Source organism: Chanodichthys erythropterus, chromosome 4 (genome assembly GCF_024489055.1).
Source record: "Chanodichthys erythropterus isolate Z2021 chromosome 4, ASM2448905v1, whole genome shotgun sequence".
NCBI lineage: Eukaryota > Metazoa > Chordata > Actinopteri > Cypriniformes > Xenocyprididae > Chanodichthys > Chanodichthys erythropterus.
In genome coordinates this window covers 1,967,601-2,039,689 of record NC_090224.1, presented here as the reverse complement: position 1 = coordinate 2,039,689, position 72,089 = coordinate 1,967,601, and the positions used below count along the sequence as shown (strand labels likewise).

The window sequence follows — 72,089 nt, the reverse complement described above, 5'->3', positions numbered from 1 at the left end:
CTACTTACTTATAAAGCTCTAAATGGTTTAGCTCCCCAGTACCTAAGTGAGCTCTTAATGCATTATAGTCCTTCACGTTTATTGCGATCTCAGAATTTAGGCCAGTTGATAATACCCAGAATATCAAAATCAACTGAAGGCGGCAGATCATTTTCCTATTTAGCACCTAAACTCTGGAACAATCTTCCTAGCATTGTTCGGGAAGCAGACACACTCTGTCAGTTTAAATCTAGACTAAAAACACATCTCTTTGCTTTTGCATACACATAACACATTATCAATACATTAACATTTTTCAAATCCGTTAAAGGATTGTTACGCTGCAATAATTAGGTCGGCCGGAACCGAGAACATTTCCTATAACACTAGATATACCTGTACATCAGAACAAGAATGGCATCTACGCTAATATCTGTCTCTCTGCTTATCCTGAGGTTTGCCGGGTGCTGGATCCAGGCCGTATCCAGGTCAGATGGAGAACCTGCGTCTGGACCTGACTACAACGTAGCCCAGGATCCCCGTATCCGCTTACATATATTTATATATAATCGATTTTTAATCTCTATAATAAAAATGTACAATTCAGATTTTGATCTCCATATACATTTACATATATATATCTTCCAAGGGGTTTTTTCCCTCCTAGGACTTTTTTCCCAGTGCTAGCACGCTGGGTTTTTCTCCTAGGGGGTTTTTTCCACCCCTGGAAGTCAGCCGACATTGGCTTAATGTAGCACCATCTTGTATATGTTACATATTACCACGCTTGTTTGTACAGTTTTAACCACTTCCCTTTTTTTCTGTGCTTCTAATATGTAAAGCTGCTTTGAAACAATTACCAATTGTAAAAGCGCTATATAAATAAATTTGACTTGACTTGACTTGACATGTCATGTGAGGCGTTTCACATTAACAGATGAATGTTAAATACATCAGTCTGTCTGACTCTGCTGGATTTTTAAATGGTTTTAGGGTAGAAAAGCAAACAGTGCCTGTCATGAGGTGTATTTGACAAAGTGATTGGTCAGTCATGTCTGGCCCTTTGGCAGTTTGTGTTTATGAGGGCACGGTTGACCTTTGCACAGGTACAGCAAGTTCCCGACTTACAGGCAGGCACCTCAAGGCCATCCGATCCCACTGTCACGGAGTGTGAGCAAGGTGAGGGAAAGGTTTAGAGATTGTTGAGACATGGAAATAAAATAAATATGCTTTATTTATTTACTTACTGTCAGGTCAGTGAACTACAATTCACAGCATGCACCTCAGCACTCAAAAATGTCTGCCTCAGAGTCCATATGCCAGAATACACATACATGACAGCGCTCTAGGGCTGCATCTGAAAACTTGGGTATACTTTTTACATGTACGCTAGTGTACGCGCAAAGTACAGGACGTGCATACTCTTCTGATGAAATTCGCGTCACGCGCACTGTACGCTGACTCTCGTGTATGCATAAAAAGTGAAGTATAGATGGTTTCATTGGACGCACATGTGTTGCCGTGGTTACGCGCCTGGCACGAAGTTAACTTCCGGTCTGTGTAGTAACTTTGTCACGTTTAAGTAACAGTTCTTTTCTTCAACTGGTAACCCAAAATAATACTGGTTAGCTAATGTAATTTACTTATTTATTTTGCTTGTTAGCAGAAATAATCTACTCTAGAGGGTCTCTGTTGTTATTGATTCGTTTTGGAAGTCTACCAGAAGTTAAAGGGATAGTTCACCCAAAAAATGAAAATCTGATGCTTATCTGCTTACCCCCAGGGCATCCAAGATGTAGGTGACTTTGTTTCTTCAGTAGAACACAAATTATGATTTTTAACTCCAACCGTTGCCGTCTGTCAGTCAAATAATGCGAGTGAATGGGAACTCGAACAATAAGAGTTGATAATCTTGCATAGACAAATCCAAATTAAACCCTGCGGCTCGTGATGACACATTGTTGTCCTAAGACACAAAATGATCGGTTTGTGCGAGAAAACAAACAGTATTTATAATTTTTTACCTCTAAAACACCACTAAAAAAACCATTGTGCTTTAGGTTGGCAAGATGGCGCCTGTGCTCGGCTTTGCACTTGCCACCTCTCTGACGACTCGGACACTAGTCCTTTGCCTAGTGGTAGGCTATATTATGCCCTATCAAGCCTGTCAATTAAATGCTGTGTCTCTGCTGTTATTCAATATGATCGGCACACGCTATTTCGTATCAAGGACCAAATGAAAAACGTGTGTGTTACCTGGGACAGGTATAAGGAGTATTTCCCTCCACTTTTTGAATGCGCCACGTCATCACCGGAGTACCTGCTGCTAGTGAAACGCCCACCAGGAGAGGGAAGAGGGGATCGCGGTCGGGTGTACAGTCCACGCTGAGAAAACAAGGAGGTCAAACATCATGGTTCGACGGGTCCAGATCTGTCGGAGCCGAGCGGTGCCTTCGTCTCGTTCCAGTCAGTGACCGGACATGGGAGTCGAATCGTGCGCCGCCGGCCTCAGCCTCTCCACGTCTCTCTGATCGGCTGGGCCGGATCCTCGCTCCGCGTGAGCATGTCCTACGAGCCATCACGATAGATAATGCTCTGGCTATGCCGAGGTGTCCCGCTGGTCAGCGCACACTTCCTGTCCATTGCGCGCGGCAAACGCGGTTTGCTGTATTGAATGCCCGCTCTATATCAAACAAGGCACTTTATCTGGGAGACTTGTTCACAAACGGAAATCTTGATTTCATGGCCCTCACTGAGACGTGACAGCGGGAACAGGAATACTATCATTTAAAAGAACTGTGTCCTCCGGATTGCTCCGTACTTGGAACTCCACGGGTTGCGCGGCGAGGAGGTGGCCTCGCACTCATCCACAGTAACTGCTTTCGCTGTAGGCTTACGAAATCGGAGCCTTTCAACTCATTTGAGCTTCAAATGACAAAGGTTGGAAATACTGCCTTTTTTTATTGTATTTTAATTTACCGACCTCCAGGTCCTGCACGAAAGTTCTTAGACGAGTTTTCAGATTTTTTTTATCTACGATTATTAAACTAGATAAAGTTTTAATTATTGGTGATTTTAATTTTTACATTGACGATCCCTTTTGTAATGCAGCGTCTGAGTTTTTAACACTTACAGACTCTTTTAATTTAAAGCAACATGTTTCTGGCCCTACACACAAAAAAGGCCACACCTTAGATCTTGTTTTTCTCCTTTGGCCTAGACATAAACTGCCTGAATGTTGTGGATATTCATGTGACTGACCATTGCTGTATATACTTTAATGTGTCTTGTAATATGGTAAGTGATGCTCATACAGTGGTGTCCAAAAGGCGTATTATGAATCAAAAAGTTATTGAAAATTTTTCAGATTACTTTCAGCCCAAATTCTTTGAGGATTATAGTGATGCAGAATCCCTTGTTAATCACTTCAATGACCATTGCCTTTCTGCTCTGGACATAGTGGCGCCTGTAAAGCACAAAACAACTTCTCCTAAAAATCCTTGTCCCTGGTTAAATGAGGAAATTGCTTCCTCTAGGAGAATATGCCGTAAGGTAGAGCGTTTGTGGAAATCCACTAACTTGGAAGTGCACAGACTACATTTAAAGGAGCTTATTGTTTGGCTAAACGAAATGATGAAGCAGACCAGATCTAAGTATTTTTTTAATCTTGTAAATCAGAATAAAAGAAACCCTAAAGTTGTCTTTGACACTATTCAGAATATTGTTTCACCCTCCATTCCATTGGTGCCTGTTTTCACCATTGAGGACTGCAACAATTTCCTAAAATATTTCGTAAATAAGGTGAATGAAATCAAATCTAGTGTAAAAGCATCTGATGAGAGCCCAATTGTGGTAGCTACCCCAAATTGCTCCTGGGCTAACTTTTCTGTCGTCTCATTAGATGATGTTATGATCTTACTTAAAAAGATGAAGCCATCCTCTTGCCCATTGGACATATTACCAACATCCATGTTTGTTAAAGTAATAGATCTTGTTGGTCCCATTGTTGTCAAAATTATTAACATTTCACTTTCCACTGGGATCGTCCCAAATTTTTATAAACAGGCAGTGATAAGTCCCACTTTAAAAAAGCCCTATTTGGATCCAGTGGAACATTGCAATTATAGGCCAGTATCTAAACTGCCTTTTCTTTCAAAAGTCTTGGAGAAAGTAGTAGCTGAGCAGCTGACAGCTTTTCTAAGTAACAATGGCCTCCTGGATAAGTATCAGTCTGGCTTTAGAAAGATGCACTCTACAGAGACTGCTCTCCTCAAAGTATCTAACGAAGTCCAAATGGCGGCCGACTTAGGAAGATACTCAGTATTGGTTTTATTGAATTGTCTTTGGACTGCCATTCGAGACTTTTGGTCAGAAATTGTTTTTATCACTTAAGAAATATTGCTAAATTGAGGATGATTTTAACGGACTCTGATCTTGAGATGGTTATTCATGCTTTTATTTCTTCACGTTTAGATTATTGTAACTCTTTTTACTTTTCTTAACAAATCTGCTCTAAATTGTCTCCAAATGGTACAAAATGCTGCTGCAAGGCTTTTAGCAGGATCTGGCAGACGGGCTCACATTAACCCTATTTTGTCCTCCCTACACTGGCTACCTATCAAATATGCATTGATTTTAAAATATTAGTTCTAACTTGTAGAGCTTTAAATGGTCAGGCCCCACAATACATCACTGACTTGCTATGCATATACTCCCCAGGTCGTTCCCTTCGATCAGCAGGCCAAAGTCTTTTAATTGTCCCAAAGACTCGTTATAAAACCTGGGGAGATCTGTCCTTTGAGGCTGTAGCCCCCAGACTGTGGAATGCTCTGCCTTTGTGCCTCCGTGTGGCTGATTCTGTGGAATCCTTTAAAAGTCAACTCAAGACACTGTTATTTAAACAAGCTTTTAGTTGATTGGGCTTAAGTTTACTCTGACTTTTTATCTGTTTTAATTTTATTTGTATATTAATGTGGTTTTACTTTGTAAAGCACTTTGTGATTGTATCTGTGAAAAGTGCTCTATAAATAAACTTTACTTACTTACTTACTATGTCCAACTGCGTTCAGCACCCGCTTAGTGAGGTCTGAACACGCTCTGACAATGGCAGTAATGTCTCGCGCTTATACTTCAACTTCACTCGCATTGTTTGACTGACAGACGGCAACCGTTGGAGTTAAAAATCATAATTTGTGTTCTACTGAAGAAACAAAGTCACCTACATCTTGGATGCCCTGGGGCTAAGCAGATAAACATCAAATTTTCATTTTTGGATGAACTATCCCTTTAAGGCCCCCGTTTACACTAGTGTGTTTTCTGTTTTGAAAAACAATCTTCGTCTACAATGGCATTTCCACGATCACCGTCTACATTACATGGCTGAAAACGCATGTTACATGACCGTTCATGTACACTGGGCATGTGTGTACAAGTGTAAACAGTTGCCTCTTGTGCATGTAGGCAGCTGAAATTACATCAGAATTGGAAAACATTGGTCAAAAACATACATTTACACACAAACTGCCCAAAACTGCAACTTTCAGATGCCATCTTTCTTTTGCTCAACTGTCATGAAACGCATCGGATTGTGGGCAGTGAAGGATGCATCTGTGCTATGCTGTCTTCAAAAAATGTCTTCAAAAAATGAAAGCATCTCAGGAGTGAAGCTAACTTTCGATTCGGACAAAACCTTGATGCCTTCCTACCTTGGACTGAGTCCTCCGAAGGCAGCATTTTTAAGATTTCGGATGCAACCGATATCACCAGACTTCTGATCACACATACCTCTTGTTAATTCATGCTGTTGGCAAACTATTCTGTCATGTATTGGTTACAAAACAGATGCAGTTGCAGGTAAGGCAGCTTTATTAAAAAGTACATAAGACAGGGGTCTCCAAACTCGATTCTGGAGGGCCACTGTCCTGCAGAGTTTAACTCCAACCCCAATTAAACACACTTGAACCAGCTGATAATGGTCTAATTAGGCATAGCCTACTAGAAATTTCCAGGCAGGTGTGTTGAGGCAAGTTGGAGCTAAACTCTGCAGGACAGTGGCCCTCCAGGACTGAGTTTGGAGAGCTCTGATATAAGGCAAACAATCCAAAACCCGACAGGTATGAATCAAGGGTTCAACAGGCAAGGAATAGGTGATCAGCAAACAGTATATCATTTATAGTGATGGACACTTTCGAAACACTGCTTCATGAAGCTTCGAAACCTTTTGTTTTTAAGAAGTGGTTCGGAACGTTTAGCTGTTTAAGTCACGTGATTTCAGTAAACTAAGCTTTGTTATATCATAACTGTTTCGAAACATTTCAAAATTTCAATGGTTCACCGCTACGATCTCTGTCAACCAATGAATCATGCGGATTCACTGAAATCGCCCCCCAGCGGCGAATCATTGAACGAGTGTCTGTCTATTACCTGAGTATTATTAAGTGTCTATTACCTGATCTCTGATGAGTTTTATACATTTATAGATTTTTTTATGAGGTATTTGTTTAATTAAAAGGAATAATAGTACTTAGTCTCTGTTTAGCTGACCCTTCCATAGAACAAATAAAACAAGCCCTGAAAATTGATAAAAATACATATTATACAGACACTTAATATTTAATGGTATTAGATGATAGTTAATTGCATCAGATAGATTATAGTTTCAACATTTGCAATGGTTTAGTAAAAGCTTTTTTTATACATGTTTGGCATGAGTTTTTGTTTCATTTACACTGTTTTGGCCAGCAGGGGTCACTAGTGTGTGGTGTTTCAAACGATTCGAAACAGTGAATCATTTAGCGAAGCAATTGGTTCAATTGATTCAAAGCTTTGAAAAGATTCGTTTCTCCCATCACTAATATCACAGCAGAGGCAAAATCTAAAAAAGAAAGGCCACAGTCAAAAGCATCAAAAATCAACAAAACAGAAAACTACAAATGTTTGGGAACAACACAAAGGATGGAACATATACTTTGCAAAGAATGTGGAAAAGAGACCCTGTGTTCCATTCGGAAGGGCTCATCCATATGCCCTAATTCCTTCAAAGGGTTTACCCTCCGGAGTCAGAGCTTTGAAGGGATGAAGGGGTAAAAAAAAAGATTTTTTTTTTTAATGCACTTCTGCGTCATCTTAAAGGATTAGTTCACTTTCAAATCAAAATTTCCTGATAATTTACTCACCCCCATGTCATCCAAGATGTTCATGTCTTTCTTTCTTCAGTCGAAAAGAAATTAAGGTTTTTGATGAAAACATTTCAGGATTTTTCTCCATATTGTGGACTTCAATGGCGCCCAAACGGTTGAATGTCAAAATTACAGTTTACAGTGATCCCAGATGAGAAATAAGGCTCTTATCTAGAGAAACCATTGCTCATTTTCAAAAAAAAAAAAAACAAATTAAAAAATGTAATACGTTTTAACCATAAATGCTCATCTTGAACTAGCTCTCTTCTTCTTTTCTATTTGAATTCTGGCAGTGTAGACTCTGCTAAGTGTATTACTGCCCTCCACAGGTCAAAGTCTGAACTAAATTGTCATATACAATATGCTAGTGCAAAGTATATAACAGTTAGTTCAAACTTTGACCTGTGGAGGGCAGTAATACACTTAGCAGCGTATACACTGCCAGGATTCTAAATATAGAAGAAGAGAGCTAGTTCAAGATGAGCATTTATTGTTAAAACTTATATAATTTTTTTTTTTTTTTTTTAGAAAATGAGAGATGGTTTCCCTTCCTCGTCTGGGATCGTGTAGAGCATTTTGAAGCTGCACTGAAACCGTAATTTTGACCTTCAACCGTTTGGGCTCCATTGAAGTCCACTATATGGAGAAAAATCCTGGAATGTTTTCATCAAAAACCTTAATTTCTTTTCGACTGAAGAAAGAAAGACATGAACATCTTGGATGACATGGGGGTGAGTAAAATATCAGGAAATTTTAATTTCTCATTAAAGGATTAGTTCACTTTCATCAAGGAAGAGTAGATTGTGCAAGCTGCACCCTTTGTTTAACGTTAGTTTATTTATTTATTTTTGGTTTATCGCACCATATTGTATGTGTCTATGTATTTGAAACGTTTGAATGATAAAGGGAGCTGTAAAGTATTTTTGTTGAAGTACAATATCGTTTTGACCGTAATAACATGCCAAATCTAACTCGTATAAATATTACAGTAGTATAGAAAAATATTACATTTATAGGTAAAATCGAACTCTGAGCCTCATGTACCCATTCTGTGATGTCAAACAACTTCCCTGTGCAAAGGATCATGGGGGCCCGAAGTGTCCGTCAATTGTACCCTTCAAAATCCTTCATTCTGAAGGGCCCTTTGAAGTGGCCAGTTTTGAGCACTTCGGTTTGGAACGACCCTTCAATATTGTGGCCATGATTGTTTTCACTCCGAAGTGCCCTTCGGAAAGCGATATATCCCGTTTGGAACGCACAGAGAGTATCTTTTGACAGAGTGATTGTGTGAATTGACAACAGTTGTGTGTGATCTGAAGTCTGAGGCGGCCAAAGAGGTGAAGAGGTGCATACTGTGAATTGTAGTTCACTGACCAGACACTTACTTTACTTGCTTGCTTGCTTTGTATTTTCCACATACATTAGCTCCAAATGCCAAATGGAATTTCAGTACTTTAACTTGCCATTTCGTTAATTGTTAATTGAAATGAGATTTTTTTTTCCCCCCTCCAAATTACATTTGGAAATGATTTAGAAATGAAGGCCAGACCATATTTAGATTTCTCATTATTAGACATTCACTTCTCAATCATGTGTATGAGGTGTAAAGTATGAGTAAATGTAATTGTACTTAAGTATCTTTTTGGCTACTTTGTAGTTGTACTGAGTATCAAAGATATTAACAACTTTTACTCTCTACTTGACTAAATTTTTTGTACAAGTAAATGTACTTTTTCCTCCACTACATTTGTGATGAATAATGCAATTACACACTACATTTTTCATGGCAGCAACTTTTTCTGCAGCAGTTTGTTTCTGATATAAAAAAGCGATTTCACCATCCAAGGGCATTGAAGGTCTTGTGCGTGTTGCCTTTACTCACCCAAACTTGTCAACAAGGTTACTTTACATGAATGTGAGTGCATTAGTATGTAATTGCTGATCGCAGATGTTTGATTTTTAAAATGATAAGAAAATGACTGAAGCTGGTGATGAGGCTCAAACCAGCACATACAGACTATTTAATTTGACTTAACATTGTTTTATTTATCTGCTATATACTGACAAGAGCTTTATGAAGGATATTGGTATGACCTTTTTATACACTTGAGCTTAACTGAGACTTCAAAGTTTGTAGACGTTTAAAAGTGGTTGATTTATTGCAATATTGAGGTGTTCAGTTTTATTTTTATTTTAGAAAATAAACTTGATTTCTCATCTTGCAAATCAATTGTTCCTTATTTTCCCCGGCATGTCTCTCAGGTGTTGAGGACTAGTGCATCTTTGAGCCAACATTCAGCATGAGTAAAATACTTAAAGCGGAAGCTCCCCCTACAGGTTCCTTCAGTGAATCGCACTGTCATAAATACTCCAAGCGCAGCTCTGGACTACAACGACTACAACGCTCACCAGCGCAGTAGTTTATAAGACAATTTCGAAAATTACCCACCTACATCTAGATTTCTTGTACTGCATTTGCTAAAGTCATAATATATACATTGTTTTTGAATTACCATAAAGCATTTTGTCACTCTCGCGTGAACGTGAACATGAGGCGAGATTGTGTCGGGTCGGCGAAGCTCAACTTTTAAGTGCTGTTTTCTGGCGTAGACGTGCCAGATGGGGTTAGCGCACGCCTCAAACACAACAAGTCAATTAACCATCGTAAGGACTTCATAAAAACTATTTATGAAGGTAAAAAAAGTTACTTATAGTTCTGCTTTAAGTACTGTTAAAATCAGATACTTTAAGACTTTTACTCAAGTTGAATTGGTTACTTGTAAACTGTAATGGAGTCATTTTCATTGTAAGGTATCTGTACTTTTACTCAAGTATGGTTTTCAGGTACTCTTTACACCTCTGTGTGTGTATCTATAAGGCCTTTTTAAATCTTTTTGCTTCAGTATTTCTCAGATTAATGAAGACCACTATCTTCTGAAAGTGAGGCGGTCCATTTGGGGCAGCACTGAGTAGGAGGTCATGTTTATAAATGGCTCCTGACATGCTTTAACTAGTACTGACCATGTTTCCACATCAAAGAGTGCTGTATTCATGTGAAACAGGACAGCCATTTGTAGAGCTCAGATGAGAAGACAAACTCTTGCCTGGTTATTGACTCAGAAATGTTAAAGGGGTAGTTTGCCCAGAATTTACAGCAGCACTGCAAACTGTCATTTTCTTCCTCAGTATTTTGTCTTGTTTTCCAGTATAAATATCTAAAAAACATACAAAAATAAAATTAATCAAGACAACTTTGTATCTTATATCATCTTGTTTCTCGTATATGTCTCTTGATTTAAAAATGTTTTGATATTTACTGGAAAACAAGACAAATTATAGTTCCCATACAATGAAACTGAATGTTGACTGAATATTTTCAGTAAATAACATCTTAAATTTGAGTCTGGCTTGAATATAGTAAATAGACCACTAAAATGTACACGTAGCCAACCATCTTTATTAATCACAGAACGTTAGATAGTTTGTCAACCTTGAGGTTTTATTAAATTCGACGATTATTTACAAAGAGCGCACAAAAATTTCCTGTTTTGATGACCACACTCAGTCATTTCCAGCTTTTCAGATGCTGAGCACCACACCCACTGTCAGCCTGTTCCCTACCGCTTCCACAATGATTCCAACACACCCTCCCTCTGAGGTGCAGTTCTCTGTGTCACCAGCAGAGGGCGAGGCGAGCTCGCGCATATCTGATACACTCTATTTACTGCATCAGCTGTTATTGTTCTCCAGAGTAATAGCCTACAGAATCAATATACAAGACAGATTTTTGATAGCAATGATTATTAAGAGAGAATATTTTGTTGTCTCAAAAATCCATTACATTAGTGGCTGTAAGTAGGAGACACAGTTTGTGTGTACCTATACCATGTTTTGAGGACAAATTTGTACCCAGAAATTAGCTAAACCTGACAAAATCTCTCAAAACCTACTTTTTAGTAACATCCTTTTTTTGTTTGTTTTTTGTTAAATGGGTTAGGTTACAGTATTTGAGTAATTCTAGAATTAGGGGTACGTTTTGAGTCTCCCAGATGAACCTGTTATTTGTCAATAATCATTAAAAAAAACTTAATTGAATCCGTTTTGAATAATAACACAAATTATATTACACTTCAACTAAAAATAATACTTTATGTATATTCAGGGATTTTTTTTTTATTGAAAATATTAATGACTTCAACTCCACCTATTATTGACTGTCTTAGCCTCCTGATTCATCCATTCATTTTGAATAATCATGAAAAAATTGTCTAATTTTCAGCTTTTTTTTGTGCCTACTCTATTAAGCTATATTAATAATTGCATAGAGTATCTATTTTGTGTATTCATAATTTAATTAATAAAAAAAAAAAAGATTTTGTGTCTGTTCCTACATTCAGGTCAACTCTGTTATATCTGTAATAAAACAACATAAAAATCTCCAAAGCATTCATAGAAAAAGCATGTGACTTGCACCGAGTGATATCACTTCTTGTGAGAAACTCTGGAAGGCAGTGAGGATGTGTCATTATTCTTCTCTCATTCATTTGTAAAAAAGTTTAAGCGTCTGGCAGAAAATATAGTTTTTGGTCTTTTAACTACGGTTGGTCAACTCTGTTATTGATTTCAGCTCTGTTACCATCAGTGTCAACTCTGTTTAAGGTTTTGCTTAAAAAATGTATTTTATTGTTAAAGGGTTAGTTCACACAAAAATGAAAATAATGTAATTTATGACTCACCCTCATGTCGTTCCACACCAGTAAGACCTTTGTTAATCTTCGGAACACAAATTAAGATATTTTTGTTGAAATCCGTTGGCTCAGTGAGGCCTTCATAGGGAGCAATGACATTTCCTCTCTCAAGATCCATTAATGTACTAAAAACATATTTAAATCAGTTCATGTGACTACATTGGTTCAATAAAGTAAAATTGAAAAAAAGGGGGAAAAATTTATGATATAACCGAAAAACAGGAAAAATGAACATCTGGTTTCAATTTTTCATTTTTGCATTTGCATTGTATGGTCTGAAAATTGAATTGTGAAGCATTACACGGACCATTAAACTTCGGAGCATTGAATCTTTTGTGTCGATTCATGATTCGGATCGTGTGTCAAACCGCCAAACTGCTGAAATCACGGCTGCGTCCGAAAACTGGAAAATGCTGCCTTCTGAGGACACATTTCAAGGTAGGAAGGCACCAAGGCATAATGTCTCATGAGATACCTTCATCTGATCGATTTTTGAAGGCAGCATATGTATCCTTCACTGCCCTTGATATCCCACAATCCTGTGCTTTCCATTCTGTGACAGTTGAGCTAGAAAAATAAAGATGGCGTCCGAAAGTTGTGTTTGCTGCTCGTTTTGTGTATAAATGTACGATTTTGACCAACATATTTCAATTTTGATGTCCTTTTACTGTAGTAACTAAATATTTATTTAGTTCTCACCAAAGCTCACGCTATTTTGCTGTAGATCATTAAACTGTTAAGCTGCCTCAGAAGTCTGTCTGAAATCAGTTTCGTGAGGTGCCTTCATGCACAAATGCTGCCTTACAAGTCATTCTCTTATAAGGCAGCAAGACAGCTACCTAGGTTTTCGGATGCAGCCCACGTGACTTTGGCGCTCTGAACCGCTGATTTGACACAAAAGATTCATAACGCAGCTTCATGAAGCAGTGTTTTGAAATCGGCCATCACTATAGAAGTCGTTTTTTTTTGTTTTTTTTGGTGCACCAAAAATATTCTCGTCGCTTTATAATATTAATATTGAACCACTGTACTCACATGAACTGATTTAAATATGTTTTTAGTACCTTTATGGATCTTGAGAGAGGAAATGTCATTGCTGGCTATGGAGGCCTCACTGAGCCATCGGATTTCAACAAAAATATCTTAATTTGTGTTCCGAAGATTAACGACGGTCTAACGGGTGTGGAACGGCATGAGGATGAGTAATTAAAGACAGAATTTTCATTTTTGTGTGAACTAACCCTTTAACAAATTGATCGGAAGCTTACTTTACGAAGTTCTAAAGGATTTCATTAATTTTTAAAGCTATGTTTAGTGAAAATGCACATCATCTTGGCAACTTTCAGTTAAATGTGTTGATATTTTTACTCCAAAACAAAAAGTCTCTATCCTATTAGGCTTAATTAATCGAATTAATGGATGAAGAGACAAAAGTTCTCTTAGGGAAGAAACAGTTGTCTTACATTAGTTTACTGTATATATTTGCCCAGTCTGTCTATAACGGAGTTGACAGATTTTTATGTTAGTACATGTGTGTGTGTGTGTGTGTGTTGCAAAGTCATGCCTGCGAGCGGATACAGATCCCGCTGTTGTCCAAGTCCATCCCACCTGTTCCTGGAGCGAAAATGTAGCATTTGGACAATAGACAGGTACACTGGGCACACCCAACAGTGCCCGCTGACAGATGGGCAGCGTCCTAATTCAAGAGAGTCATCTCCAATCAGCATTCATTATTCATATATGTACTGTAACACAACAAACATCACTGGCAGGTACAGTTTTCACTGCCTGAGGCTACGCAAATGTTTCCCCCACTTCCTGTTAGCGTTATCTTAAATGTTCACCCCGGATGACCCTCAGTGAGGATGTCCCACTCAAACCCCACTCAAACAGCGAAACTGTATGTTACATCATCCCCAAGTATATAAAAATAATATTTATGGTTTTGTGATAATTATGTTTATTTAAAATGAAAGTTTGATCATGTTCTCTAGGCTAATTGTTGTTGATGGCTTTCAGATATACTACTGAATGGCTATACTCACTCATTTTATCCTCAGATATTGTAGGGGAAAAATCCATTTAATGTCATCAGCAACATTGGTTATGACAATATTTAAAGACAAAAAATGAGACACGAAACATAAAAGTACATTTAAGAACATTTATTTTCGCATTCAGTATTGAGTACAGCTTAAGTGCAAATAGTTAAGAGTCAATGGCTAAAAGAATGAACAACACTTAACGGTACAAAGATTGACAGATTCTAGCTGGCAATCACTCGCTGAAGCTTCCTTCTCCTCCCTCTCTTTTGTTTTGTATCATTTTTGAAGAAAAAAAAAAGATAAAAGACGGCACCTAAAAACATGAATCTCTGTAGTGGAGTCCTACGAAAAAGAAACATACTGTAATGCTATAGTGAGCTGACCATATCTAATCAGAACATTGCTAAATAGTTGCGTTTGTGCCCAGATATCATGAACCTCAGCAGATCCATGCGTCTAGCTGACAATGACGATTACTGTATGTTAATCATGTTTACAGATATAGTGATGGAAGAGGAAAAGCCCCACCCGACGCCATAGACACAAAAAAAGCTTTTTTTTTTTCTTTTTCTTTTTTCCAAGAAGAGAGTGTCACTGGAGAGCAATAAAGCTGGAGAGAAACTTCACATACTACAGAGATTTTCAGCACAGCTGAGAAAGCACATAAACTAAAAGATAAAAAGAGAATTCATCAGCACTTTAAGACTCTTGACTTCATGCACTTTGTGAGCAACACATAATAATAATAATCATAATAAAAAAAAAACCCCACATCTAGTCTTTTTGCCGGATTTGAATAATATGTTTCAAGTTTACTTCTACAATTCATCAAGTAGTTGTACTTCTGACTAGATCTTGAATTGAGAAACAGCACACTTTTTTTATTCATTTTTTTTCTATGGTTACAAGGCGAGGATGGGACTTCTCCTGCACAGCTTTGCCATTGCTCTAGACGTCACAATGTGTACAAAGTAGAACTATGTTCCAGTGATGTTTATTTGTGTCTGTTGTGTGTGTGTGTGTTCAAAGAGGAACCCTTGATCATCATTCAGCTCTCCCTATAATGAGTCGGGGTCTGGGGCTCAGAACCTCCTCCGTAGGGGCCCTATGAGGCTTATTCAGCCTTTCGTTTGGCCCCAGGAATCTTCTCCTGGATCCTGTACAATCAAAAACACACAATTATATTACTGTATATTATATTAAGTATGATTTTTTAAGACAATAATAATTTATTCAGCAATTATATTGATCAAAAGTGACAGTAAAGTCATCTTTGTTATAAATCATTTCTATTTCAAATAAATGCTGTTCTTTTGAACTTTTGTTCAAAGATATTTCTGTTTGCTCAAAAATATGAAGCAGTACAACTGTTTTTAAAGGGTTAGTTCACCCAAAAATTTAATTTCTGTCATTAAGTATTTCATTGTCGTTCCAAATCTTTAAGACCTTGTTCATCTTCGGAACACAAATTAAGATATTTTTGTTGACATCCAAGAGGGTTTTTACAGAAGAGGATTAGGGCCAAGCAATAATAATAAAAAAAAAAAACATCAAGATTAAAGTTGTTACATTTCGAGAAAAAAGGTTGAGATATAATGTTGAGAATAAACTCATTAAATTACGTGAAAAAAGTCGTTAAATTATGAGAACAAATTCGTTAAATTATGAGAAAATGTCGTTACATTTTGAGAAAAAAGTCGAGATAAAATGTTGAGAATAAACTCATTAAATTATGAGAAAAAAACTCGTTAAATTTCGAGAAAAAAGTCGAGATAAAATGTTGAGAATAAAGTAATTAAATTACAAGAAAAAAGTCGTTAAATTATGAGAACAAATTCGTTAAATTATGAGAAAATGTCGTTACATTTTGAGAAAAAAGTCGAGATAAAATGTTGAGAATAAATTCATTTAATTGAGAAAAAAGTCGTTAAATTACGAGAACAAATTTGTTGACATTTTATCTCGACTTTTCCTCAATTTAACAAGTTTTTCTCGTAATTTAACAAGTTTATTCTCAACATTTTATCTCGACTTTTTTCTTGAAATTTAACAAGTTTTTTCTCGAAATTTAACTTTAATCTCGAGATGGTTTTATTTTTTTATTATTGCTTGGCCCTAATCCTCTTCCGTAGGTTTTTAACCCTCAATAGAAAGCAATGAAATTTCCACATTCAAGGTCCAGAAAAGTAGTAAAAACATTGTTAAAATAGGGGAGAGACAAATTAATAAATTAGTTATTTTTGTTTCGTTTATGCGCACAAAAAGTATTCTCGTCGCTCCATAAAATTAAGGTTGAACCACTGTAGTCAGTGTTTTTACTATTTTTCTGGACCTTGAATGTGTTCATTTCATTGCTTTCTATTGAGGATAAAAAAAAAAAAAACTCTTGGATTTCATAAAAAAATATCTTAATTTGTGTTCCGAAGATGAACAAAGTGTTTGAAACAACATGAGGGTGAGTAATTAATGACAGAAATTTCATTTTTGGGTGAACACTTTAACATTGATGATAATAATAAGAAATGTTTTGTGAGCATCAAAATGCATATAGAATAATTTCTGAAGGATTATGTGACACTGAAAATTCAGCTTTACCATCGCAGGAATAAATTATGCTATAAAATAGAAAAAAAAAAATCATTTTAAATTGTAATAATATTTCACAGTATTGTTTTTACTGTATTTTTAGATTAAACAAAAGCAGTCTTGAGCAAAAGAGGCTATTCAAAAACATTAAAACATATATTATATTATATTATATATTATATTATATTATAATAAATGCTCAAAGGGAGTACTGACTTTGCTACCACAGAGTTGACTTGGGTCCTTATTAGGTCCACATACTGATCAATCTGTGCCTAAAGATCGGAGAAATATTAAAAGAGTGAGTCATTGTAGTCCTGGTGCTTATGAATTGTACATGAAGCTGTAGTCATGGTAACAAAGGTGCCACTCTGACCTGGTATTTCTCGTAGACCACAGGCATTGAGAACATGGACACCACCACTGAAGCAAGAAGCAACGTAAATGTTAAAAGATGAGAAAATGCAGTCTGTCATTAAAAAAGCATACATTCATCTATATTTCAAATTACAAATACATATGGAACTGAAAAAACTGCTCACCCATAATAAGAAGAGTAAGACCATTGAAGAGGGCTCCCACATAGGTCAGCAACCACATCAGCACTGCAAACTTGAGGCAAACAAAAACAACTAGCAGTTAACACACACACACACACACACACACACACACACACATATATATGCAGGTATCAAATGGCTTATGATGCATTTCTGTGACAAGCTGAACTAAAGCATTGTAGAAGTGCACTGACAATCATATAGCAAGAATAAACCAATAAGGTGATAACTGCTCTAATATTCTGTATACTAACTCTTGATTTACTTTTACAAAATATTGTTGCTGCTAACTTGAAAATGTAAAATGAATATTCCTGAAATGCACATTTGTTTCATATACACGTTTAAAACGTTGTGGTCAGTAAAATTTTTTTTAAGGAAATAGTTTTTTTATAGTATTTTTTATTTTCAGCAAGGATGTATTAAACAGATCAAAAATTGTTACAATTTTTTTTTTTAAATAAATGTTGTTCTTTTGAACTTTCTATTCATCAAAGAATCCTGAAAAGCATCAGTTTCCACAAAAATATGTCTGTCCATGCTTTTTTTTTGTTCGCTCGCAAAATGTTTACGTTCCCCTGAGAAACTTAGCGTTCGCAAGGTACACCAACGTTTTTTTTTGCGAGGGAACGTAAAGTTTCTCGAGGATACAAAAAACTTTTGTCATCACAAAATAATTTAAATGTATTTTTCCCTTCCATCTCATATTTTTTCCATTGCCATGTCCTTTTAGGGGCTCCGTAGTTTTCATCATTGACAATAATAAGAAATGTTTATTGATCAGCACATTAAAATAATTTCTGAAGGATCATGTGACACTGAAGACTGTGATGGTAAATTACATTTTAAAATATATTCAAATAGAAAACACTTATTTTAAATTATACTAATATTTCACAATATTACTGTTTTTACTGTATTTATTATTACATGCTACATATACATGCTATGCCATGCATGCTGGCACTTATGTGTGAGCAACTTGTCTAAAAAAAGATCAAGAAATTTCCTGATAACCTCCCATTTCTGTACTGTCCTATCAAATATCAAATAAAAAAGTCAAAAGTCTATCAAAATCTGTCATTTGACACACAACTTAACAACCCTGGTGTATATTAAATTGAATGGACGGTCACCTTTAGTGAGTCCACCAGATCCTGCACCAGGAACAGTCTGCGCAGTTCTTTCAGTGTGCTGTTGATATAATACTGGACGTTTTCTGCATACTTCTGCATCTGATCATGGGACAGTGACATCTCCACATCCAGATAAGTTCTGCATCCAGGTAATAAAAACATTGTTAGTAACACATGTGCACACACACACACACACAGGTTTGTTTTGCTATCTTAGTGAGGACATTTCATCTGCGTAATGGTTTTTATACTGTACAAACTGTACATTCTATCCCCCTACACTACCCTTACCCCTAAACACACCCATCACAGAAAACTGTCTGCATTTTTAATAAAACATTGTTTAGTATGTTTTTAAAGCTATTTCAAATATGAGAACTCATGAAATGTCCTCATATTTCATGTTTACATCGTAATATCAGTGTAATATCCGTGTCATTATACAAATTTGTGTCCTCATAAATCACAAAAATGCACGCGCACACACACTCCATAGACAAACTGTATATTATATCCCCTAACCCTGCCCATCACAGAAAACTTTCTGCATTTTTAGATTTCCAAAAAACATCACTTAATATGATTTCTAAGCTGTTTTCCTCAAGGGGACCAAAAAAATGTCCCCACCAGGACAAGGATTTCATTGTGGGGACATTTTGGGTTTAGAGCGGGGATTAACTTACCTGTACAATAAACTGTTTAAAACGTGCATTCACCCGATCAATATGAGTATCCAGATGGTACAAACAAACATAACTTGTGGAGCGCTCTCAGAGAATGTATTTATTATTTCACATTTTAACTGATGGAAACAGGGCATAAAAGTGGACTTCAAACATTTATTATCCTGTGGCCCCCTCTACAGGACAGTATTAGTATTACAGCCAATGTAAATCGTTTGGATTTTTTGGAGTTTGATCGTAATTTATACGAAAACCATTGAGTCAGATCAGTTAGAAAAGATATAGTACATCAAGTCAGAAATGTATGAAGGTCTTATGCAAGGTGGCCATGTTGTTGTTGTCAAAGTCACATGATCAGCGACTAAATGATGTTGAGCTTAAAACGTCATGGCAGAGCATTAAAGTCTAGAGCATTAGAATTAGGAGAAAACTTGAACACAAAGCTTTGTGCCATGATTATATTTACCAAGCAGTAAAAATGCCCATTCCTGCACCCAAAACAAGGTGTCTGTGGATGAAAGTCCAAAACAAGGACTAGTGGGACATTGTCCTGCTCCACTTCACAGATGATGAGTGGAAGGAAAATTTTAGAATGACACAACAATCATTTCAAATCAAATCACATGATCAGCGACTAGTCGATATCAAGCTTAAAACATCATGGCAGACCATTAAGGTTGACTAGTCTGTCAACCCCTAACACACACACACATACATACACAGCCATCTTACTTGAAGGGATGTCCCTCATCTGTTTTCTGCACAGCCTGCAGCACGGACTTGTAGACTCTGAAGCTGATGGTGGCGGAGAGGGCAGCCAGGGCCAGATAGGCCACCACGCTGACCACACTGAACTGTGTCAGGGAGAAAAGCAGTAGCAGTAAACTGCCAAACACCAGCCCACTCTGCTTCAGGTTCCGCCAGTACAGCAACTCCATCGCTGGAGTGGGAGAGAGAGAAAGAAGATCTGATCAGGTAGGGTATGGTGGTGATTTACAGTATGCCACAAATCTGATTGTCATTGATTGTTTTAGGATCATCAATTCATCATTCGTGACCTACGGTGATGTAACGACTAGTGAATCACTCTGCATCAGTGCTGAGTCAGTGAAAACACCATTAGAAACCATTACACAAACAGACAGCAGTACATTAAAAAAACGGCTGGATTCAGTCTGCAGAATGAGACAGAAGGCCTGCGTCACAATATGTGTATGTCCCTGCTTCACAATATGCAAAACGAACTATGTCAAATGAGTAGGATGTTCGAATACTCTTTAATTGTGATAGAACAGGCAAACAATAATGCATCTGCTTCAGATTCTGAAGTGTGAAACAAGTGAACACTTCGCTAACCTATCAGGCTACGGGAGCTGCAGTGATTAAAGTTAACCCCAAAAAATGACATTTCTGTCATCATTTACTCACCCTCATGTCGTTCCAAACATGTACGACTTTCTTTCTTATGTAGAGCACAAAAGATGATATTTTGAAGAATGTTGGTAAAGAAACAGTTTTGGTGACCACTGACTTCCATTTTATGGACAAAAAACATAGACCTTTCTCAGAATATCTTCTTTGTTTGGAACGACATGAGCGTGAGTAAATGATGACAATTTTTATTTTTGGGTGAGGTAAGATTTGATATACTGTAGGTACCAAGAAATTTCCTTGTGGTTAAATTGTACTGTTATAATGTTGATTACAATGAAAATTCATTTTAACTTCTCACTCATTTTCTTAAAAAAAAAGCAAAAAATCTGGGTTACAGAGACCAACCAAATGACTGTTTCAATAGTATAGTAACAAGACGTAAACAATATGTGTGTTAATAGTTTTATACTTTACAGGTCAAATAATACCGTTTTATCAGGAAAATCCTAAATTAAGAACTTTTTAGAATTATAAAATTCACTTCCATTGAAAGCACCTCATCATAACCTCAATTTTTGTTTCTTTTTGTTTTAAAGACGAGTAATGAGTCAATTTTTATTACTATATTTTCAGCATTATGCCACAAATGTTGTTAATTGAGCTTAACTTGTATTTAACCCCTATTATTTCTTTAATCCCACCTTTTTATTTAAAAATATTGTATTTATAAATTATTTTAAATTCATTAAAATGAAAATAAAAAGTTAAAATGTCTTTTTTTTTTTTTTTTTTACCTTTTAACTGTCTTTCCATGTCCCTTTCGGCACAAATTCTCAGAAACACAAAATTCTGGCCAAGTGACAACATGGTAGCCATGGCAACGGACTGGAACCAGGTGCACAAATCTGGCATTGTGTGGTGCCTCTATTCTAATGTTATATAATGTGATAATCTCCAAGACCAAATGTGACACTAATGCTGTAACTAATGTAAGTAATATTGTCTGAAGCAGAGTATCTGAATGGTACTGTACATGATAATGATTATTTAAAAAGCAGCATTTTTATGAAGCCCAATTACCTGAAATAATTCCACTAATTATGCTTAATAACAGTGTTGGGAGTAACGCATTACAAGTAATGCAAGGTATATAATCAGATTACTTTTTCAAGTAACTAGTAAAATATTATATAATAAAATAATAAAATAAATAATATTGTAACATATTATTTTTAAAAGTAATTTTGCCCATCACTGCATAATAACCGGTCAATACCATGCTGTTATTGGTATAGGTCTTAAAATAGTATTTGGATTTCACTCAACATGTATACACATTTACCTGCGTTCTATCAGCTTATTCAGTCTTTTAAAGTTAAAAACTTGAAGCCTTGAACACCTTAAACAAAAACATTTCTTGCACTGTCATTTTTAAATTAGCATAATCAGTATTTTGTTGTACATGTACTCACATTAGCTACGTTTACATAGACACTTTTTGTTTCAATAGAAATCAATTCATGCGCATTTATGTCACAAGCTTCAAATCGGAATTGATTTTTTAACATGCACACACTGCAAAAATATACAGTGTTATATAATATACAGAGTTATTTATTTCGGGTCCTAATTATAAGACGACACAAAGCTTTGTGCCGTGCTGCTTATATTTACCAAGCAGTAAAAATGCCCATTCCTGCACCTAAAACAAGGATGAAAGTCTAAAACATGGACTAGTGGGACATTGTCCTGCTCCCCTTCGCAGACAATGAGTGGAAGGAAAATTTTAGAATGACACTTCGTTCCTCGCGTCATACGTCATTACGCCATTTCTACATCATTGCACATGCGCAGTACTTTCAAGTTTCGGTTTTCAACCGATTAAGTGTTTACATGTCCTCTCGATCAGATTAGAAAAGGTTTAAACCACCCCTTGCAATCCGAATTAAATTTTAATCAGATTTGACCAATTCATTCCGATTGACGTGGTTACATGTGACTTTTTTATTACGACTGTGCTGATAGTCCGATTACAATCTGATTATTATTATTATTATTTAAAACTGGGGTTTCATTGATTTGCAATATGTAATTGTGATGCCAAAAAACAAGTGCGGCAAAGGATTCTGTAAACAACCTGCTTTCTACATAGTCACACACAGCATCAATCCACTGTTTACCACACCCATTCCAAAGCTCTTCTCAGCGGCCTTTGTTTTCCACCCACTTTAAGATGATGCAAGAACTCAAGAGATTAAAAATTAAGCAGCCTATCTAGTTTATAATCACAACCTAATAGCAGCAGCAGCAGTTTGCTCTAATCACAGGTATGTATCTGAGCTAAGTGGAGCTTCATGGTCTAGACAGAGTCCTGTGATCATTTCCTTGGATGCGTGCCTGTCATACTCAGTGCCATTAAGAGCCGGAAAACTAGAGCATTATTTTGGGCTGTGTTAAGTTAGAGTTTTTCCTAAACTAGCACTATGGATCTCCACAACAGCATCATGCTCAGTGGGATCATTCTTTGTTTGTGTCATGAAGGTGTGGCGGACACCCCTTTATGCAATATGTACAGCTCATTATAGTCAATGATCAATATTCAGTCCTTTTCTATGTATCAGAATGGAATAAGAAACATACGCCTTCATTAATCTAAGGCAGTGTATTTCCTCCATATTTATTTTCAGGTAGAAGTCAACAAACAATAAGACACTTGCTCATTCAAGCCCACTCTTTCCCAACATGCGCCGGCACATGCTTGTTTATGGGGTCATTACGGTGAGCTTTGTATAAAATGTGTCGGCGTGAAGTTGGCAGTTGAGAGATGAAGGGAGCGCGGTCGCCACGGAAACTGGAGAGATGGGTGCAGTGGAGTGAGCAGTGATGCAGTTTCCATAGAGATGGAGCTGCCCCCACCACCTCCCTCCCTCCCGTACTGAGCGCTGCCTGCCAGACAGAGTAATAAGGTGCTGATGAAATGGTGGGGGAGGGGAACAGGAGGTAACACTGGTATGACAGACACACAAGCAAAGACCCTCTTGCTAAAACAGCCCATTGCTGACAACAACATGCCCCTCGTTCATGCAAGACCTTTGCTTTTTTATCAAGCTAAAGGACAACAGCTAACAACAGTCCGATCCTTGGGGGCAAGAATGGCTAAAAATAGCCATCACTGTGTGACTGCACTGAAAATCATTTTCTTAAGCATTTTCATTTTTTCATTCTTGTTGACAAGTATACTGAGAAGTTAAATTGCGTAAGATGTTAAGACTTGTTTTCAGAGACTATATCGAGTATACAGCATACAAATAGACATTTTTTTCTTGTTTTAAGCATAATGCTAAGTAAATTTAATCAGTTTGAGCTCAAAACAAATCTTAAAATCTTACTCAGTTTTGCTTCTTTATCTTGTTTCAATGTTTAGGTAATTATACTGGGGAAAAAGACTGGTTAATTACATAAATGCAATATCTTACCCGATTTTGCTTCTCAAGTAACTTTATCTTAATGATGTTTAGGTATTTTACTGAGAAAAACAAATCAAATCAAAATAAATATATATATATAAAAATATTATAAGACATTTATTTGGCAAGTTTTGTTCATAGACTTTTTAATCCTTCAGTACCTGTGTTCATTTGTTTGATTTTCCCGCCACTAATCTGTTACTATGGACACTAATTATCATCACAGCTGTTTGTCATTTAGCTCATCACAATTGTGTGTTTAATTTCCTGCTGTTCACTTAGTCTTTGGTCAAATTGATGTTATGGTGTGTTTATACTGCTTTTGTTGGATTACTTTGTCTGTTTGGATTAAACTTCATATTGGATTTTTATCCATCTGACTCTTTATCTGTTTGTTTGCTACGCACACGCCTGAAAGTGAGACACTATTAAATGCATCTATATTGAATAAATTAGATTTTGCTTCTTAAGTACATTAATCTTGCATTAAGCATGTTTGGATAACTTTACAGCAGAGAGATTTTATTTATTGCAATGTGGTATTTAAAAAGTTGGATATGGCTGAAAACACTTACAGGAACTTTATGAGAAATATGTGACCTTCATCCCCTAAAATTGAGATTGAGATGTAGCAGGACAGATCTAAATTTCAATAAAACACATGGTCCAACAAACCATCCGTGTATAACTTATCACAAATAGGACTACACACAAGAGAATGCTGTATAGCATGAACAATTTATGGCTTACACGGTTATATACTGCAAGCCTGAATGCAGATTGGATAGTCCTTTTACAATGGACATGCTCCATTGTAAACACACACAGCTTGCTTCTGACATCAGTGGATCATACTCTTACAACAAAGAGATCACTTCAGACAGCCTATGACTACCATTATTACACACTAGACACTAATCTGGATGACACCAATCTTGGCATGGGACAGCGAGATGCAGAAAGACACTAGGCAAAGAACATTTCTCTGCTAGCAATAATAAAAGCTCTTTTAAATAAGTGTCACATGGTGTGACATCCCAAACAGCCTCCAGATAAACATAAAAACAACTCGGCATGGTAATACATTGAAGGAAACCTCACAAATGCCACAATGACACAGAAAGAGATTCAAAAGTCAGCAGTAATTAATGGCTCTCTTTAATCACTCCTCTAGACTGGTTCATCTTACTGTATTATATGGGACAGCATAAGTCTATAGGGTATACATGTATACTCTTGCAATTGTAACACAGGTTATACTTGAGATATTAGGCAAACTTTGAGAAATAATATATATACTCTTGCTTAAGCATTTACTGGCTAGCATGATACAATAAATAGCGCAAATAGTACTTTAAGCCTTTGCAGTCCTACTCTAAATCCACTTTGCTGACATAATGCTGCATAGGTTATTGGGTAGCAGAGCCTGCATCAAAAAGTGCACATCGAGGGTTCAAATGGGGCACAATGTCAATAGGGACACACTGTGCTCTTGTTGACTTAAAGTCACCATGAAATCAAAATTGACAATTGGTTGGGGCACACTTCTATGATTTTTCAGTCTTGTGGACTTATAATGGCTGCCGCGTGCGCGTGTCTTAAGTCCCCAAGACGGTAGGGTGTCCCAATCATCATTTTAGTTTTCAGAAGGGTGCTCGCCCTTTACAGCGCTATGCGCCCTCGATGCGCACTACAGCCGAGCCTGCAAGTGTGCTTGCTACTCAGAGGACTTTACCCAGCAGTCAAAGTGGCATTATGTCACGAAAGTGCGGACTCAGAGGAAGACTGTGAGGGTTTAGGATGCCATTTGGGATTCAGCCTCTGATGACGTTTACTGGTGTGAGGGCGGGGCAACCTGCAGCAATAGCAAACAACAATGATCTAGTCATCCAATCAATTCCCAATAGACAAAATCAAGTCCCACCCTACAATTTTTCTTGTTTGAGAAGCCTTTCACTCGGATATGCATCACAACAGGGAAGAAAAGACTATCACAACTTCCATTTCTTGCCGACTTTAAACATGCACATACAACGACCAAGTCCACAAGAGTACAAGTACATATCATTTGGTAGATGAATATGAATTTAAAGGGATAATTTGCACAAAAATGAAAATTCTGTCAGCATTTACATGCCTTTTTGTCATTTCCAAACCTGGACTCTCTTTTTTCCACAGAACATAAAAGAAAATGTCTTTTTTTGCTTGTTCAATTGGAAATTGTATGGTCAAAAACAGTTGAAACATTTTACAAATAGCTGTCTTCTTTTGTGTTCCACAGAAGAAAGTCATTCAGGTTTGGAAATGACATGAGGGTGAATAAATAACGACAGAATTTTCATTTTTGAGTGAACTATCACTTTAAGCAGTGTTGCTAAGAGACAAAGCACCACACATATATCTTGAACAATGAACTTCTACATTATTATGGGATATTCTGACCTACAGCAATTCTGACAAACAGCTTAAGAGTCAACAATAACCATCTTTCACACATATAAGTGCCACACATTGATGCTCCTTGTAATTTCACCAAGCAAAATTGGGTTTGAAGGGGGGATGAATATGCAAAAATAGACCTTCGACCTACATAACACTGTCGTTGTAGGGACACCCAACAAAAATGGCTGCTATGTCCTGCAACATCATGTTCTGAACACAATATAAAAGATGATATGGATCCAGGATCTGTAAGATCATATGACACTGTGCTAAGCCTGCTGACAAATGCCTCTTATATCCTCTACTGAATAACCACTAGTATTTACCACATCTTAAATTCTAGGTTTGATATTTCCAGAGTAGGACTATACATTCTTAATCAGAGATCAATTATTGGGACTAATTGAAATACTAGAGGGCTTGAGTTTGGGGATGTATGCTGGATCATTCCAATCTTATCTGATGCAATCTGCAGGGCTCCAAGTTTTTATTAATAAGAATGGTGCTATAACTAGCACATTTGCCAGTGTGAAGTGATCAAATCTGTTTTATGATTTGCAGTTAATGGAAGAACTGGCAGAGATGATTTTGGACTAGTACCAAATGACCATCAAGACAGTAACAGCCAATGTGGCCCCCCACGCCACAGTTTCAACTAAACTGCATACTTGAGAGAATACTGTGAGAAGAAACAGAAACTGCTGACTTAAGAGAAGCCAGCACCTTTGCTGCAGTTTGACTTTATAGCATTGAATCAATACCTAAAGGACACAGATATTAGCAATCCTGAGCCAACAGGCATGACTGTAGAAAGAGATGGCAAAAGAATACAAGACCATGTGCTGACACAGCCACGTCTTCATCAAACAGTACAACTTATTTCATTAATAAAAAAAAACTGATAAATGCTTATTTTTAACATCTTAATTTCTGTTTTAATTTTGGTAATGGCTAAGAGTATGGTAAGAGTTTTATCCACTCTAAAAAGGCACTAAATCCCACTAAGGCACAAATTATCTAAATTTACGTGTGCAATAATGATAAATTAGATAGGACAGTATAACAATAGAAATGATAGATAGATAGATAGATAGATAGATAGATAGATAGATAGATAGATAGATAGATAGATAGATAGATAGATAGATAGATAGATAGATAGATAGATAGATAGATAGATAGATAGATAGATTTTTACAACTTTACAATAAAGTTCAATTTAATAACATTCGTTAATGCATTAGGTATCATGAACTAACAAACACTGCATATTAATCCAGGTTAATGCTCATTTTTATATATACAAATACTTTTATAAATTAACATTAACCTACATTAATAAAAGCTGTAAAAATGTGTTCATTGTTAGTTCATGATACCTAATACATTAAATACTTGAACCTTATTTTAAAGTGTTTCCAAAAATCTTAAATATAAAAGGAACAAAGACTGAATACCATTAATATTTAGATACTCTCAAATAAAAAGTCAAATATTCATCAAAATAGACATATTTGTGTTTATAAGCCTTTGAACTGTCAGCGATGCAAAATGCTCAATATATAAATAGCCACTACCAGAAACCCTCCCTCTTAAATTGTTCCAGTTTTCTTCCTTACGTTAGAGTCTCTTTAACATGATAGTCTAGGTACTGGATTGATTAAAGAGATGCATGCATAGTTGTCTTTCAGTGGATAGTAAACGAACTAACTCAGTTTTATTATACACATGCATGTATCTACTATCCATTCTTTCACAGAAAAGCAATTTTCAGGATAAAAAAAGAGGGGTTTACATTTGGGCAACCAACACGAGCTAGACATTCAGGTAGCCACACCCTATACCTCTCTCTTTCTTCTTTTCTTTATTTTGCTTTCTGCTCCCTGTGCAGCCTGAAGGCCTTAATGAACGATCAGCCAAATGCAAAGAAATACACAAAGCATTTAACAGCTCTTTATGGAACTATCCACATCTAAATGCCAATCTGACCAGAAAATGAGGCAGTCATGCACATCATTGGCAATTCATTCCAATCAAACACACCCAGAGTATATAAAATAAATATGGAGCCACTAAGTATATTAAGGAGGGGGGAGAAGAAGGGCGTGCCCAGCTCCTATGCCCATGATGGCGGTGGCCTCGATGCGGGAAAAAAAGGTGAATGTGTGTCTGAGCATCTTCTAGAAAACCACATGCACCTCCCCCCCACAAAATCCAGCAGCCCCAATAAATCAACACCCTTTTCTGTCCAGACATGCACATGCATCCTCTTCACTCTGATCTTGCATCCCGTGCACCCTCGGACCCCCTTCCTCCACATGCACTCACAGTACCCTGGCACTTCCAGTTGCTCCAGAAACCTTCAATCTTTGTCGAGTCTGCGGCTGCCATGGCGCTGGCCTGCATGCTAGGCTGGGTGAGGGGAAAGACTGCAAATTGCTTTCTGCTAACACTACTGCTACAGCCTCTCCGCTCCTTGCTCCGTGTCTGTCGTTATCTCTCTCTCTGTTTCTCTCTCGCTCACCGGTTCACACCAGTGCATGAATGAGCCATAGGAGGAGGAGACAGAGAGGGGAGGGGAGGCAGAGATGGAGGAGAGGAGGACTAGGAGTTTATGGTGATAATGCTGCCCACTGGTGGAGGATCTGATTTTGTTGAAGACAGACATTTTGGGGAGGGGCAAAGCGTAATGATTGACACCTTTCAAGGCGGCATGAAATGGAAGTTGCGATAGTCTTTTCTTCCTCATTGTGACATATATCCGAATGAAACGGCTTCTCAAACAAGAAAAAATGTAGGGTGGGACTTGATTTGTCCATCAGAAATTGACTGGATCATTGTCCCTCCCTCATGTCAGTAAACACAACATCAGAAAAGAGATTTTGTTATAAGAGGGAGGGGAGGTTATTTTTATTTATGATTATGAGGGCAAATGGATTTATAAAAATTATATATATAATAATAGTGTGCACAAATAAATAATCTACAGTAAATAGTGCAATATTACATAAAAACGTCAATTTTGATAAAACAACCTTTTTAGAGCTTGACAGTCCCAGCTCACCTGATCACTTTCATGTAAAAGAGCAGCGTGAACATCTTGCTAAACATCTTATTTTGTGTGTGTGAAAGAAAATCATACAGGTTTGGAAACACATAAGGGTGAATAAATGCTGACAAAATTGTTATTTTTGGGTCACTGTCTTTTTAAGACCCTGCAGACAGACAGTAAAGTGGGAGGATGAAATATTTGTTTTCCTCTCTCTTTCTCATCTTCAGTCTTTTAGATGGGAGACTAATCCCAACTAATCCTCTTGAAAAGGTTGAAATCTGGTGGTAAACATTGCTGCACACTTATTTTGCTCATTCAGAGCAAAGGCTCATTCTGTGCTCAATGCATCATCTCTGATGAATTTCACTCTAGACTGCTATAACAGTGAGTGTGTATTTGTGTGTGTGTGTGAGAAAGGAGACATCATGAGGCAAGCCTCATGAGATACGGACAATGACTCAGCGCTCTTGGTTAAAGGAAACAGGATGAGCTCACAGGCAAGCGGACAGTCCTGTCCAGTGGTCAGGGATGGACTTGCCATATGTCATTTTCAGATGGGCAAGTCTGACTTGTGGACAAGCCGTTGAAACCAAATTTAAATACAGTAAAATAAAGGCAAAAAAAGCTGCAGTAATATATATATATAATATGCACACTAATTTTTTTGGTTAATTTTTTTTTATGTTTTTGTAAGAAGTCTCTTAAGCTCACCAAAGCTGGATTTATTTAATCAAAAATACAGAACAATCAGTAAAATCGTAAAATATTAAAATTTAAAATAACTGTTTTCTATTTGAATACATTTTAAAAATGTAATTTATTCCTGTTGTGTATACACACACATATATACACATATATACAGGTGCTGGTCATATAATTAGAATATCATCAAAAAGTTGATTTATTTCACTAATTCCATTCAAAAAGTGAAACTTGTATATTATATATTTATTCATTACACACAGACTGATATATTTCAAATGTTTATTTCTTTTAATTTTGATTATTATAACTGACAACTAAGGAAAATCCCAAATTCAGTATCTCAGAAAATTAGAATATTGTGAAAAGGTTCAATATTGAAGACACCCGGTGCCACACTCGAATCAGCTAATAACTCAAAACACCTGCAAAGGCCTTTAAATGGTCTCTCAGTCTAGTTCTGTAGGCTACACAATCATGGGGAAGACTGCTGACTTGACAGTTGTCCAAAAGACGACCATTGACGCATTACACAAGGAGGGCAAGACACAAAAGGTCATTGCAAAAGAGGCTGGCTGTTCACAGAGCTTTGTGTCCAAGCACATTAATAGAGAAGCAAAGGGAAGGAAAAGATGTGGTAGAAAAAAAGTGTACAAGCAGTAGGGATAACCACACCCTGGAGAGGATTGTGAAACAAAACCCATTCAAAAATGTGGGGGAGATTCACAAAGAGTGGACTGCAGCTGGAGTCAGTGCTTCAAGAACCACTACACACAGACGTATGCAAGACATGGGTTTCAGCTGTCGCATTCCTTGTGTCAAGCCACTCTTGAACAACAGACAGCGTCAGAACCGTCTTGCCTGGGCTGAAGACAAAAAGGACCAACTGCTGCTGACCAACTTTATGGAGATGCAGATTTCATTTTCCAACAGGACTTGGCACCTGCACACAGTGCAGCTGAAGGCCACTATCAGAGCAACCTGGGCTCTCATAACACCTGAGCAGTGCCACAGACTGATCGACTCCATGCCACGCCGCATTGCTGCAGTAATTCAGGCAAAAGCAGCCCCAACTAAGTATTGAGTGCTGTACATGCTTATACTTTTCATGTTCATACTTTTCAGTTGGCCAAGATTTCTAAAAATCCTTTCTTTGTATTAGTCTTAAGTAATATTCTAATTTTCTGAGATACTGAATTTGGGATTTTCCTTAGTTGTCAGTTATAATAATCAAAATTAATAGAAATAAACATTTGAAATATATCAGTCTGTGTGTAATGAATGAATAGAATATATAAGTTTCACTTTTTGAATAGAATTAATGAAATAAATCAACTTTCTGATGATATTCTAATTATTTGACCAGCACCTGTATATATATGTCTAACCAGGGGTGTGAGCAAGGCCCTATCTCTGTCTAGAAGCTCAAGCCTTAGCCATGGTTTGGCCCGGAGCCAGAACCAGTAAGAGCAATGAACCAGAGCCCACCGCAGATCAGATCCTCAACCTGCCAAGTCTGACCAGGTGTTTGAGCCACATCTATTGCTGAGGGAGTGTTGGTGGAAGTGGCTATTATGGAAAGAAGTACCAACCATTATCCTACCCCTGAAGTCCATCTTGTGTCTCCGCCTCTGGCCCTGCCCAGCCCCCACTCCCAGTTCCAAGTCTTGTTCGTCGCTGATGCTCCAACCCAGCCTCCCACTCCCTCTTCCTCTGCCAATGCCATCCAGTTCTTCTACCCCATCTCCGCTAGCTCCCTTCAACCCTCCAGCTTCTCATTCACCGGCTCCACTTAGCATCTCAAATCCACCTTGGGCTTTTTAGGTATCTAGTTCTGCCCTGTTTTTTCGATCCCCTAGCTTTACCTCAAGCCTCCAGGCCCTGGATTCCACCTCGGCCTGTCGACCCATCAGCTCCATACTCCCTCGGCTCCACCATGGTCTGTCATCCCTCAGGCTCCGATGGGCTCCCTCGTCCCTCAATCTCCACCTTGGTCAGTCATCATCCTGGTTCCGCTATGGACTTCTGGTCCTCTGGCTCCGCCTCATCCCTACACCCCTTTGGCTCCACTGGGCTCTTCTTTGCTTGTCATAGTGATTCATTGACTGTTTGATTGATTCACCTATTCCTTGTTTGCCCTTGAGTTACTCTGTATAAATAGACTTCAGTTTCAGTTGTTTTTTGTCCATTCTTACGTCTTGTGTTGCTTTAGTGTGTAGTGATTTTACGGTCTATCTTCATGCAGCATATATTCTCTGGCTCTGTTCCTAACGTTGGTCAGGCGACACATACCGGTATTGCGGTATCATCAAAATTAATATCATAACAAAAATAAATACCGGTATTCGGTATAAACCGGTATACCGCCCAGCACTACATTATACCACTCCTTTGCCATGTTTCTTTAAAATCTCAGTGTGGCGACCAGGGCGGGCGAGAGCCGTGAGGGAACGGTGCGAGGCCGGTGGTGCGAGTGTTAATGAGCTTCACCTGGGAGGCGCACCGGCCTTGAGTCCCTCACGGAGGAGCTCCGGGAGCATAAAAGGAGGAGCGACGACAGTGAAGGACGAGAGAGGACCAGGCCTGGACTTTACTTTATGTTTTATTATGTTTGTGTGGCCGGCAGACGTCCGCGAGGGTCTGCCGGCAGTACTTTCGTTTTGTTCTTTGTTTATTTTGAATTAAACTTTTGTTGAACGTTCGCCGGTTCCCGCCTCCTTCTTCCCACATTTACGAACCGTGTTACATTGGTGCCGAAACCCGGGAGGAAGGAGGGACATGCTGTCGGAGAGCCCTCGCTGCTGAGGGGGATCGCGGTGCTGCGGAGTTCAGGCAGCACGGAAGTGAAGACCGCGAGAGGCTGCCCGAGGCGGTGGTACTGGAGCCTAGTGAAAGGTGGGACGGAGACCCGGATGCCGTGCTCCTGGGACGAGGTGGGGTGGCTGCCGTCCAGGAGGGAGCGGAGGAGTCGCCGCCGTCCACCGGAGCCTGCTGCCGTCCGCCATTAAGGGGAGGAGCAGGGGACGGGGGACTCGCTGCAGGCTGCCCTCAGCCAGAGGAGCCATCGCCGGCCGCCAGGAGGCGGTCGAGGATCGGGCCGTCCACCAAGCGTCCAGTGCCATCGCATGTGGCACCGCGAGGAAAAGCCTCTCGGCAGGCTGAGGACCGAGCGGCAGTGTGTCTGGGAACCGGACCCAAAATTTTTTTTCCTCTTTCTTTTTCCTCTCTCCCCTCTCTCGTCCTGTCGCTCCCCTTGCTTCCATCTCCTTTCTCTCGTCTCGTCTGTCCTTACCCCCAGGTGCTGCGGCCGCCGAGACAGGCCCCGGGGGGGGGGAGTAGAGCGCAGTCTCGGGAGTACTCCCGGCCTGCGAGGGGCGATGGGGGTATGTGGCGACCAGGGCGGGCGAGAGTTGTGAGGGAACGGCGCGAGGTCGGTGGCGCGAGTGTTAATGAGCTTCACCTGGGAGGCGCACCGGCCTTGAGTCCCTCACGGAGGAGCTCCGGGAGCATAAAAGGAGGAGCGACTACAGTGAAGGACGAGAGAGGACCAGGCCTGGACTTTACTTTATGTTTTATTATGTTTGTGTGGCCGGCAGACGTCCGCGAGGGTCTGCCGGCATTACTTTCGTTTTGTTCTTTGTTTATTTTGAATTAAACTTTTGTTGAACGTTCGCCGGTTCCCGCCTCCTTCTTCCCACATTTACGAACCGTGTTACACTCAGACTATAAAGTCTTAGCTGTAAATTGCTTAATCATGGTCTCTGATTCTAGTCACGGTGGGATGGCAGACTGTAATGAGACACTTCAGTGCACAGAGAACCTCCACCATGATCCCATATGTCATGTATGGTGAGAGATAACCATAACTGCACTCAATTAATTTATCATTCAAAGGAACAGCACATCATTGTGAATTATGCATTATCTTTGACATCTCTAACTCAAAGGTTTCGCATTTAACCTTTTGTGTATTGTACAAAAAAAAAAAAGAGCAACAAATGCAAGTCCAAACAAAGGAAATTAGCATAATGTCTGTGCCTCAGCTTCAAGTGAACTCATCTCACAAGAAATGCCATGGGCCTAAAACATTTAAATAATTGATAGAGACAGAATAAAATACAAGAGAAACTAACACATAAATAACTGCTTATTTTTGCTATTCTAAATGATTAATGATTGGTTTACCTCAAAAATGTGGAATGACCGTGCTAGCCTTCACAGAGTGAATTGTAACTTGACTCCTCCAGTGAAATTAATGTTGTTAGAGTGAGTACAGAACCTCTAAACACATTGCAAAAGCTAAAATAAAATGTTTGTTACAGAACTGAAAGGGAACAGCTGCTGTTAATGATATGAAAAATGTGATGAATGTAAAACCTGGTTAAAATCATAAGAGACTGCAGCAGTAGAGAAAACCAGGGAATGCAAAACATCAAAAAATCCTGAAAGAAATATGAACTGTTTTCAACTGGATAGATTGATTTCTGAAGGATCATGTGACACTGAAGACTGAAGTAATGGCAGGTAAAAATTCAGCTTTGCCATCACTGGAATAAATTGCATTTTATATATATTAAAATATATATTAAATACATTAAAATAGAAAACTATATTTTATACAAACACACACAATGATAATGCATTACAACCCCTCTCCAGTCTATGGGCAGACAGCGAGACAATGACTGCGCATGGTAAACTGAGCCCTCTGCTGGAAGAAAGCAGCAGTGATATCCATCCTCAGTATGTTTACATGTGGTTACAAGAGCCATCTCATTTCTAGAGGCTTCTATGAGACACTGAGCTCAAGAGAGGAGGGGAGAAAGCGGGTGCGGTCAGACAGACTGTGGCACCACCATACCTATTTTGCAGTCCGCCATAGACACAGACACGTGTACAATGGTAAGTAGACAACAACAGTAAATTCAGTCTGCTTTTACAAACAGTTCTCAATTAATAAGGGTGTTGTAAAGAGGAATATATTGACTGAAAAGCATCATATGAAACACTGATAAGAATCAATTATAAGACAAACATAAAATTAATTTATGTTGAATTTCCAGTTACATTAATACTGCATGACAGGAATTTAGAGCTGTCTGCCATCCACCATGATGCATACTTAACACTGTCCATTTAAAAAGAATTAACGTCTGAACCCCAAATGAAACGCATATAGTCTTGTTATCTCACTATAGGATCTGTGCAATGCCATCCTACTCCAGTGTGTCTATGGAATCACAAGTCGGCAGCACTCACTGATCACAAAAGTCGCAGACAGAAACTGACCTGAAGGCTTTGTTCTGACGTCTTCAAACAACTGTCCAGCCCAAAGCATTAATGACGTAATGAATTCAACAGACAAAAACAAATGACGTACTCATCCACTAATACACATTGAAGTCAATAATTATCTTAAAACAAAACTAAATTATTAATTTATTTGTTTATTATTAATTTTTAAAGCAAGATGTTTTTTTTTTTCCTAGGGAAAATACAGCAAAATAGAGATTAGGTCTTTATACTGTAAACAAAGCCATTTTATTTGTTATGATTTATATATCTCACTACTGGGATGTGTTCAGATCACTGAAATAATGAAAATGTTTTCAGTAAATTGGTGGGTTTTACAAACCAGACTGTTGTAGGTCAGCCAGATCTTCTCTAATAATTTTTCACAGTTTCACACAAGATATTTCCACTGAGTTCTGCTGAATCCTGAACTCACAACAGCAGATGCAGGGAGCAGTTAGGTGTGAAATAAAATATAAAACATTAGCCACCCATCTAAAGACTCAGGGGACTGTGTGGGAAATGTGTCTTGTGAAATTGATATAATATTTCATGAGCATGACCTTCTGGAGGTGTGCAGATGATTAGAAATGTTATATTACACAGTGTTGTATTTCTCTGTTGGATGACAAGGGATCTTAGTGAAAAAGCAGAATTGACATATGTGAAGTGAACAGTTGAGCAGGAAATGCCTCTATGAAATCCAGTCCAGTGTATAAGTGTTCTCAGACATCAGAACTGTTGTGTCACACAAAAACTGTCCTTATCATAAATGTAGTAATAAAACATCTCTCCTCTCCCTTCATATTTTTTGCCCATTATGAATACAGAAGTGCTTCCCTTGCTAGATCAACACTAGTTTTAATGGAGCTACAGAGAATTTTTGTGTAGTCGAGCTCCAGGCTTCATCTGTCTGTCGAAGTATACGTTGAATTTGTAGTGGTAGATGCTGAGTGACGCATAGCTACAATCACATTATCTAGGTCTGTTAGTCCATTAGACCTGTATAATTTAAGCTGAACTAAAGCAATTATATGACATTTTAAATACACAAACTATTGTTTTAGTCTGACTGAAATCAGACTTTTAAAGTGCATGTAAACGTACTGATATCTGAGAGAAACTGCAAGTTAAATACCACAATCAATTTATGTAATGTTAGGAAAATATTAGCTGTAAACTGTCAGCTGGCCTGTGCATGCCCAGTATTGACTGATTCCCAAGGGATGGAGGCATTGAAATGTGTTTTTTCCTGCTGTTAATGCCAAAGGGAGTTTCCTCCTAACAGGGTGAGGCCAATAAGTGTGAGTCAGTTTTTTATTTTAATTTCAGTGTATCATAGGTCTTAAAGTAATAGTTCACCCAAAAATGAAAATTCTGCCATCATTTACTCACCCTCATGTCATTACAAACCTGTATGACTTTCTTTTTTCAGTAGAAGATGTTTTGAGAAATTGGTCAATACAGGGCTGTTGTTAGTAACATTCTTAAAAATTTCTTCTTTTGTGCTCCACAGAATAGAAAAAAAGTCAGTTTTTTTGGTGAAAATTTGTGCAGTTTTATATTTAAAGAGGCCATTAAAAAAAAAAAAAAAAAAAAAAAAACACAAATTCTTATGTTTACATGCATTTTAAAGGAGACATCGAATGCCCCTTTTTACAAGACGTAAAATAAGTCTCTGATGTCCCTGGAGTGTGTATGTGAAGTTTTAGCTCAAAATACCCCACAGATAATTTTTTATAGCATGTTAAAATTGCCACTTTTTATGGGGTGAGTAAAAACACACCATTTTTGTATCTATCTCTTTAAATGCAAATGAGCTGCTTCTCCCCACCCCACTTTCCAGAAGAGGGCAGAGCCAGATACTCTGGCATCAACAACTGGATTGTGGAGATTGTGGACAGCGAGTAGAATTCTTAAAGATCGATCAATACCAACTGTTTGTCCAACCTCATATTCAGAACATGTAACTACCGCACGTTATATTTTGTGAATGTACGCAAATTGCCTTTGTGAATGTGCTTGTTAGCATGCTGTACGGCTAAGAGGGCACATGCACATGCAGCGACCGGCAGTAAATCAGTGAATGAGAGTTTGGTGTCCTCGTGTCGAAGTTTTATGTGCATTTTACGTGTTTTTAATGTTTTATTTTACTTGATTACATGAATAAGTGTTACTGGACTTAGTTAGCTAAAATTGACTTTTCTTATTTCGCCGCGCTGTGGCTTTTTTATTTTGTGGCTGCCTGCAAAATCTGTGGGACTGTATGCCATGTGAGGACACAGTACTCCAGAGATACATTAATGCAGCTAAACCTGGTTAGTTTAGCTCGGGAAACAGACTTTACGCTAGGGCTGGGCGATATATCAAATATCATCGATATTGAACGCGATATTGCGTGGCTTATCAGTGAACTACGGCTCTGTCTATTAAATGCCACTTCATTTGAAAGCAGGTGATGGCGATTTAGCAGTAATCAGGGAACCGGCTTTACTGACGAAATGCGCGTGACAAAAGCATTCGATATATCGCGCAGCCCTACTTTACGCTAACCTTTATTCGGAGAGACTCTTGTGGTCCGAGGAGTGTGGAAAAGAAGAGAAAGAGGGGCAAACGAGGTGGCGTTAGATTACGCCTGAGGAAGCAGCGGCTTACCTGGGTTCCTCTTCCCTAGGTTATTATGGGAAATGTCCTGTCCCTGAGAAACAAGGTGGATGAACTTCAGGGAAATGTTCATTACCAGAAAGACTTCAGGAACTGCTGCATCATGGCATTTACTGAAACGTGGCTCACTGAGTGTGATCGGGACACCGACATGTCATGATCGGGACACCACTACATGGATGCCCTTTCACTCATCATGTTATTATACTGCAAAACAAATTTACCTGCGGGTATTAATAAAGTAACCTAACCTAACCTAAAGTTACCATTGTCCCTGAAGTCTGTATTCACAGAGCTTAGAGCCATGTCAGTTTAATTTTTAAGAAGTAATAAATTGTGCTTCTGAACATGTTCGGGTTAAAAAATAATCTCTGGTACCTGAATACAGTAAAGCCGCGCACACACTTAATGATTGTAAGGCCGATTATGAATGTAAATTGATACTTATGACTGATCGTGCTCAAACGCGTCTAGTCAGAGCCAGTTGCATTCAGTCTGCGATTACAGTCGGTGTTCAAATTCCATGTGTAAGTATGTAAATCTCCTTCAGTCGCAGGAAACAATCGCTGTATGTTGAGCTCAGTCTTAGAATGTTTTAGCTAGTCGTTAAATGTGTGCCCGGCTTAAGAGACAATGGTTACTTTAGCCACATTAGCACATTAAGAAAGGCAATTTGCAAACACACATTATAAAGTGCGATTCTTATCTGTTCTGGATATGAAGTAGGATCACAAAGAGATGTTATTGATCCATCTTTGAGAAGCACCTTTTGTGCAAATCCTGGGTTTTACTGACCCAAAGCAATCCAGTCTACAATGATTCACACAAACGTATAAGAATTTAGCTGCTTTCCGGGAGTTTATTATTACAGCCAAAAACAGAACAGTTGTAATGTTTAAATAGTCTGTGTGGGATCTATGTTAAAGGAATAGTCCACTTTCAAATAAAATTTTCCTGATAATTTACTCACCCCCATGTCATCCAAGATGTTCATGTCTTTATTCAGTCGAAAAGAAATGAATGTTTTTGATGAAAACATTCCAGGATTATTCTCCTTATAGTGGACTTCAATGGACTCCAAACAGTTGAAGGTCAAAATTACAGTTTCAGTGCAGCTTCAAATTGCTTTAAACGATACCAGACAAGGAATAAGGGTCTTATCTAGCGAAACAATCGTCCATTTTCGAAAAAAATACAATACGATTATTTGTGTTTATAAAGCATATACACTATTTTTTTTCCGAAAATGACCGATTGTTTCGCTAAACAAGACCCTTATTCCTCGTCTGGAATCGTTTAAAGCCCTTTGACAAATAATTTAGTCATCGGAATTGTTCCAGTCTGTTTTTGCAAAGTTGAACTAACAGACTTAGATATTGCAATTGTAGGTTGGCATCGTCCAGCATGTTTACAAGTTAATCCAACTACAATTGGCTTGACATTGTGCGACTTCAGTACCAAGTCGGTACTGAAATTTAAAAAATGTGATGATTTGAGCACTGTTAAGCAGATTTGTAAACACTTCTGTTTGGCCATTTTGTTCACATGCGCATCAGATATGTGTGCTACAATGATCAACGCTACAAAAACATGTTGTAAATAGACATCAATGATGCTCTGCACCGAGCGCTTACACAGATACACACGGGAGCGTTTGAAAGCAGGCATCTATCAGCAGACCGGTCTGCTGATAGACGCCTGCTTTCAAACACTCCTGGTCCGGCTTTCAAAACGCTTTTAAATTCAAACACTTCTGTGAGCTTTCAAATGCTCCCGTGCATTGATCATTGCAGCCAATCACAGACATATACTGTATGTTGAACGCATGAACACAATGGCCAATCTGAGGTGTTTACGAATCTGCTCAACAGTGCTCAAAGCATCACATTTTTTTAAATTTCAGAACCGACTTGGTATCGAAGTCTGTACTTATGACAACACTGGTTATGTATACTCGGACAGACAGAAGAAGATAGTAGTTCAACTATCCAAAAACCCTCTGTAGCTCAATTGTAACTGTGCATGTAAATGCAATAATGTTGATCGTCAGAATTTGTGTCTTGAGGTGACCTCTTGAGGTGACATGTGTTTACCTTTCTCCCTGGATAGACCCTGGAAGATGGCAGGTGGTACAGTCGTTCTCTCAGAGCCCCTGCGGCCTTGACTGGACCGCCTTCTTTCTTTCTGGTGCACCTCCCCAGCAGGATGCTCCACCTTCAGCTCTGGCAGGCTCGGGCTGGGGGTTGTGCTGCTGGGTTTAGGCTTCTCTTCCATGGTGGGTGTCTTCTCTTTAGGAGTGCTTGTTGGGGCCGGAATGCTCGGAGAAGGTGTGGTTGGAGTCATAATGGGTTCTTTAGTTGCAGAAGTCAGGGTTGTGGGTTTTTTGACTGGCTGTGGGTTCTCCTTGAAGCCCTTTGTGGTGTCGTGGGTCAATCTTTTGGGACTTTCCTCTCCACAGGACTCCAGAGCCAGTTCACTATCTAGCTCTGCTTCACGCTCCTCCCTCAAGATGCTGTACTGCATAGTAGGGCTAGGGGCAAACGCAGGGGTAGAAGACAGGACGGGTGCTGTGGAAGGTACTGTGGTCGATGGAGAGGTGCTAGGACTCTTACTGAAGCTCATGTAGCCAGAGCTGGGAGCTTGTGGACTAGGCTCTTCAGACACCAGCTCAATCTCAGAGTCGCCAGATTCTGCACTGCTACCCTCGACATCCTGGGAGGAAGGGGGCAAGGTGGGTTTTGGGAGAGAAGTTTTCATTTCCATTGGGGAACTGTCTTGCTTGGAAGGTTGAGAGGGTGAGGTGGGTGACGCTTGAGTCTTGTCTTGGAAGGAGCTCACTGTGATGATTTCACCAGCCAGAATGTTTGGATCTGATGGAGAGTCAGACTCTTCTATAAAGAAAGGGAGGGAGAGAGAAAGGAGAGGGAGTGTTTTTAAAAAGGTAAGATGTCTTGTGGCCATCTGCTCTGTCAAGGCACCCAACAGTGTAAGCATATGTGTGATATATTGTTAAAAAGGTGTAATGTTACAGCTAGTAAAGTCAATGAACCACTGCTCTTAAATCAGACTATTTAAAAGTGTTTATTCAACTAGGGGTAATTTTAACCCGATGGACTTGAAACTCTGTTCAAACACACTTTGGATAGGATAGCATTCTACCTTCAAGAAATGCCCCCAAATAATACAGTGCTCAAGCCTGACTCACAATAGGGATGTCACAGTGAGGACATTTTCATACGGTAGATAAACTTGCAACATCACTGGTATTACTGATAACACTCGGGTGTGTGTGGGGGGGTGGATATATTGTATATTTATTTCGCTCATCAGGGAGCAGCTATCAATGTGCAGGGTATTGAAATTGCTTTTGAACGTGCGCTCACTTTGTTTTCACTTTTGTGATCACGCATACTCTATTTATAGGGAGTGGCGGTATTGATGGCACATTTTCCAAGAGAAAATATTTATCAAGCACCAAATCCTCCGCCATAGTCTTATCAGTCAGCTCTCCTTACTCTCGTCAAGTGATAAGTGAAATCTGACTCCTGCTGCACCGTGCTGCGATTCTGCAGCCCGTGCTGTATGGAGCAGAGCAAACACTTTCGGTTTATAATTGTAGCGTCCATTGTCCAACTGAACTAAATGATTTTGATTTCTATAAAAAAGGAAAGCAAAATTGGGGGTGGTGCTTTAGTGGGCAAGTAATGTAAATTAATGAAGCCTTAGTGAGCATAAGAAACTTCTTTCAAAAACATTAAAAAAAATCTTACCAACCCCAAACTTTTGAACAGTAGTGTACTCTGAAACATTATCATTGGGCCTCACCCACATTTCATTTCTAGCTTGTATTTTTCCAAAAGGTTTGGAACTGTTTTTGCCAACTTTTTCTGTAGGATCAGTTGGATTTTATGTTACACAGTTGCTCATTTGTTAATCACTTTAGATCTGTGTTTTCCAACCATGTTTCTGAAGGCCCCCCACACTGCACATTTTGCATGCTTCCTTTATCTGACACACTCATTTCAGTCTTGTGCTGCATTCCAATTCGCCTACTTATACTACGCCCTAAAAGTATATACTCTTTCTGTGAACAAAAAGTACTTACTTTTGAGTGTGTAGTAAAAGAGTAGACAAGCTTTGGGACATACTAACACATCATACAATCGCGTGTTTTCTCTCTGTCGCATCCTGTCACCGTAAACTGGCCTGTCAATCATCTTACATCCTCCACATTTCATTTAGTTAATTTCCTACCGTATCGGAGAGAAATACAGCACGTTGATCTGCAGTCTTTCATGTGGAGAACTGTCCTCATATTAATGCATAATGATGCATTTAAAAGTTAATGGCCATTCGGATCTTTATAAAACTCCACATTGTTATTTGCAGATGAAAAATAACACGGGTAACATTAAATATATATTTTCTATCAGGTTAAACTGATTATTAGTCACTCAAATCTCTCAGCGTCAATCGCGTATATCCGCCATGTTTTGTAGTTTTTAACACTTTTTACTCGTGTTTGTAGTTCTGAACTGAATCCTCGTCCAATGCGCAAAGGGTTGTGGGCAATATTAGCCTCTATAGTGTGCACGGATCCGCACTTCGAAAATCTACCGGAAATAGTAGACCATCCGGGGACTTTTAGCATACTCTTTTCAACATACTATGCTTTGGGACACACTTATTTTAATCTCACATACTATTTAGGATGGATAGTATGGACATTGGAACGCAGGGTTGGAGTCTCTACTAATAAACTGATGAATTGAATCAGGTGTGTTTAATTACGGAGACAAGCAAATGCAGTATTGGGAATGTGATGGGAAACACTGCTTTAGATAAAAGAGAAGCTAAATTAATACATTTAAATGTATGAAAGTTCCTAGATTGACAAATACACCTACACGGGACCATAAGGTCATATAGCAGAGGAATTAAAGATAATGTAGTGGATATATTGCAGTGGAGTGCTTATGTGGGATGATTATGCTTACCTGTAGGGGGTGTAGATGACTCAGGACTTTCATCCTCTGGCTCTGAGAGGGTGACGGTGGGCACTCCCTCCAGCCCCAGACTCAGGATACTCTCCTTCTCTGACACTGTAAATGTGGGGCTGTGCTGGACTGTGGTGGGCGATACAGATGTAGGTGACATTTCTGTCAGAGTGATCCTTACAGGACTGGCACTGCTGCCAGTACCTGGAGACCTATAGGGCTGATAATCAGACAGTTCTTCATCCGATGGTTCCTCCACATATGGGAAGGTCTGAGAGTCCAGAACTGCTGCAGAGCCAATGTCCTCCACATCCACTTCTACTGGTGATGGGCTCTTCTCCAGTTTAGTGTACTGGGTTGGCTCTGAGAGGCCGCTCATCCTCCAGTCCTCCAGGGGGCGCTGTGAGCTACTGGAGTCCTCTTTACAGCTGATGTCCATGTAGTTGCAAGAAGAGTCAAAAGCTTTCTCGGAGTCATGTATCTTGTGAGAGATGTCAGTCGGGTCTGCACTGGATTTTATCTCGATGCCGGAGTCTGAGGTCATTGTGACGGAACGGGGTCCAGAAATGAAGTCATCAGTGTGGGATTTATGTTTGTCACCGGATGTGCCCAGGCTGCCAGAAAAGTAGGTGTCTTCATGTGAGCCATAGCTTTGATTTGACAAGAGTGAGGTGTATAGGTCATCCCTGTCATCAGTGGACTTTTTCTGGAAGTTTGAATCCGATTTATCTGCATGAGAGAAGACGAACATGAACAAGAATTTTAAAGAACCTATTTTAACATACTTACAGCAAACCATGTTTAAACAATGGTTATTCTATAAAAGTAGTGTCATTATTCTGTCAAATCTAGTACAAAAAAACCCAAAACCAAAATTCTGGGCAATGCAAAATTTTGCGAAAGAACGCAAAAGCATAACAACATTTTTTTCCTACCATCATATATTTGCATCACCATAAGGGTAGATTTTTGTTATCTGGTTATTTTATTTATTATTATATTGTTAAACAAATACAGAATCCTAGATGAGAACTGCACAACAGAGTGGCATTTTGACCTCTATCTCTGAATGTTGTGCCTCCCAAGGCTTCTTACATCAAGTGACCTTGTGGTGAATTTCACTATACATGTGTTGTTTGTGAAATTCCGATGTTAGAAAGAGAATACGTGTATGTGTTTCAGATTGTCATTTTGTTGTCATCAAGCAGGCTTTAGTGGGGTGTGGCAGTGACAGCTCTCATTAGCAGTCATCACTCCTCCCTCCACACCAATTGTCCTTGTTTTTAAGTCCTTGCAATCACATTGGCTGCTCTTCGCTATCTTTCTGTCCTTCTCTCTATTATTGTGGCTATTTGTGGCAGATGACAGATTTCCAGTTCAATGTTTATTCGAAGGTCAACTGTAGTTGTATCACATAAGGGCAGAAGCACACACACACACACACACACACACACACACACACACACACACACACACACACACACACACACACACACACACACACAAAATGTTGGGTTTTCATATGGGGACATTCCATAGTTTCTGTCTCCTATCTCTAACCTTAACTCTAAACCTACCCATCACAGAAAACTTGCATTTTTACATTTTAAAAAAACATTACATATTATTTTTAAGCTGGTTTTTACATGGGGACCAAAAATGTCTGAGATTTCACCTAGGGATCAGAAAAATCAGTCTGCAAAACAAGAAAGAATATACAGTGATTAAAAAAAAACTGGGGGATCTAAAATATGTTACTTTTTCTTTAAAGTACAGCATACAAAATTTTCCTATCACAGTTTATGTGCAGAGACAATGGTAAAAAATGATCAAAGTTCAAGTAAAAAACTAAAACTTTTGCTACTAAAGTGATGAACATGTTCCAGACTTTTCAGAAAATGTCTCTGTAGTGTTTTATATATTATGTTATCTAATATTTTTATATATGTTATGTATAATATTATTATTCATAATATTACAGCCTATGTAGTTGCCTATTGGTTTAGTAACTCAGCAAGTATCACAGTGCCCTGTAGATGTCAGATTCACTTATTTCAAAAAGCAATTGTTGTTGAATGTTAAGCAAATAAGAAGTGTCTTTTGTTGAAAAAAATAAAATTACATCATCCCTGAAAACAATTCCAACTCCAAAACCAGAAAGTGATTCGATCAAAATCAACACATTGTTGAATATATTATACAGTAACATGGTAGGGTAATAGGCGTTCCAAACCTGTTTGGTTTCAATCATTACTTTTCCAATTCCATGTGGTGCCACATAAATACACCTTTAAAACACACCAATTACCGTTTACTTAAAAGACTATAGATATCACTTTGAAGGTTAAAGTAATGAAGATTAACTTAACTCTTTTCTCTGAATTTTCTCTCATTTATAAGACAACACTTCCCAGCCATTGACAGAATTTTCCAGCTTTCTGTGTTTTCACTGTTATATGGCAGGGGGCGCTATTACTCATCTTCTGAAAGAGTACTGAAACTCCTGATCAAAACACAGGTGAAGAAGCAGTAACAAGCCATAGCATATGCAAGCAGATGCATATGTAAAATAATACGATCATCAATATTAAACAGCATATAAATCAAAACTTTCTGTTACTGAATAAATATCTACCCAGGCAGAGCTATAGGACTGTGTAAGCTTTGGGGGTGTTGATGGACTCGATCTACTCCATCTATGTGTTGATCATCGTTGTGAATCTGATCCAGATGTAGTCTTTGACAAAAATGTGATTTTCTCAGCTTTTTGCAAAAAGTCGCTTTTTTTTATGAAACTTACCCATATTCAAATGTTGATAAAAAGAATGCATGAAGCTAGAATAATTTTTTTGTTGTTGTTGTCGTTTAAAGGGATAGTTCACCCAACATTTTGATTTTTGTCATCACTTACTCCCTCATGTTGTTCCAAACCTATATGAGTTTCTTTCTTCTGTTGTTAATATGTATATGTATTATTTTTTTCTACTATGGAAGTCAATGGCTGCCATCAACTGTTTGATTACTAACATTCTTTAAAATATCTTATTTTGTGTTCAACAGATGAAAAAAAATCATACAGGTTTGGATCAACTTGATGGTGAGTAAGTGATGACACCATTTTCATTTTTTGGTGAACTATCCCTTTAAAAGCAGACGGTTTGTTCTTTCTTTTGATATATTGCATGTTTAAATATTCATACAACAAAATATTCTGGGGGCATAAAACTTTTGTGAAAATGATCAAAAATGCTGGTGCTGGCTGGCTAGGGATAGGGAAAATTTACCTAGTGCAACTTGAGGTTGAATAAATGATGACAGATTTTATCTTTGGGTGAACTATCCCTTTAATGATTAAATGGTAAACCTTGAATTATCTCTATGTCTTTCAAAACATTTTCATTAGCAGCACTATCACTGAATCTGATCATGCTATAAGTGAATGGATGAATGAACAGATGGAGAGGAGGAGAGAGGTGAAAAGATGGAAGAATTCCATGACTGTAAATCGCAATGCTAACGTGACCCCACTCCATCAGAGATCCTGTGCCTCTGTCTCTGTACTGCCCTACATTCACTGGGCAAAATGACTCCATTGGGACTCTATTTTTAACCATCAGTAGCTAAGAAGTGTGAAGATATATGAAAAAAAGTGCAGATAGAGAAGAGAGACATTGATTCATCAAAAACAAAAACTCACACCCTTTATTACATTTTCAAGAAACACACCAAATGAACTGATAGTAACCTTAAAACCTGCAAACAATATAAAGATAGAATCATCTCAGCAACTGTCACAGGAATGTCACAGAAATGTTTCTGTATGTGAGGGCAGATCAGTGTTCACACCACACCATCCTTCAGCCCACACCTCTCACCCTCAACATTTAACAGTATGCATGCTATGACTCATCCTCTCAAAAACACACCGATAGCGAGAACACATGGTGGCCTTAAGTGCTGATCTTTCATTTAGAGTCCCTGTTACTAAACTGTGTTTCACCTGTACAAAGACAATGCTTGGATTTTGAAAAACAGAAAATTTGTTTCTCCTAACAAACGCCATTACACTGTTAGTTCTCTAACTGAAGCATTCAGATGTTTCTCTGTTCTAAACTAGTCATTTACTACAGTGTTTTCCAGTGTGGTCATTTGTCGATGGAAGATATTATCCTTTAAAACACTCCATGAGTGTCCCACAAATAAATGCACGTGATTAGGATTTGCAGTGCTTAACATGGCGGATGCAGGTGCGCCTTTCAACATGAAAGACGTTCCGAGCAGTTGAAAGACCGGTCACTGTCCTATTCAGGCTAGTCCTGCATGGTCACGAAAGTTTATCATTTGCATGCGTTTTCAAGCCTTGCCAATTTAAAAAAATTAAAATTCTGTCATTAATGATTCACCCTCATGTCGTTCCACACCCGTAAGACCTTCGTTCATCTTCTGAACACAAATTAACACAATTTATTTTTCATAAAATCCGATGGCTCAGTGAGGACTCCATTGCCAGCAAGACAATTAACACTTTCAATGCCCTGAAAACTACTAAAGACGTATTTAAAACAATTAATTTGACTACAGTGGTTCAACCTTAATGTTACCAAAAAACAAAATAATGACTTTATTCAACAATATCTAGTGATGGGCGATTTCAAAACACTGCTTCATGCCAAAGTCACGCTCCCCAGTGGCGAACCATTGAAATTTCGAAAAACTTATGACGTAACGAAGCCTCATTTACTGAAATCACGTGACTTTGCCAGTTTGACACACGCTCCGAACCACTGATTTGAAACAAAAGATTTGTAAAGCTTCAAAGCTTCATGAAGCAGTGTTTTGAAATCGCCCATCACTAGATATTGTTGAATAAAGACGTTAATTTGTTTTTTTGGCGCACAAAAAGTAAAGTATTCTCGTCGCTTTATAACATTAAGGTTGAACCACTGTAGTCACAATAACTGTTTTAAATACGTCTTTAGTACCTTTCTGGGCATTGAAAGTGTTAATTGTCTTGCTGGCAATGGAGTCCTCACTGAGCCATCGGATTTTATTAAAAATATCTTAATTTGTGTTCTGAAGATGAAGATGATGTGTTTATTAGGTTTTGTTGTTTGTTGTTCTGACAAGGTGTTGGGTAAGAGTCAGGCATTAGCCATGGCGCTAACACTAATTCATGAAAGCTAATCACTCCTCTGTTTAAACCTAAAAACTTAGTAGGGAATTAGCAGGATCCACAGCGTAAGTTAATGAATAGATCTAAGACTTACAACACTGTATAGCTTCGGACAGTCACCATTGCTCAAATAACATTTCACTGCCTAGTGTTGCATATATCTAATGGATTAACTTAAAGGAAAAAAAAGTAGGCAAAACAGGTCAATAAATGCTAAGAGCAGGGCTCCTGACATATGGTGGCATATGTATATTTATTTAAGATCAAAACATAATCTTGTTGTAGTAAAGGACTCTTGCGGAAAAACTCATATGTGCATGTGTATCAAGTGGTTTAAAATATATAATGCTAATTTACAAGAGGAGCTTGACTACTTTTGGCCCCCTTGTAAAAAGAAGTGAGCTTAATTGGACTGAATGTTTTCTTCAAATCTTAATACTATTTTTTTAATAAAACTATACTTGCAGATAATATAATACTACTGAAATAAACTATAGAAATATATAAATACATATATAAATATAGTATATATTTAAATACATACAAGTTTCAAAAGAATTGACATGATATTGTTTTGGATTTTGATGTTGATATTGCCATTTACCTGATATTGCCATTTATTTGATATGATATTTGCTTGTTTTTGATTTACTGCCATATATTAATGATTGCTATAATTGTTATCTAATTTAGAGTAATACCAAAAATGCTATGTTGTGCAATGATGTTGCATTCTGGTGTAATGGAGATAAGATGAAATGTGCAGAATGTTGTGAAAGTTGAAGTTAATGAACTGATTGTAACCAACATGAAAGGTTAACAAGAAGGCACATGGGGATGAAGAGAGTGTGCTGCAACCTCAAGAGGAGGCGAGCCAGGTGAAGACGAGGAAGAAGAGTAAGAGTGCGACAGAAGAAGACGACAGCGTAGGCAACAATTGAAGGACATCCGTCTTAGTAAGCAAGAGATACAGAGACTGATACTCCTACAGCAGGAAAATTGGATCATAGGCATTTATCAATTGATGAGTAATATGAAGTTGGAATTTCCCAAAAAGTAGTATAAATGTCTGAGGAGTAAAGGGCCTCCTCAGATGCTGCCTGCATTAAGCGTAGAAGTAGCTTAACTGCATTTCCAATATTGCTGGGTAAAGCTAGGTTATAGAGCTGTTTGGCTTAAGCTGATTTAAGTTTTATTTTGCATTAACTGTTTTGTATTGTAACCACTAAAAGAGATATTTTTCTGTTATGTTTGCCTTCCGTGAGACTTTACTTATAACTACAAACTGAGCCTCGATAAATAACAACCGCAGGGTAGTCCTTTACGTCATTCCTGAAGGACTTCAACCAGCCGGCAGGTGAATACTTTATGGTTTAGGCTAGATTTGACTTCCCTTACCCTACCTGAATAATCTTAGGGTGAAAAGGTGTACTATAAAAGGTCACACAAGTATATTTTAGTTTACTATAAATGCTTGTCAGTACTTTTGGAAATACACTTTTAGTCCTATTGTCTATATTTTAAAAGATAATATACGTAATTATGAAATTACATACAATGATGTAGGCCTACTTAAGTCCTACTTAAGTAAAAAAAAAAAAAAAAAAAAATCACAGCTCTAAAGTTCAGCTAATTGAATTTAATATGCATTTGAACATAACATCCAGGTCGCACTCTTTTGAAGAATATTATTTCAGTATTAAGTAGGTAAAAACTTTTTTTAAAATGCTAAAGTGTATGTTATCACGCCCATCAAAACTTAGGCTGGATGTCGGTTGCAATATTAGAGCTAAAATCATCACCATACCACACTCATGGGCATCAATCACTTCAATGAATACTTGCCAGCTAAGAAATAAATAATTATTACCTTGCGATCCATCTGTTTTCAAATCCACATAATTTAAAAATTGATGACATCGATGTCTGTCAAAAAATAATGTTCATAATACACAGAACTATTTACGATAGGAACGTGAGGAACTGCCGGCATTTTACTTAATATGTATTTACTTGTATTAAAGTTGTGTTTAACATTTGCTGGTTCCTGCCTCCTTACCGTATCTACGAACTACGTTACAATCGCTTTCTGAGAAGAGGCTGAAAATGTCGGCCCAGGGGGTTTCAATATGCTGTCTGCCAGAGGCGATAAAATAGCCTACATAATACATAACACACATGAGTATAAATTTGTTCTTCACTCACTGAAATTGAATTGGAATGATCAAGGATCTTAGTGAAATACTTCACACTGCATGCTAAAGAGAATAAATGCCAATCCAACTGAAAAACTTTGCCAGGTTAGTGAACATCGTTCACCGTGTTGATTTTGACAAATGTTTATGCACAAACTACTCATTCTGAGATTCCTGATTCAAATATTTTCAATATTTTTTTATTCTTGACTGATCTTTTTTTCATAATTTTAGCAATAAATGAACTGTTAAATGAGTGATCTTGATATGTCGTTCAATTTGACTCTCATATACTTAAGTAATTAGAAACTTGACAGGTGATTTTTATAACGTAGTTTTATCACCATCTTCTCAATTGTTTAAAAGATTAAGGCAATAAAATAAAGTCTGATAAAATGTTGTTAAATTTTCCAATAAAAGATGATTTTTTTACATGATTTGTTACATTTAAAGGTGCAGTATGTAATAATTTTGTCCGCTAGAGGCCTATTCAAAACAAAGGTGTAGCTTGATGACGCTAAGTTTAAGAGCGGAATCTTGGGACGTGTGGTCTTCACCTCAACGGACGGTGCAAAAGAATAGGGATTGGACTCGGGAACAAACATGTTCATGGATGTGATTATTAACGTTACTGTAGTATGAGGTAGAGCAGCACCGAGTGTTGTGGGAGCTGAACGAGGCCGCTGGAGCGATTGTACAACACACATGCCTCATGAGCAGAGGAACTTTTATTATGCCACAGTCGCCGGCGCCGCTTCCGCTTTTCCGGTCATGAGTATGAGGTAACGCAGCTCTATTTATCATATTAGACACATTTGAGTGTTGAAAATTATGTTATAACGTTACTCTGTGCGTTCGTTCGGCGACTGCTGTGAGACACTTGTTTGAGACACACAGCAGTAAGATCGATTTTAGAATATCATATTAAATGCTGGATGACTTGTGTTGATAAATGGCATGCATTTAATTTTAAAACATATTGTATGATGGAGAAAATATGATATCTATAAATATATCAAAACAGTTGTTCCCTTGTCTATTACAATGTGTAATATATTAAAGCGCCTTTGGTGTTTCCATGGTTTCTACAAAATAAAACCGGAAACCGAGGGTAACGCGGGTATGACGCAATTGACAGGTGACTCCTCACACGTTCCGGAGCCTTGGTTAAAATTGCAATTTTTTCACGATTTACAAATAGTTGGAAACATTTGGGATATTGTAAGTACTCAAGTGAACAAAATATATAACACTGGCCTAGTGGTTTTTGCATATTTTACTGCAAAAATAATACATATTGCATCTTTAATTACCCATTAGCAGATTTTGACATATACATATACTGCTCAAAAAAATTAAAGGAACACTTTGAAATCACATCAGATCTCAATGGGGAAAAATATTATGCTGGACATCTATACTAGTATGGACTGTGTAGTGTGTTAAGAGAACTGAATTCAAAGACCCATATTATTAAGGAGAAAAAATGTTGGCCCTCGTCACTATCGAAGTTGCCCATCCATGGTCTAGCCTGTAGAGGTCTGTGCGTCCCTCCAGGGATATTCCTCCCCAGACCATCACTGACCCACCACCAAACCGGTCATGCTGAACGATGTTACAGGCAGCTTAACATTATGGCTTTTCCAGACCCTTTCACGTCTGTCACATGTGCAGACGTGTGAACCTGCTCTCATTTGTGAAAAGCACACCAGTGGCGGACCTGGTGTTCAATGGAAAATGCCAGTCGAGCTCCGCGGTGTCGGGCAGTGAGCACAGGGCCCACTAGAGGACGTCAGGCACTCAGGCTACCTTCATCAAGTCCGTTTCCGATTGTTTGGTCAGAGACATTTACACCTGTGGCCTGCTGGAGATCATTTTGTAGGGCTCTGGCAGTGCTCATCCTGTTCCTCCTTGCACAAAGGAGCAGATACCGGTCTTGCTGATGGGTTAAGAACCTTCTACAGCTCTGTCCAGCTCTCCTAGAGGAACTGCCTGTCTCCTGGAATCTCCTCCATACTCTTGAGACTGTGCTGGAAGACACAGCAAATCTTCTGGCAATGGCACGTATTGATGTACCATCCTGGAGGATTTGGACAGCCTGTGCAACCTCTATGGGGTCCAGGTATTGCCTCATTCTACCAGTAGTGACACTGACCCTAGGCAAATGCAAAACTAGTGAAAAACAGTCAGAAAAGTTGAGTAGGGAAAAAAATGCCAGTGGCCTCCACCTCCTCCATATATTTATATATATATATATATATATATATATATATATATATATATATATATATATATATATATATATATATTAAATACCAGACTAGACATAATTCTTTTGTGGTGGCCTGAACTGGTGGGCGAAACTATAACTTTCCCTGAGCTATGCAGCTCTGACAGTTTTAACTGAGCTTAGAAAGATCAGTACATTGTGAGGACTTCCTTCCTGCAGTCTGTCTGTGTTATTTCTAGTCAGCGCCAGGTCTATCTTCACAGGAAGATACTGATGAAGCAACACTGCAAAGTTTCCTTAATAAACAAGAGTGACAAAAAGACAAGGAGGGAAAGTATGACAGGGGTTAAAAAAGCAACACAAATAAGTCCCACAATTACATACACGAGATGAGGATTCTCAGTACTTAACATGGCGGATACAGGTGCACCTTTCAGCAAGAAAAACGTTCCAAGCAATTGAAGGAATGGTCGCTGTACCAATCAGGCTTGTCCTGCATGGTCACGAAAGTTTATCATTTGCATGCGTTTTTATGCCTTGCCAATTTAAACATTCAAGCACAAGAAAGCACAAAATAGAACTCAATTTGGTACTCATGCGCTGTGTGAGAAGTTTGTGTGTGCATATATCCAAAGCACACACACAGAAAGCACACACATGAGCTCTGCATCGCAGAGCAAGTGCAAGACGAGCATTTTTAAAAAAAAAAGTATTTAATTTAATTTATTTTAAAAAATGACTGATCGTTTCGCTAGATAACACCCTTACTCCTCGTCTGGGATCGTGTAGAGCCCTTTGAAGCTGCACTGGAACTGCAATTAGGACCTTCAACCCGTTGGTAGCCATTGAAGTCCACTATTTGGAGAAAAATCCTGGAATGTTTTCCTCAAAAACCATAATTTCTTTTCAACATGAAGAAAGACATAAACATCTTAACAAGGTGATAACAAGGGGGTGAGTAAATTATTAAATTAATCCTTTAATCAAACAACAAAAGAAACAAAAATCATTCACTGCTCGACTGAATAACTTTTGTAACTTTAATAAGGATCAAATTTATAGACAATGCAGTGTTATTTTACATTTGATTACTTTATTAAATTTCTGTACCTGGAAACTACTGTTAGACCTATCTGAAAAACCTGAAAAGCACTGTTTATTCCACTTGTATCTTTATTCTATTGTATTTATTTATTTATTTATTTATTTGTGCTATTGCTTGTAGTTTAATTATTTGTTTTTTTTAATGACTGTTTACTTGTCTTTAATAATGTGCATATGCTCATCTGTCTACCTTGTAAAGCTGGACAGATGAGCATTTGCTAAGACCTTTTACATAATCACTTTAGTCTGTTATGCAATATGCTTGCTGTGTTTAGATTCATTCTTCACAACAAACAGTAAATTGGCTATACACACCATGTTAGGCCATTAAGCATGTTTCTTGAATTTTGCCTATGTTGGTATTCCACAATGCTTGGTAATGTAACATGTATGGTCTGTTCTGTTTTAGTTTCCTTGGTAGTTAGTTCTACACACCTGATCCATTTTATCTTCTTGTATTTATGCCCTGAGTTGCCCTGAAGTTCATTGGTTCACTATCATCAGTGTTAAACGTGGTTGTGTTTAATGTTTCCACCTGCAATCTTTTACGTTTTCTGTGTGGATTTAATATAGACTGTTTTTGCTGAGGAGGACATCACCAACCCCACTCCAGACCTAAAGCCCAGCCAGCCATCGCCCCGCTGCACGGACATGAAGCCAGAACCCACCACTAGGCATGTGACGGTATCAAATTTTCATGTTGCGATTAATTGATTAAGCTTTTATCACGGTATACGGTATTATCACAATATTAAAATAAGTTGCAAAACCATTTTTGTCATAGTGTAACAGGTTTAAGAACTCTTTTTGTAATAAAACAAAAACAACTGAAATTTTCAAATAGATTAAAATGCAAAAGAAGGCTATAAAGAACAACAGATAACACTTTACTCTATTTAATGCATTAACTAAGATTGAGCAATAGCTACATTTGTTACAGAAAGTGTTATTTTTTGTTAATGTTATTTTAGAAACAACTGATCATTGTTAGTTTTATCTCAGGTCCATTAAATAAGTTATTTTGATTTTAGTAATGTTATTAAATAGTAACTAAGAAATTAACATTAATTAATAATAAATAATAAGTATTTTTATTGTCAGTTTAGTGATAATGAATTAACATGTTAACTAATGAAGCTGTATGTTTTACTGAACAATAACAAATAATCAGAACCTTTCTAATCATTAGGGCATGTTGTAGTCCAGATTAAAATATAAAAATGTTTAGGTTTGAAAATAAATATCCTTTTAAGTCTTTTTTAAGTATTCAGTATTTGGTGCTGTGATGAAAAACACTGTGATTACAAAAAAATGAATGGCTGTTTGAAGCATTTTAAAAACTTCACTAGCGCAGTTACTTTGTTTGCACGGATTCCGTGGTAACCGCTGCTGTTCCATCAGCGCCCTCTGCTGTCAGAGAGTGAACGCGCACTTTCATTCAGCTCATCTCCTGACGATCCCACGTTGGGATTGTTTACATCTGAGCGCGTGTCCTTTTGACGCAGAATACAGCGATGTTGTGCATTTTATACGATTGATGGGTAAAGTATTCTTAATTGCCTTATAAAAAATTAATAATTGGTAATAAATTATTATTTACGGTATTCTGAAGTGCCGATGATTACAATATCGTGCATATTCATTATCGCGATTTATCGCATTACCGAATATCGGCACAACTCTACCCACCACAGAAGGAAAGCCAGAGCCTGCTGCGATGAGTATGCCAGAAACAAGTGCTAAACCCACCATCGCCCCAGAGCCTGAGCCCCACAGAATGTCTGACCTGGCGTGAGCCAGCAACATCATGTATCGCCGTGGGATAGCTAGTGGAGTATGAGGGTATGGAAGTATGGAAGTTTTAAATCTTGAACATATACAATTTAATTTAAGTAAAAAATAACTGTTCATGCTATGTGTATACTATATAATACAATTGAATCCCTTTATAGAATATCAACATATCATAGATAGAATGTGAAAGATTTTTAAAATCATGACAGCAAATGCTGGGTCGGTGGCAGTGTTAATGCAGCACATGTGTTACCACAAGAGAAAAATGGATTCTTTTAATCTTGTTATAGTTCTTAGTACTTTTTGATGTGTATGCAATATTCCACAACTAACAACACTTTCTGTATGTGTGTGAAGAAGAAAGTGAACTTGCATTCCAGTTTCCCTAATGAATCATGACTCACTGAAGTGAAGACATTAAAAACAATGAACTGCCTGCTGTCGAATACAACTCAAAGAATTTCTGATTTCTGGTACCACTGACAGCACAGTGGGGTCTCTCCAGTACATAACCTATAAATGATATATAATTGCTCATTATATCAAATAGTGTTGCCAGTAACCCAGGACACTCTCTACTTACTGTAGCCATGGTTCAGTTCACTACTAGTACTGAGCAAAGAAGCAAACTATCAGGTTTGTATATATTCTTGGTAAAATATTGCATTGCAAGGAAGCAAACTTTAACAAGTAGTTTAAATCTAACTGTATCATGAGGTTAAAAAAATACTCAAGAAACAGGCAAATGCTAGATGAAAAACCTCAGAAATTTTTAGCATATTGGTATGAATCAAGTTATTATTAGTCTTAGTGGAATTATTAACAGTATAAAAACCCCTCTGACTTATCCAAAACAGGATATGATATATTCACATTAATTGCAATCTGTCAGAGGTTATGTTTCACTTCTGCCACTAAATTATTCATGTACAAATGCATGGCCAAACTCTAACCTAAAATGGTCTCATCAAAAGTCAAAGGTGTAATGTGAGCTCACCCAAAGAATCAGGTTCATTTCATGTAATAACATTCAACATTTTAACAGATTAATATTGTGCTCAAAATGTGATCTAATGACTTGTTATCAAAAAGGCAAGTATCACATCCTCTAAGAGTCAGTATTGTGGTTCAATAAGCTCTGGGTTAGGCTGTCATTCAGCTAATGAGAGATTCAGCCTGATAAGAGGATTTTACCACAGGACTTTGATTTTCATCCACTTGTCAATGTCAATCTGGTGATTCAGACATGTTGTGCGACTCACTCATGATGCATCTATAAAGAAACTCACAATGTTTAATATACTAATTTGAGGTGATTTCATCAGTGATTTAGTTCATAGTAAGTGTTTACATGCATAGGTTAGGAGAATTTCCTATGGTGGCCAGAAGAAACCTCACTGAACACTGAATTTATTGTGAGAAATGTTCAAAATGTCCTTTTGTTTGGATAAACAAATTAAGAGCTATTAGACTCCAGTTAAAGAACTTTTATTGCACCTGCATTGTGACGATTTATTTTTCCCTTACCACCTAATACCATTTCCACATTAGCTCACTGTATTATATCTCATAATAAGGTTATTTTTGTGTTACCCAATGATAACCTCTCTATCTTTCTGTGATACCCACAAGAAAGACTATTACATAATCTCACTCTCACTCACCAGTCTACAGCATTAAGATCAAACAGAGAAAAAAAGACTTGTCTAAACCTAAAATTGAAAAAGAAAACATCTTTAATTACATAAAGATCTGGTTTAAGCGACCTGAAAATGGGAGCAAAGGAAAGTATACTGCATATAGTATTACCATTACTTAAGTCTTATGTTTTTTTATCTTATTGTCTACAGACTATTTTTGAACCGAGGCTTTATTAACATGGAACTACAATCTATCTCATCTCAGTAAGATAAAGTCAGAATTGCTCTGCTTTCCATTCATTTCTCTTACCTAGCAGTATAATGTCATATACTGTAACACAGAGTTTCGATCCACGCCTGTGAGGTTTTCAAATGGCAATGTCAAGTATTGATCTCTATGCAGTAAAGGACCTGTAAAGGTTACTGTAAAGTGTCTGGTCTGAAAAGCAGCTGAGACACAATGGAATAATAACAACAGCCAAAAAAAAAAAAAAAAAAAACTGTAGTTGAAGGGGAAAGAGGGCGAGTTATACAAAGCCTCACAAACACGGTGCACAGGTAAATAGGTCTCATTCGAGACTTAATTTTAAAAAACAATCACAGGTATAGATTTATGGAGACAGAGGTCTCAGTTTTTAGATATTGGATGAATATAGTAATTTTTGTGAATAAATTCTTGTGAATCATTTTTTCCTCCCTTGATTTAAACAGCTGATAAATCATTCTAAATTAGGTTTTTTTGAAAATGTGAAGATGCGTAATGTTTTCTGCAAGGGTTAGGTTTGGTGGATAGAATATACACTTTGTACAGTATAAAAACCATTGTCAATGGAGAGTCCTCATGAAACATGTTTCTGACAATTTGTGCTACCTGCTCAAGAAGTGCCATCTGTGCAGTCTTTTTCAAGTTAAAACATGGGTGGTATGTTTTGTGAGGCACAAAATAAGCTGTCAGATGTATATGACAGCACGAAATGGGTAAAAAAAAAAAAAAAAAAAATGGAGATAGCACATCTTCACAGAGAAATAATAACTCATCAGAATGTGCTACTACAACATAACATTCATGTGTGATATGTTGTGAGGCTTCACTAAGCTCCAGCCTTACACCAAACCCTATATTAAAACCATGAAAATATAGTGTTGGTATAGGTAGCATAATATCGTCAGAACACCTTTTCTTTTAAGAAGCAAAAGCACTTGTGAATCAGCTTAAGCAGTCACTAAATGAATAGACTCAAAATGAACAAAGAATTACCTTGTAAGGCTCTTGAGATTTAAATCAGTTACTCACTGGTTGTTCATATGACAACGTGTAGTTATACATTATTTTATTACAGTCCGTGATATTTCGTTCATTAAGCATTTTATACATAGGCTAGTTAGAGAGGAACCAATTGTTAGATTGTCTGTGTAAGCACATCTTTTAAAATAAATAAATGTACTATAGCCTTTTGGTAGCCTATATCTTATCTGCTTAAATTTGAAATGATTTCATCATTTACTAACGGACTGTTGACAGTTGTAAATGCAATAAGAATAACGTTTTCTCAAATATGTCTTCCTCAAAAGTGCTAAAACAATCTAGAACAGTTAAGTTCCTCAATGTCCAACCTCGTTTTAACAAGACATACTTGTACTTCAGACAAAGCGAGCCAGTAAGCCAAGGTATCTGCTGTTTGATAACAAGGCCCCGGTCGACAGAGAAGTAGTTCAAAGCATTGCATATATGACGATGTAGATCAAAACCACATTACCTGTGGAAGCAGTCTCCATGACAACAGGGAGCGGTTGCCGGTCGCTTTCGGGATGGCTGGAAAACTGTTTCTCTTCACTTGACTCGTCCTCCCAGTCTCTCATCTGCCTCTCCTCTCCCAAGTCATCACGCCGGGCGGTAGTGGTACTCCCAAAGCGATCGATTTCCTCAAAATCGTCCACGTACCAGCTTCCCTCCGAACCTGCCTCCGGCTTCACTGACATTATTGAGCGCTCGTCTGTGTGCGATGCTTTTCAGAGAGACGCGGCCACAGACGCAAGAAAAGCAGGCAAAACACTGTTGAACTCCTCGGATGAGACGCTAGGTAACTATCAGAAGTGGTCTGGAAAGGCCGAGCACTCCGACAGAGGCTCACGCTGCTGAAAATGGCTTGTTTAGTTCAGTGTTTCGGCGCTGACGTCACCGTGCCTCGAGCTCATAGTGGCACGCAGTATTTAAACACACAGAGCTGGAAATGGGCATAAAATAAGACTTTCGATACCTGGTAATGAATTAAGATGGAAACTTGTTAGAGTTGTTTGAGCGAATAAACTCGCTCTATAGAGTAAATTTCAAATTAATTTCATTTAAACATTGTGAAGCAACGCAACAACGATTAAGTTTGGATCTGAGCGTTGCCGTTGTCCTACAAGTTTACACTCGATTGTTATTGCATAGTCATGGGTCTTGTTCATTTTTTAAGGAAATAGTGACATCTAGTGGTTTCAGCGATATTCTGCAGGAGGGGCCGTAGACAAGGGGTGGGGAACGTTGATCCTGGAGGGCCATTGTCCTGCAGAGTTTAGCGCCAACCCTGAAAAAAACACTCACCTGCCTGTAACTTTAGTAATCCTGAGGACAATGGCCCTTCAGGATCAACGTTCCCCACCCCTGTAGACCTTTTTTAGGTCAAGGCTGGTTGAAGATTACCTACCTACATGCATTTAAAATTTGACCTGTAATAAAATGCATATTGTACTATATTTACATATTTACATACTTTCTTTTGATGTTCGCATTACACATTACACAAAGCTTGCAGCATATTGTGATGCAGGAGGGAAAAATTAAACATTTAGCAGAACTTTAGGCTAGTTTCTTAACTTAATATTGTATTTTTCACATGCATTATTTAAGCTACTTTGAGATCAAGCAATTATTGGTGGAAAATCGCAGTGGGCCTACTGTTGAAGACCCCTGAAATCCATGTTTATATATATATATATATATATACAGTATATATATATATGTCTACAGTTTTCATGTCTACAGCTTTCATCGTTTTTTTCTAAGAAAGTTCATATTTTTCATAACAAAGATACACAGTAAACTCCATGGATATTTACAATGAAGATTCTTTTTCATTTACTCATCTTTTATTATTATGCACCATATATATGCAATCAGGGATGGGCAGTATTTATGATACATGCATTTCGAATACAAAATATTTTGTAATTTGTATTTGATAGGGTTGATGAAAATGGCTTTGTATTTTGTATCAAAATACTTTAGTGTTTTGTATTTTTAAAATATTGTAAAATACTTAGGAACTCCACATATTGACATCATAAAATTGCGGCCTCTGATTGGTGCCTACTCTATAGTTTGCAGAGACTTGTTGTGATCAGAACAGAAAATTGATCCACATGGAAGAAGGTGGTCAAGAAACGTGCAGGCTGCCAGCTTTCCATCAGTTTTTAGCATGAATTGATATAATTTTTAACAGTTCATGTTAAGTTTTGGTGTTCATTTTGGTACCCTAGGCTAAATAGTATACCAATTTACATAATGTTCTTGAAAACATTACCGAGCAGCAACCCCCTATATTTACAGTATGATTAACAATCAAATGATTAATTGGTTAAAAACTAGTTGCTACAGTTGTGGCCAGAATTATTAGAACCCTTCATAAATATGATCAAAGATGACTCTAAAAATAAATCTGCATTGTTTATCCTTTTGATCTTTAATTTATAAAATTAGCAAAAATCTAACCTTTCATTGAAGGAAAAGAATTGAAAGTGGGGGGGGAATAACATTATGAAATAAATGTTTTTCTCCAAAACACGTTGCCCACAATTATTAGCACCCTTTTATTCAATACTTTTTGCAACCTCCTTTTGCCAAGATAACAGCTCCGAGTCTTCTTCTATGATGCCTGATGAGTTTGGAGAACACCTGAGAAGAGATCAGAGACCATTCCTTCATGCAGAATCTCTCCAGATCCTTCAGATTCCCAGCTCCATGTTGGTGCTTCTTCTCTTCAGTTCACGCCACTCATTTTCCTTAGGGTTCAGGTCAGGGGACTGGGATGGTCATGGCAGAAGCTTCATTTTGTGCTCAGCGACACATTTTTGTGTTGGTTTTGATGTTTGTTTTGGATCATTGTCCCAACAGATGATCTAACCACAGCCCATTATAAGATTTCTAGCAGAAGCAGTCAGGTTTTGATTTTTTATCTGTTGGTATTTGATAGAATCCATGATGCCATGTATCTGAACAAGATGTCCAGGGCCTCCAGCACAAAAATAGGCCCACAACATTAAAGATCCAGCAGTATATTTAACCATGGGCATGGGGCACTTTTTATCCATGTGTGCACCAAATCCATCTGGTGGGTTTGCTGCCAAAAAGCTCTTTTTTTAGTTTCATCTGACCGTAGAAGCCGGTCCCGTTTGAAGTTCCAGTCATGTCTGACAACTGAATATGCTGGAGATTGTTTCTGGATGAGAGCAGAGGATTTTTCTTGAAACCCTCCTGAACAATTTGTGGTGATGTAGGTGCGGTTTGATAATTTTTTTAGGCTTTCTGAGATTCAAGACTCAACTAATCTCTGCAATTCTCCAGCTGTGATCCTTGGAGAGTCTTTGGCCACTCAAACTTTCCTCCTCACCATGCATTAGGACGATTTAGACACACGTCCTCTTCCAGGCAGATTTGTAATATGTTTAGTTGATTGGAATTTCTTAATTATTGCCCTGATAGTGGAAATGAGGATTTTCAATGTTTTAGGTATTTTCTTACAGCCACTTTCTATTTAGTGAAGCTCAACAATCTTTTTCTGCACATCAGAACTATATTCTTTGTTTTTTCTCATTGTGATGAATGATTAAGGGAATTTGGCCTTTGTGTTTCCCCATGTTTATACTCCTTTGTAACAGGAAGTCCTGGCTGGACAATTTCATGTTCATGATCACTCGGTGAGCTAAAAAAATGTTAAATATGAATGCAAATATACTTCAGAGATATTTTACTCATAAAAAATTCTAGGGGTGCTAATAATTGTGGGCAACGTGTTTTGGAGAAAAACATTTATTTCTCAATGTTATTTTCCCCCACTTTCAATTCTTTTCCTTCAATGAAAGGTTAGATTTTTGCTAATTTTATGAATTAAAGATCAAAAGGATAAACAATGCAGATTTATTTTTAGAGTCATCTTTGATCATATTTATGAAGGGGTCTAATAATTCTGGCCACAACTGTATGAATGCAGGTGCCATCACTTGTCTTCTTATAAATGAGTTCTTGTCATTGAGTCAGTGTTGCTGATGCAAAGTAGGCCCTTTATTACCAAACACCAAGTAACTAAATTAGGATACAATTATGAGTCATTTGCAAACATTATACTGTTGCTTATTTTAAAACTAACCTTCATCTGGGAGATCACAGGGATATGTGAATATTTGATCCGTAAAAGCCCCAATATTTTTGCTTCTAAAGATCGCTATTTCAAAATAAATGCGAAGCTCGATGACTCCTTGATTTCACGGAATCATGGGATGTGTTGTCTTCACGTCTACAGCCGGTGGAAAAGAATCGGGACAGGACTTTGGCAGAAATCATGTTCATGGAGAGATTATTAACGTTACTGTAGTATGAAGCAGAGCAGGACCGAATGCTGTGAGAGCTGAACGAGCCCACTGGAGTGATTACTAATGAGAGCAAGCGCCAGTGCGACACACAGCTCGACAGTAGCGGATCTTTTATTATGCCACACTCGCTGCTTCCGCTTCTTGTGCACGTAGGGTAAAGCAGCACTGCTTATCATATTAGATACATTTGTGTGTTGAAAGTTGGTATAGTGCTACTCTGTGCGTTCGCTCAGCGGCTGCTATGAGACACTTGTTGCACACTGCTGTAAGCTAGATCAATATTAGTCATGGTAAAACATGGTACTCGCGAAAAAAATCAAGAAAACAAAAAGACTTAGGGACAGATTTACTAACAGCTTGTGCCAGCGCAAACCCTCTTTTGGCGTTAGAAAATCTACTGTCGGGATTTACTAAAAGGCGTGGACTGAGTTGTGTTTGCGGCTGACCTTATTGCATATGCATTTTTAGGAGTTTCCCTTTCAGATGCAAAATTTATGGGACGAGAGTATTTAAATGAATCACACAATGCGATTTACTAATGTTTGCGTTCGTCAATTTACTGGTATTTACACCATTATTTAACGCCCCGAAAAAGCATGTCTTAACCCATTTTGTGACATGGCTGCAATTGTTGCTGTTAGGAAGAGACACCACAGTGAACAGAGAGCGCATGGAAGAAGGATTATTAATTTCTTTGAAATGCCAGAGTAAGACTTTTGTTTGCCTGTATCTATAGGCCAACATAGCTTGGCAAACTATATTATACTGGTTTGTCAGATTACATTGCGCCTGTGTCGACCCGCACCTGATGAGAACATTAGCATCAGGATTCAGCTCTGTTTATTTGCAACCCAACTCTTTGCACTGCTCTTGGTATATTGCGTTAGTCATTATGTAAATGATCTGACCGTGTCTGTGTTCTTTAATTTGCATGTCAGCAGATCACGTGCAAAACTTTCCACTCCCATCAACACATTTGTGGAATTGGTCTCTCAAGCTACTTTGCCACGTTTAGTAAATCTGGCCCTTAAAGGTACAAAATGTAAATTTTTTGCAGTAAAATATCCAAAAACCACTAGGCTAGTGTTATATATTTTGTCCAGCTGATTACAAACAATATCTCTAATGTTTTCAACTACTTGTAAATCATGAGGAAATTCCCATTCTAAACAGTGACACGGGGCAGTGCAGTCGCCTGTCAATGACGTCAGTTACCTTTGTTACTGCCTTTACTGACGTAGAAACCACATGACAACAGTGCCGTGGACAAATGCGGAAGTAGTGTCTAGCGTCCACCACTAGCTTGCTTCAAGCAGTTCCTTATTTACTTCTTGCACGTTTTATGGTAGATTGTGTTACTTGTTTATGGAACATAATTACTGTTTACCATCTGCCGCTGGTTCTGTCGACAAGGACAGCTCCCGTAAACTCATGACCGGAAAAGCGGAAGCGGCGCCGGCAACTGTGTCATAATAAAAGTCCCACTGCTCGTGAGTGTTGATCAATCGCTCCAGCTCCTCGTTCAGCTTCCGCAACACTCGGTCCTGCTCTGCTTCATACTACAGTAACGTTAATAATCGCATCCACGAACATGAGTTCTTCCAGACTCCAATCCCTATTCTTTTGCACCGTCCGTTGAGATGGAGACCACATGTCCCAAATTTCCGCTCTAAAACTTGGCGTCATCAAACTACGCCTTTGTTTTGAATAGGCTTCTAGCGACCTCTAGCGGAAAAAATATCACAAATTGTACCTTTAATGTGTTAAGCGATATAACATGATAAGTTTTCTGTCGATGAATCCAAACAGTTTATTTCGTTGTCTAATAAAACTCATAATATACAGCACTAAAGTGTCTTTGATGTTTCCATGGTTTTTTGACTAAATAAAACGGGAAATCGAGGGTAATGATGTCATTGATAGGCGACACATGGACACGGTGTGTGTCCTGGTTAAAATGGCTTATTTCTCTGGATTTAGAATTTCTTGAAAACATTTGGGATAATGTAAGTACACACGTCAACAAAAAATATAACACTGTTGAATATTTTAATCTAAAAAAATCATACATATTTGTGCCTTTAACTGGTTGCATATGTCAGATTTATTGCATGACTCGGGCAAAGAAAAGCTGTTGCTTTCAAACATTGTTTACTTAATCAAGTCAGTGTAATGGTGAAGGGATGGATCAAATGTGCCAACTGATGCAAGGTTTGCGAAGACATACAGTACAGTCCAAAAGTTTGGAACCACCAAGATTTTTTATGTTTTTAAAAGAAGTTTCGACTGCTCACCAAGGCAAGGAATCCTGAAAAAAAAAAAAAAAACACACAACTGTTTTCAACATTGAAAATATAAATCATAAATGTTTATTGAGCAGCAAATCAGCATATTAGAATGATTTCTGAAGGATCATGTGACACTGAAGACTGGAGTAATGATGCTGAAAATTCAGCTTTGCATCACAGGAATAAATTACTTTTTCAAATATATTTAAATAGTACATAGTTATTTTAAATTGTAATAATATTTCACAATATTACTGTTTTTTACTGTATTTTTAATTAATTAAAAGTAGCCTTGGTGAGCAGACGAAACTTATTTTAAAAACATTAAAAATCTTAGTGGTTCCAAAACTTTTGGACTGTACTGTATTTTATGCTCCCTTGTAAAAGTAGTATTTTCAAAATACAAAAATACAGTAGTTTATTTTGATACATGGTGTGGCTGCTGTATTTTGTAGTTTATTTTGATACACTTAAAATGAAGGTATTTGGTATTTTATTTTATTATACATTTTGATGTATTTTTGCCCATCCCTGTATGCAATGATCCATTCTTTTTCTTTTAGGGCTCATGAGCATTTCTTTATTGTGAAAATAAAAGTGACTGACAACTAAATCTGCAAAAACAAGCCCTTTCTGCTATTATTATTATGGCTATTATGAGAAAACAGCTACAAAGCATAATTATGAAAGAATATGTTATTGTGTAATGTAGAATAATAATACAGCATACCCTGAAGACATTGCTCATCATATTAGTAATTATCCATTGTTGCTCAGAGAAATTTTTTTTCACATATTATTTCTTTGTTGTGTTGCATTGCATTTTTATTTTTATTTATTTTTAGTACAATACAGAATTTACTTATGTAGGAAATCTGAATTCTAAAAAGGAAAAAATGATGGAGCTTTATGATAATAAAGATGGGGAATTGTTAGAATCATTTGAGAGGATAAAACTTTAGATTAAATTTCAAATTAATTTCACAAAAATATTATGAAGTAATGCTATAAATGGATCTTAGCATTGTCCAAAAATATACACTCAACTGTTAAGCATAGTCATTGGTCTTGTTCATTTTTTTTTTTTTTTTTTTAGGAAATAATGTCATCTAGTGGTTTCAGAGATATTCTGCAGGATATTCTAGTCTGGTCACAAATGAATGGAAAACCATGAAGGACAGAAGAAACAACAGCAACAATGCTCTTGGCTCTTTAGTCAGTCTGGCATGAAGTGACCTTCCTCTTCATCTCTTCTGAGCAAATGAGAAGTTGATGATGCTGTCATTTGAGAAGCAGATTAGCTACTGCTTTTTTTTTTCCCCACTTGCCCTCAATTCATTAAATCCCACTGGAAACAACTATTCATTACTATTCTCTCACTGATGCATTCAGTCACTTATTTCTTTCTGCATTGTGTTTCATTATTAAACCATGTTTCTGACCCTGACCGGATCCACTTGATCACTTGACAGTCTATGTTCAAATTGTGGAGAAATTAAATGATGATCCTTTGTATCTGACTGAACTATCAAAGCAGAAACTAGAATATTTAATAATGTTGTATAATTTTTTTTTATATTTACATTATTTATTATTACAGTATCCATAATAATTCACTTGATGTCTCTTTTCTCTATCACTATTATCAGAATTAAATAATTAAATATTATATATTGCTTTTATAGTTGTCATCACATTGTCACTAGGTGGCATCAGCTACCCTTTGAAATAAAAACATGACAAGGTGGACTATTAAATATATCAAGGCTATGGTAAATCAGTGTAGTCAAAATAATAATTACTGAAAATACATGAATCTGTACAATTTAACTAATGTACAACATTATGTATGTAGTTAATCATGCACAAATGCATTGACAGAAATACTGCATCTGTCAAAAGTAATAAACACAAATACGACTTAATAATATGGGCAGGTCAGCCATATGCATCAGTAATAATTACAGTTTAATTTTCAGTAATAAGTGCACTTTCATTTTCTGCATTAGTGGGCTGCCTATGGAAACTGCATGAGGAATCAAGCCCTCTGATTTGCTCACCATTCTGATTATGCAGCCTCACATCAGTCGGAGCAGATGGACAATCAAGTGAGAGAGTACTAAATTAATTCACATATGCATGCCTGCACATATGCAGTCCCAAGCTGACTATATGAACATGTCACAGAGCTACTGCTTTCCACTAATTTACATTCAGTTTGCATAAAGAGCATGAATAGTTCATCAGTTGCAGCAGTGTTCAGTGTTTTCTTCTATATGCCTGCTGTGCATGGATGATGAGCTATTCAATGGTCAGATTGTGATGTGTGAACATTTACATCTACTATGTAAGTAACCGGAGAGGAAGAATGAGCAGACACAGTGCATACATTTTCTGCAATTTACAACTGGAACATTACAAAGTCAATGTTTTAGTGGAGGACGTTATACACTCTAAAAAAATGTTGGGTTAAAAACAACCCAAGTTGGGTTTAATATGGACAAACCCAGCAGTTTGGTTAAAGATGTAATATTAGATGTAATATAAGTCTCTGGTGTCCCCAGAATGTGTCTGAAGTTTCAACTCAAAATACTCCACAGATCATTTATTATAGCTTGTCAAATTTGCCCCTAATGGGTGTGAGCAAAAACATGCAGTTTTTGTGTGTGTCCCTTTAAATGCAAATGAGCTGCATTTCCCAGCGCGCTTTCAAAAAGAGGGCGGTGCTTTAACAGCTCCCGCTTCAGTGGGCTATATGCACCAAAGTGTAGAACCCAAGAGGCGACACTTTGATATTTTTTGGCTAACAGCCACTAGATGGCGCTCCGGTAGCGCGGCCGCCATTATGGGGTGAAAATACTAACTGGACCATGGAATCCTTCACATCTTACGCATCCAAAATCGGCGAATTTGACTGCCAAATCAGAAGCGCAATAGAACAGTTTTTTTTAAATTAAGTCATAAATTGTATGGCTCCTACAGTAAATGTTGTATTGTCTTATATAGGCCTATGTTTTATTTTACCAGTTGTGGAATCCAACCATTCAACCATCTGAGGTAATGTAGTTAGCCTAGGGTAGAACCGGGGCGAAAGTAACGCGGGACGAAAATAACAAAACGATTTTTTCAGAGCCCCGACTACATTTGCATTTCAAGTTATGACAGCATGTTCAGCACGCAACCCTTGACGGAGCTGCCAAATATCATGTGATATCATAATCGTTTCCCTTGGTTAGGTCCAGAAAACAGTACGAGTACGGTACGGTACGGTTTTCGAGTACGGTAAATAAATTGCTGAAGCGGTACTTCTTTTTTTCTAATTACAAGTTGTGTTTCTCGTTTCATGTGTCAAAATAATGATCAATCTACAGGTTATTTAGTGCTGTAACACATCCTTAAGTTTGACTTCTCAGTATTTTTCAATATGAAAGTAATTTGGGTTTAAATGTCAGATGTTCCATAACACTTGTTACTTTCGTCCCGCTCCAGTGACAACAAGCGTTTCTTTTGTCCCACTGCTAATGTGGTGGCTTTCTCTGCATTGCAGCATTTATTAAAACATGTTCATGTTGTACTATACTAGCAGAATATGCTAAGAGTGAGGGTCAGAAAGACAAACAGGTCTGATTCAGCCAAATGTTAATGAGAGGGCGTTTCTGGACATATCTGTTGCTGATTTCTGTATGTCACCATTTATTCACTCAATCTTTTTACATTTACCTCAGTCACATTTAGTTTTTAGCCATATCTTAGCTTTTCCACACTCACCTATGAATTTGCAGTGTTTCTATTCAGATGTTTTTATGCATATTTTTAATGTATGCATAAAAACAGCTGGATTGGAAACATGACTACTGCTACATTATGTTGAGAATTTATAATATGCTAATTTAATTTAATTTTCATATTGTTCAAACTGTTGAAAAAATGTTTTATAAAATAAATTGGCATTGCCCCCCAAAAATATTCTAAACAATTCAAGTTTGTACTGTTGGGTTACTTTTGAAACATTTGATGAAACTGAAATTCTCAATTTGAAATGAAAATGTAATTTAATATTTTTTTTTGCAAAGATAAAGGACAAAATATGTTTGCAGTTACTTATGAACAAGGTCATGGTCAGGTATATTTAATAAAAACAAGACTAGCACAAAAAAATCTAGCTTGTATTGTTGTGTTACTTTCGTCCCACCTGACGGGGTCGAAAGTAACAATGTGCAACTTATGTTCAAAGTGAAATTATACTGAAGCCGTTCTACATTTGTACAAAATACAACCTGGTATTGATAGACCACACTTGTGAGTTACTGACCACAGCAAAAATATATCGCTGTCTAAAACATTACCTTTTAAAATTACATTTTTGTGAAAAATGTTACTTTCGTCCCTGCTCTCCCCTACTTTATTGAGTATTTCCATTTTATGCAACTTTGTTTACACATTTATTAATAGTGATGCAAAAACCTGAGAGATCCAGGCTGTGATAACGTTGATGAAAAATGATTTATTCATTACAATTAAATTTAGCCTCACATGCAAATTTTAATCGATAATGAAAACATTTATTAAAACCAAAAGGTAAAATAACCATCATAAAGGAGTAGTCAGTAGTTAATGATAAATTTAGAGTATTGTAAAATCCAGAGTATTGTATCTAATAGATGAAGATCAAAAATAATTAAAACATTTGCATATAAGAGAGAAGAAGCAGAAGCCCAGGAGAGCAAAGGAGGGAAAAGCTAAATTATCAATGACTCAGTCCATATTATACCATAAGCATACAGGGAAATTCCCAACACACTCAAACTGATGTTTTTGTTCTAAGAAAAGGGTAAATGGTTTTACCCATTATATCATAAACTGGTCCAGTGTCAAAAATAGTTTTAACCCTTTTTTTTTTGCAAATCTTACACTGTTAAATGTCAGCAGAAATAATAACAGACATATTTTGATCAGATTCAAATGAGCAACTAATTCTGAAAAACATCACTTCTGCAGTACTTGGCAGGCATCCAATATCTTCAATATCGTCCAATATCTTTCACTTCTACAGTCTAAACTACACTGTAAAAAATGACCGTGATTTTAACAGTAAAAGACTGTAAAAATGCTGCGGTGAAAAACTCTAAATTGGTTTACAGAAAGTTTCTGTACTATATACGGTGAATAACTGTAATAGATCTAATGGTACATTTAATGTAATGTAATGTTTAATGTTTTACAGTAAAATACTGTTAAATTCACAGTTTTTGGAAGTGAAAAATAACAATTAATTTTAAAATTTACAGTGAAAAAACATAAACTGATATTCCCACAATTCCCTGCGTGACACTTCACATTTGATATATTTTCGTTGAAATAACTCTGTTTCGTCTTAGTTTTTCTCATTTTTTTCTAATCAGTTATGTACATTAGGGTTTTATGTTACATCTAATGTTGTTAAATTAATGTTTATTGCATTTTTAAAATTTCATGCATGTTACCATGATGGTGTTTAGTGTGTGTGTGAATGACACTATGTGCACCTTCTATATGTTAGTGTTGTCCTTCTCAGCTTGTGGAAAATCTGCTTGTGATGAACTTTGATTCATCATGTGACTCTTATCACCACTGTGTTTGGTGACTGTCAGTGTATTATAAAGGTACAAAACAGATATTAGTACTTCATTAGGTTGGTAAATTAACATTATATCAGTTAATGAAATATGTTATTTTACCGTAAATTAATTTTTTTTTTTACGTTGCTACTGTATTTTTTACGGTAAAGTTCTGGCAACCACAGCTGCAGTTTTTTTACCGTAAATTTTATTGGGATTTTTTTTACAGTGTACAGACTTATTTCAAATGCATCTATTTATTAAAGTATAAAAATTAATATAATTTAAAATCCAATTTTACATGTATCAAATTCAAAATGTATCAACGAAAAGAATTTTAGTGGTTCATGAAAGACAGTTCATGAAAGACAGATTGTCTTTAGTAATGTACATTGCAGCTATCAGAGAAAGATACAAGGAGAGGTAAAGAAAAACAAAAGAACAAAGGCAGCTAATCCACATAATTTATTGTTTTATCATCTTTACAAGGAAATAAACTGTCAACAGCATGGTCAGCCGCCACGGCTCTCTGTGTCAGATTAGAATTACTGCAAATAAGCAAGTGTAAAAATTAGGCCATGGATTTGTGTGTACCATTTCTCTTGGACCATATTACAGAGGAGCTCAGTCAGTATTGATAATCCGCAGTGTCTTTAGATTGTAATCTGTTGTTGGAATTAAGGACACTGGAAAGGACTCTTACACAGGAATAAGACCAAAAATGAACTTATGTCATTAAGTCTACTAGATTTAATATTGTAGTTGTTCATTTGGGTGATGTCCATTTGGTCTCGTCAGGGTGCAACAACAAAAAGAGCTTAGATGTCTCCTTTTGTTGTTTAAACCGCATGCACCAAAAGAGAGGGGTCATGTGAAGATTGAATATGGAGCATTAATCTCTAATCTTAATGTTAGTTTTGTAATATTAGCAAAACACTTTAAAATAATTGTTTTGGAAGGGTTTTTAAACGCTGATCATCTGGATTTTAGTGATAAAAATGTATTTTTTAATAAAATAAAGCATCTGATTACATGCTAATGTTGATCCTAAATACAAACAGGAATTGTTTGTTGTGAATTTGGGAGAAGAGCGAAAGAACAGACAATTCAATAGCAAAAAATAATAATACATAATACGAAAACATTAAAAATAATGGCCTTTTTTTGTTAAACAAAAATAACAGTATCTTTACTGAGAGCTTTTCAATGTGCAAACTGACAGCAATGTGACTCCTTTGCCCTTGAGAAAAGGTGGAGAGGAGGAAAGATGTAAGAGGGAAATTGTCAATAACATTTCAATTACTGCTTGGCAAAGAACATGGCAACAGCCCATCACAGGTGCAGTTTTCATGATCTAAATGAAAAGCAGAGCTTGGAAGCACAAGACTCACAGAGATAAAGTTTGTAAAATTCTGTATTATGTTATCGATTGTAGAGAAAAATTACCTCAGAGGACTTGATTATTAATATTACTAACTGCAATGTTCGTCTTGTTGCTACCCAACTAACAGGGAACATTCTCAGAACTTTCT

The 72,089-nt window shown here is 37.4% G+C and overlaps 1 protein-coding gene across 3 annotated transcripts; it reads right to left on the bottom strand.

Annotated features, from left to right (window-relative positions):
• Nucleotides 1-14,081: 14,081 nt before the first annotated feature.
• Nucleotides 14,082-59,456, bottom strand: rtn1b (reticulon 1b). Of its 3 annotated transcripts, XM_067383604.1 has the most exons (9): nucleotides 58,799-59,456; nucleotides 42,906-43,634; nucleotides 40,002-40,799; nucleotides 19,648-19,855; nucleotides 18,233-18,371; nucleotides 17,079-17,148; nucleotides 16,913-16,959; nucleotides 16,753-16,811; nucleotides 14,082-15,107 (listed from the first exon to the last, which is right to left on the bottom strand). In XM_067383604.1, the coding sequence occupies exons 1-9, from the start codon at nucleotides 59,019-59,021 to the stop codon at nucleotides 15,065-15,067; spliced, it is 2,316 nt and encodes a 771-aa protein (XP_067239705.1). In that variant the 5' UTR covers nucleotides 59,022-59,456; the 3' UTR covers nucleotides 14,082-15,064. The 3 variants fall into 3 exon arrangements, with proteins under 3 accessions (XP_067239705.1, XP_067239706.1, XP_067239707.1); XM_067383605.1 differs by lacking the exons at nucleotides 40,002-40,799; nucleotides 42,906-43,634; nucleotides 58,799-59,456 and adding an exon at nucleotides 28,532-28,861; XM_067383606.1 differs by lacking the exons at nucleotides 40,002-40,799; nucleotides 42,906-43,634; nucleotides 58,799-59,456 and adding an exon at nucleotides 28,559-28,860.
• Nucleotides 59,457-72,089: the final 12,633 nt, after the last annotated feature.

What these genes read in the sequence shown, in the direction of transcription:
- rtn1b (XM_067383604.1), bottom strand. Translation starts at nt 59,021, where the DNA reads ATGTCAGTGAAGCCGGAGGCAGGTTCGGAGGGAAGCTGGTACGTGGAC. An exon ending in TGGTCTACGAGAAATACCAG is followed by an intron (nt 16,812 to 16,912) that starts GTCAGAGTGGCA and finishes TCCGATCTTTAG; the next exon opens with GCACAGATTGATCAGTATGT. An exon ending in GTCAACTCTGTGGTAGCAAA is followed by an intron (nt 15,108 to 16,752) that starts GTCAGTACTCCC and finishes TTGATTGTACAG; the next exon opens with GATCCAGGAGAAGATTCCTG.